Source organism: Ictidomys tridecemlineatus, chromosome 15 (genome assembly GCF_052094955.1).
Source record: "Ictidomys tridecemlineatus isolate mIctTri1 chromosome 15, mIctTri1.hap1, whole genome shotgun sequence".
Classification (NCBI taxonomy): Eukaryota; Metazoa; Chordata; class Mammalia; order Rodentia; family Sciuridae; genus Ictidomys; species Ictidomys tridecemlineatus.
The window spans coordinates 10,222,857-10,291,910 of NC_135491.1; the positions used below are offsets into that span (position 1 = coordinate 10,222,857).

Consider the following 69,054-nt stretch of genomic DNA (forward strand, 5'->3'; position numbering starts at 1 on the left):
CACACTCAATGTCAGGACAGGATAGAATTGCCCAGTATGTATACTTTTTAAAATCTCCCAACATGCATACAATAGATTAAGATCATGAGCCAAGCATGGTGGCACATGCCTGTAATCCCAGCAACTCGGGAGGCTGAGGCAGGAAGATCACAAGTTCAAGGCCAGCCTCAGCAACTAAGCAAGTTAGTGAGAACCTGTTTGAAAATAAAAAATAAAAAGGGCTGGGGATCGGGGCTAGGGTTGTGGCTTAGTGGCAGAGCGCTCGCCTAGCATGTGCGAGGCCCTGGATTTGATCCTCAGCACCACATATAAATAAAGGTATTGTGTGCAACTACAACTAAAAAATAAATATTTTAAAAAAGTGGGGGTTGGGGATGTGGCTCAGTGGTTAAGCACCTTTCAGTTCAGTGCAAAATATTTATATAATGCAAGAACAAAAATTAGGGAACTGCTCTAGTTTAAAAGAGACTAAAGAGACACTATAACTAAACTTGAATCAGATACTGGATTTAGAGAAAAACAAAACATTGCCACAAAAAAAATATTGTAGTTTGGGTCCCTGGGTTTAATACCTAGCACCAAAAAAAAAAAAAAAAAAAAGACACTAGTTGGGAAAATTTGGTGTTGAGTTGCATATTTGGTAACACTACTCTTTCGATGTTAAATTCCCTGAAGTGCATCATCATAGTACAGCTATGCAGGAGAATGTTCCTCTTGTAAGGAGATGGGTGCATGCTGAAATGTTTATCCTAGAGTCTGGAATTTTCCATCCCTTCAACTAAACAATATCTACGGGATATATAGATACATGATTATGCATAAATATTGCATTATTTACATAGTTACCTATCTACTATAGCTAGATATATATACATGCGAGAGAGAGCAAATGTGGCAAACGTAGCTTCTGTGTGCTAGATTATCATTTTTCTGTAAGTCTAAATTTTTTGAAACTAAAAGGTTGGAGGAGGGAAGAAAAGGAATCAGGCTGCTGGCTCTCTGAACGTGGCTGGGGTTGTGCTGCAGGCCATCCGTGTGCCAAATGGTATGAGGGTGTTGGATTTTTCTGGGCATGAGGACACAGCTTTCATCAGATTCTCAAATAAGCCCATGTCTCAAGAATATTGGACACACTCCATGAAGGGCATCTCACCTGGGGAGCACAGACTAAATAAGGCAGTTCAGGATCCCCTGAAGTTGTTCACAAAAAATCTTTTGCAGCATCAGTAAGGCCTTGGGTTCAATCCCCAGCACCAACCAACCAACACAACTTGGATATTTGGCCCTGGTGTGGGTGTTCGTGTCTCTCCAAAATCCACATTGAAATTTCATTCCCAAACAACAGTATTAAGAGGTAGGACCTCAGGGAGGTGACTAGGCCACAAGGGGTACCCTCAAGGATGGGATCAGGGCCCTTAGAAGAGGGCTTAATGGAGAGGGTTCCTCCTGGTTGCTTCTGCCTTCTCCAGTGCGAGGATACAGCATTTCAAGGTGCCACCTTGGAAGCAAAGACTGGACCCTCACCAGACACTGAGCTTGCCAAGGCCTTCATCTTGGACTTCTCAGCTTCCAGAACTGTGAAAATAAATTTTCTTGTTTACAAACGACCCACTGTCTGGTATTTTGTTATAGCAGCAAAACCGAACTAAGACAGAGGGCATGAATGCTTCTAGGAAACAGATCCATAACTTTTGAAGAAAATTCTAAATAGAAGACTCCCCTCTGCAAAAAATATACCACCTCCTGGTAGGGCTATGCGTGATTACCTGGCAGAGAATCAGAAGAAAATATTAGAATGTGGCTTCCATTTACTTTCAACTGGTCCTTTTTAATTTACAAATGTGGAGAGGTTGCAGATGTATAGCGTACATAAAATATCAGTTAAGGAAAATTCATTTACACTTGTAAACAAACATACCTGATAGTGTATTCATGAAAAGAATTCATTGATGCCATGGAAATTATGAAACAACTGAAGAAATTTGAACCGTTGACATTTAAATATTTGATAATATAAAGAATTATGATCAGGGCCGGGGTTGTGGCTCAATGGCAGAGCGCTTGCCTAGCACACGTGAGCCACTGGGTTCGATCCCCGGCACCACATAAAAATAAAAACAAATAAAATAAAGGTATTGTGTCCATCTACAGCTAAAAATTTTTTTTAATTATGATTAATGTTTAGGTAAAATATTATATCATTTTTATGAAGTTGAAATTATCCTTGTATATGTTGTACTTGCAACTGAAACTAAAGTTTCTCTACCACCAGTCCTTTTTATTTTTTATACAGAATAGGGCTGAGGCCGGGTGCAGTGGCACACGCCTGTAATCTCAGCAGCTTGGGAGGCTGAGACAGGAGGATCTTGAGTTCAAAACCAGCCCAGCCAAAAACGGGAGCCCTAAGCAACTCAGTGAAATCCTGTCTCTAAATAAAGTAGAAAATAGGGCTGGGGTGGCTGGGATTGTGGCTCAGCGGTAGAGCACTCACCTAGCACGTGCAAGGTCCTGGGTTCGATCTTCAGTACCATGTAAAAATAAATAAACAAAGGTATTGTGTACAACTAAAAAATAAATATTAAAAAAGAAAGAAAGAAAATAGAGCTGGGGATGTGGCTCAGTGGTTAAGTGACCCTGAGTTCAATCCACATTACCCCTCCCCACAAAAAGAATTTCATTAAGTTGCTGAGGCTGGCCTCAAACTTGCAATCCCTCTGCCTTAGCCTCCCCCAAGTCACTGGGATTACAGGTGTGCACCGCCACACCTGGCTTGGAGCAGTCCTTTGAATTCCTTTCTTTGCATTCACACCTTAGTTGTTTGATGCAAGAAGCTGGGCTCTCAGCCTGTCCTTGGCTTTGAACGTGTCTTCCTCATTAAATTTAATAATTTCTAGCTTTTGATTAAAGTGGGAGATGTGTGATTCTTCCTTTCATTTGAAAACGGAAGAGGTCACTGTAGGCCACTGAAATTAATTGGCTTCATTTCATTATTGCTGTGTTTGAGTGAATAGGTAGGCCTGAGAAGAGGGAGAGAAATGGAATAAAGCCAACGAAAAAGCAAGCAGTCAGAACACAGCATTTTTTTTTTTTCCTAGCAGGACTGGGGATTGAACTCAGGGGCGCCCAACAGCTACATTGCCAGCCTCTTTGATTTTGAGACAGGTCTCCTTAAATTGCCAAGGCTGGCCTCAAACTTGCTGTCCTCCTGCCTCAGCCTCCAGAGTTGCTGGGATTATAGGCATGCAGCTGTGCTAGGCTATATAAAGAAAGAGCCCTGTTATAAGGACACCCATCTCATCAGGATAGCGCCCACCCCTACAGCCACCTTTAACCCTAACTGCCACCCCTAAAACCCCAGCTCCAAACACCGTGACCTTGGAGTCCCTGGCGTCAGCACATGGTAAAGTTCAGGAGGGACATAATTCAGTCCACACCAGTGCATGATCCTACTATCGTTTTGTAAGAAGTGCTTGCTGGAGAGCATGGTCCAGTTTAAGTACTACAGTCAAGGTCCAGGGCCTGGCCAGGACAGCACATGGAAAGAAAGACGCTCCACACCACGATGGGACCCCAAAGTGCTTTCCCCTAAGCAAGGGCAAAATGTGCCCCTGTCCCCAACTCCAGGGGCAGCAGCCTCAACACTGAGCAGAATAGGAGAAGGAAGGGGAGGGCGAAGTCCCCAACAAGTGACCCAGGGACACATGGACAACACGGGAACTGATGCGTGGGTGAGTCAAGAGCCATCAAGCCAGAACCAGGTTTGAGGAGGTTCTAACCGGAAGTGTGACAGGGAGCCTGGCCAAAGCCAACACAGCCTCTGGAGGTGGCAGATCCGCCTCAAGCCTCCGGGAAAACCCACAGTTAATCGTAAAGGTCACCTGTCACTCAGCCAAGAGAATCAGGCCACAAGGAAATACAACACCACTGAGAACCAGAAAAACAGAACAGGTGTTTTCAGACTCTTGGATGCTGGAAAGATCCGACACCGATTTCAGCACTGTCAGGGTCCCCGCGTTGAAGGGCAGACACCAGGAACACAGCTGCTGGGAACAGGAAACTAGAAAGCGTGGCCTGGGATCGGGGTTGTTTTCGCCACGCTAGGGATGGAAGCCAGGGCCTCACACAGGCTGAGCTCCAGCACTAAGCTACGCCCCTGCCTGACATCCATCTTTCAAAAGAACCAAACAGAACTTCTAGAAACGAAGAAATAATCACTGAAATTGAAAACTCAGCAATTTAGTGAAACCCTATCTCAAAATCAAATATATAAAAAGGGCTGAGGATGTGACTCAGTTCTTAAGCCCCTGGGTTTAATTCCCAGTTTAAAAAAAAAAAAAAAAGTCACAAGGATATGAAATGAAACCTTCAATGTGCTGAAGAACAAAACTTGTTCTGGGTGGGGGAGCTACTGGAGAGAGACCCCATGACCTAGCTTACATGCTGGGTAAGCACTCTACCACTGAGCCACATCCCCAGTCATTTTTATTTTATTTTGAGGCAGGATCTTGCGAAGTTGTCCATACTGGTCTCCAACGTTCTATCCTCCTACCTCAGTCTCCCTAGTAGCTGGGATTTCAGGTGTTTACTATCACACCTGGCAAAAGAGAACTACTTTTTTTTCCTAGTACTGGAAAATGAACTCAGAGGCACTAGACCCCTGAGCCCCATCCCCAGCCCCTATTTTGTATTTTACTTAGAGACAGGGTCTCACTGAGTTGCTTAGCACCTCGCTTTTGATGAGGCTGGCTTTGAACTCGCTATCCTTCTGCCTCAGCCTCCAGAGCTGTTGGGATACAGGCGTGCTCCACTGTGCTCGGCTCTCCCATTCCTTTTTATTTTTTATTTGGAGACAGGGTCTTCTTAAGTTGCTTAAGGTCTCAATGAGTTGCTGAGTCTGAACTCAAACTTGTGAGCCTCCTGCCTCAGCTTCCCAAGTTGCTGGGATTACAGGTGGGCACCACTGCACCCAGATTTTTTTTTAATAGTACTAGAGATTGAATTTAGGGCCATGCACAGGCTAGGCAAGTACTCTACACTAAGTTATATCCCCAGGCCTATGGAACTTTTATACCCTGCAAAAATAACTTTTAAGAATGTACCTGGTGTTAGTTTGCTAGAATTGCCATCACAAAATGCCACAGACTGGATGACTTAAACAACAGATATTTTTGAGTCAAAAAATCCAAGCTCAAGCTGACAGAAGGTTCCATTTCTTCTGCAGCCTTTCTCCTTAGCTTACAGACAGCTGCCTTCTCACTGTGCCCTCACCTGCTCTTTCCTCTGCGCAGAGTCTGTGTTCCCTGGTAATTTACTTGTCTTATAAAGACACTGGTTGGACTGGATTAGGGCTCACCCTAACCAACTTACTTTAAATTACCTCTTTTAATGGCCCTATCGCCAAATCTGTCCACATTCTGAGGTACTGGATATTAGGGACTCAACATATGGATTTTGGGATTAGGGGACACAATGCAGCCTACAACATATGTTTTCATATTTCATTGAATGTAATAAAATTTCAATTCGCTTCACACCAGTAAAATATTTTCAGACCACAAAACAGAGTTTCTAACCATCAGATCTTCATTATGGAAAATTATAAAGGATATATGTGGGCAGAAGACAAGATACCAAAATAGAAGGTACCAGAAAGAAGAAAAACTGAAGAAAAGGGTCCATACACGCATGAAATATAAGAGAACATTTTTCATTTACAATAGTAACATTAGCTGGGCTTGGTAGTGTTTAACTGTAGTCCCAATTACTCTGGAGGCTGAGGCAGGAGGATTGCTTAAGCCCAGGAGGCTGTTTTTTCCCTTCCTTTCTTTTTTGTTTTTGTTTTGATACTGGTAATCAAACCACCCAGGGGTGCTTCAGCACTGACCTATATCCCCAGTCCTTTTTATTTTTTTGAGACTAAGTTGCTGAGGGTGGCCACCAATTTATGGTCCTCCTGTCTCAGCCTCTCAAATCACTAGAATTACAAGCATGCATCATTGTGCCTATCAAGCCCAGGAATTTGAAGCCAGCCTGAGCACTAGAGCAAAACCCCATCTTAAAAATCAACTAATTAAAAAACAGTTATGTCTAGTGGGGAAATAACATAGAAGAAAACAGACTTAAAATTCCAGATCGCAGTAACATATGAGTTGAAAAGAAATTAAATGAGTTTAAAGTGTTCTAAGGTCTTTTTTTATTACCCAGGAATGGGTAAAGTTTTAAAATATAGACTTCTGCATGAAAACTACACATTTGTAATTCCTCAAACCCCTGAAAGAACAGAAACATTTATAACTTTTAACCTGGTGGTGGTTGTGGGATTTAGTGCTTTTAAAAATAAATAAATAAATAAACAAATAAAAAGAGACAAAAGGGCTGTGGATGTAGCTCAGTGGTAGAGCACCTGCCTAGCACACACGAGGCCCTGTGTTCCATCCCCAGTACCAAAAAAAAAAAAAAAAAGAATAAGGAAAGAAAGAAACATATACCAGACCAGGTGTGGTGGCACACACCTATAATCCTAGCAGCTCAGGAGGCGGAGACAGGAGGATCGAAAGTTAAGCCCAGTCTCAACAACATAGTGAGGCCTTAAGAACTTAGCAAGACCCTGTCTCAAAATAAAATATAAAAAAGGGCTGAGAATGTGACTTAGTGGGTAAACACCCCTGGATTCAATCCCCAGTACCATAAAAGAAAGAAAAGAAAAGAAACATATACCAGGAAGAACAAATAAAGGTATAAAGCAAAACAGTGTTATTTAACCTCAAATATATCAGTAATTACATAAAATATAAATGGATACATACTTTAGGTAAAAGACAAGGAATGTTGTGGAATTTTTAAATAAGATAGTTCACTGGATACATCTCTGGGTATGAATGACTGAGATTTTCTTAAAACTTTTTATTTTGAGATAATTTCAGGTTGACATAAGGTTTTTTTAAAATCCTGCAGAGTTCCCACATATCCTCACTCCGCTCCTTCTAATTTTTTAAAATATTTTTAGTTGTAGATGGACACAATACCTTAGTTTTATTTATTTATTTCTCTGTGGTGCTGAGGATGGAACCGGTGCCTCACACGTGCTAGGCAAGCTCTCTAGCCCTGAGCTCAAACCCCAGCTCATGCTTCTTCTAATTTAACATGTCATCTAACCATGCTAGGTTTATCAAAACTCTGAAATTCGGGCTGGGGATGTGGCTCAAGCAGTAGCGCGCTCACCTGGCATGCGTGCGGCCTGGTTTTGATCCTCAGCACCACATACCAACAAAGATGTTGTGTCCGCCAAAAAACTAAAAAATAAATATTAAAAAAAAAAATTCTCTCTCTCCCTCTCTCTAAAAAAAAAAAAAAAATCTCTGTCTCTCTCCCACTCTCTCTTAAAAAAAAAACTCTGAAATTAACATCTGAAGTGAAAGTACAAAGTTTATTCAGATCTTTGACAGTTTTTCCAATAATTTCCTTTTTCTGTAGAATCCAGGGTATGCATTTCATTTAGTTTTCATCTCTCCTTTGACTCCTCCAACTTGTAACAGTGTCTTGGTCTTTCCTTGTTTTTCATGACCTTGACACTTTTGAAGACTACCCTGTTAGAATGGTTGTTGTTGTGGTGGTGGTACCTGGGATTGAACCCAGGGGCACTTAACCACTGAGCCATATCCCCAGCCCTTTTATGTTTTTCATTTAGTGAGAAAGTTTGCTTAGGGCCTTGCTAAATTGCTGAGCCTGGCTTTGAACTTGAGATCCTCCTGCCTCAGCCTCCTGAGTTGCTGGGATTACATGCATACACCACTGTGCCTGGCACAGAATGTCTTTTGTAGAATATCCCCCAATTTGAGTTTGTCTGATAATTTCTCAAGGAGACTACAATTATGGATTGAAGAGAAACATGAAAAAGCCAAAGTGTCATTTCCATCTAGCCTGTGGAGCTACACAGACAGCATCAACGTCAGTGAGCACATCATCTTGACTGCTTGGTGAATGTGGTACCTGCCAGTTAAAAGTACTATTTTTTTCTCCTTTTCACACTCTAATTTTTGAAGTCAGTCCTTGAATAAACAATAGCTCAGCTAGCAGGGGCCTGCATGAAACCCCAGCACCACAAAAACAAATAACAGTACAACTGACAAAAAACAGTAGATTTGGATACTTTAAGAAATAAAGCTGGGGCTGGGGATGTGGCTCAGGCGGTAGCGCGCTCGCCTGGCATGCGTGCGGCCCGGGTTCGATCCTCAGCACCACATACAAACAAAGATGTTGTGTCCGCCGAGAACTAAAAAATAAATTCTCTCTCTCTCTCTAAAAAAAAAAAAGAAAGAAAGAAAGAAATAAAGCTAAGTCTGGGGTGTAGTTCAGGGGCAGAGGGCCATGGGCAAGTCCTAGGCTCCATCCACAGTGCCCCCCCCCAAAAAAAAAATACGGTCTGGGGCTGTGGCTCAGTGGTAGAGCACTTGCCTGGCATGTGTGAGGCACTGGGTTTGATCTTCAGCCCTGCATATAAATAAATGAATAAAATAAAGGTCCATCAACATAAAAAAAAAATTTTTTAAGTACATACGTAAATCACCAGAATCAGGAGAAGCTGATTGCAGTCTCCACCGAATCCGTCTCCTCCTCCCTTTGTCCCCATTTCCACCCTCGTCTACTAAATTTTGCTGTCTAGGATTCTGGTTAGTCCCCACCCCCACCCTCCCCTCTTCTGCCCCAGTTTTGGTCTCATTCATTTTTCCAAAGAAGGTTTCTCTGAGTGCCCAGCCCTGTACAGGGCAGTTCTGGGGACACAGCCATGACCAAGGTACTACTGGCTCTGTCCTCAGGGGGCACTTATGGGGGGAAGACAAACTGGTCCCCAGACAGTGATAGCCTAGAGTGCTCAGGACTGGGAAGCATGTGGAGGGGGGGTGGGGGCTGACCCAGCCTGAAGACCAGGAGGGCTTCCTGGAGGACAGGAGGGGGCTTCCCAGCTGATGCTTGAAGAACAGCAGGAAGGAGTGGGCAGGAGCATTTCACACAGAAGGAGCACACACGCAGGAACCCAGAGTGGAAAGGAAGTGGGGAGTGTCTTCCAAAGCTCAGGTATGACCATGGTCCTCCACTTGCAAACCCTCTTTGGCTCCCCAGTGCCCTGCTCAGCACATAGTCCAAAGTCTTCAGCTTGACATTCATAGGTTTACTCATTCATTCGTTCATTTGCTCATTTTTTCAACATTCACCTTCGGTAAGCTGACAGTGGATGTTACCCAGGCCCTGTGCTGGGGGACAAATCCCAACCAGACCTGGATACATCAGAATTGGGGATGGGGAAAAGGAATCACAATGACAAACCCCCAACCCATCTTGAGTAAAGAGGGCGATGCACGCAGACCAAGATTCTTCACAGGCACCCAGGAGACTTGGACAGACACTGGTTTAAACCCCAGCTGTGATCTTCTATTACTTGAGCCAAGTGACATCGGCTCTCAAGCCTCAGTTTCCTCATCTGGAAAATGGGAGTAATTTTCTCCCTCTATAACCTCTCCCCCGACTCCCTTCTCAATCCCTCCAAACCACACTTGCCCCCTTGGTGACCCCTGAAGACATTAGCCACATGCTGACCCCAGGGCCTCTACAAGGCTTCTTTTTCACCTCCTTTAAGATTCTCCCCCAATGTCGCCTCTTCCAAGAGCCCTCCCTGTCCACTCAACATCCTATTCCCCTTTACTTTCCCTCCATTACTCAGCCTGACATACTATTGTTCATCTGTCTATATTATTTGTTTTTTAACTTAATTCTCGAGGGGGGGCAGGGATTTTCACCTGTTCTGTTCCTGGGTATATCTTCAGCACCTCTAAAATGCTAGACACAATCAGGCATTCAGCAAATATTTGTTGAGGGCTGGGGTTGAAATAAAGATGTTGTGTCCACCTAAAACTAAAAAATAAATATTTAAAAAAATTGTTGAATGAGCAAATATTTTTCCATCTCTCTGTGCCCCAACAATCTCCATCTTTCCACTTAGAGTTCTTTAGTAATCCGTTAGGGTATTACCAAGGTGCTACCAAGCCAGGTAGCACAATCCTGTAATCCCAGGGACTCAGGAGGATGAGGAAAGGGAATCACAAGTTCAAGGCCAGCGTGGTGGTAAATTTAGAGAGACCAGAGGATCAAACTCAAGAGCCACATCCCCAGCCTTATTTTGTATTTTATTGAGAGACAGGGTCTCACTGAGTTGCTTTAGCACCTTTAGTTGCTTTAGCACTGTTGCTGAAGCTGACATTCTCCTGCCTTGGCCTCTGGAGCCGAGCTATGGGGATTACAGCGCCCAGCCCTGTTTCAAAACTGAAATAATAATAATAATAATAATAAAGACTGGGATGTAGCTTAGTGGTCAAGTGCCCTTGGATTCAATCTCCAGTATTTAACAAAATAAGTGAGCGCTCACTGTGTACCTGTTCTAGTGTCTTCACCCGTGTTGGGTGTCATCCTCGGGCGGTCTCCTAACAGGGGAACTACAATAATCTTCCTTTTTGTGAAATGGGGAAACAGACCACTGGGCTGGCATCACTTGCCCAAAGCCAGACAGTGGAGGCGGCAGAGCCAGGAGGGGCCCAGCTCCATGGCTGCAGCGGCCACGCACGGCCCCCACCTCGTGTAACACCTTACTCTCGTTTTCTCCCTTCTGCAGCCTCAGGTCTCCGGATTCACTGTGTGAAAGTGTCCCTCCTCTCTACAGCCCTGGGATAAGACGAAAGGGAGGAGCTCAGCATCAGGGCACACACCTGTAATCCCAGTGACTCAGGAGGCTGAAGCAGGAGAATCTCGAGTTCAAAGCCAGCCTCAGATACTCAGTGAGGCCTAAGCAACAGTGAGACCCTATCTCGAAATAAAATACAAACAGGGCTGGGGATGGGACTCACTGCTCGAGTGTCCCTGAGTTCAATCCCCAGGACCAAAAGAAGGAAAGAAAGAAACCGGTGACTGCCATCGACATCAATATGGAATTTCCTCTCTTGGCCTCATTTTTCTCTGTACAATGGGACTGTTACAGGACTACAAGATTGTCACAATGAGACTGCACAGGCCAGCCGCAGGGACAAGGACAATAACGATCACGCTCACCTTTGGGGTCTTCATCTCCCTGTCTGGGTCTCTGCAAGTCTCCCCCTCCTTTTAGGATTTCTAACCTCAGCCCCTCCCACGCCTCTCTGAACCCCTGGGCTATTTTCAGCTGGCGTCAGGCCAAGAGCAAACTCCAGTAAACAGAGGCGTGGGCGGCGGCAGTGGGCGACGTCTGGACGGGGCGCAGTCCGCAGTAAACACCTGGCTTGAGTGTCTGGCCAGGACCCTCCGGGTTCGCAGAGCTGCGGGCCCAGCAGAAAGAGCGCTGAGGAGAGGCTGGTCCAGTTAACTCCCAGAAAAACATCGGAGAGGGAGGCAGCGCAGAGGGGCCCCAGAACAGAGTCTGGAAGTAAACAATCAGGGGGGAAAGAGATGGAAGAGAAAGGGGGTGGGGGAGGGCCCCGGAATCTGGGATTCTCCAGTCTGTGCCCTTGTTCAGGGGAGTCGGGGACCTCAAACCCGCCCCCGCCTTCCATCAGTCTTCCCAGCACAGCTGCAGTAATGGTCACTGGGTCGCAGGATCCAGGCCCTAGGCACCCAGGTAGCTCAACCCTGAGTTTAAAAGGTCACGGAAAAGGTCACTGCTGTGTCCCTAAACAAAGCACTCGGCACAGGGTTCCCATGTCTGTCCTGGTCCCCTTGGTTCTTCACAATGCAGACCACCCTGTCTTCCTTCAAGGACATCCGTCCAAATGTGTCACTGGGATACCACCTCCCCACTTCTGGTGTCCTAGCTCAGTCTCTGCCTGTAGGTGGCAGGACCCTCCAAGCTCTGCTGCTGTCCCTGATCACTTATATTTGGCTCACAGCAGGCACCCAAGGGACAGGAGGATGCCTGGGTTTGGGGACAGACAGCCCTGGCTGCACCCCACCACTTACTGACCATATATGACTTGGGACAAGCTCTCTGTGCAATGGGACTCTTAATAGACCCTCCTTCCCAGGGTCTGGGGAAGGGGGTGTTCAATGAGAGCCCCGGGCATGGGACTGGCCCCGAGGAGACCTTCAGCAAGGGAGTCCCTAGGCTTATTGCATTAATTGTGTCTGAGTCACCATCGTTGCATTTCATGAGCACCTGGCCCAGGCCAGGCTCTGTGCTGGGACTTAGTGATCAGCCAGTCCGTGCTCTGGGGCAGGTGCTGACATCATCTTGGAGCAACACAAGAGGAAACTGAGGCTGGGCAGAGTTAAATAACCAGCCATTCAGAGCTGCAGGGAATAGACAGGGTTGAACCTGGGGCTGTTTCCTGAGCACTTACTGATGAGCATGCTCTCTGTCCCTTCTCTAAACTATGGGAAAATTGTGCTCAATTCACGGCCAGGGTCCTCTGCCCCTTCTAATATCAATTCCCAGTGTCTCTGGATATAAGACATAGGTGTCAATTCCAGCTCTGCCACTTCCCTGCTGTGTGACCTTAAGTACAATCTTTAACTTCCCAGTCTCTTTTTCTCCTTTATAAAATGTAAATGACCATTGTCACCTCCTTGACCATTCAAAGAGATCATGTGCACTGAGCACTGTAGCATGTGCCCAATAAATATTCCTTGACTAAGTATCTCCTTCTGGGTCCGGAGGTGTGGCGCAGTGGTAAAGTGCATGCTTAGCATGGGCAAGGCCCTATGTTCAATCTCCAGCACACACATTCACAAGCACACATGCTCATGCGTGTACACACACACACACACACACACACACACACACACACACACACACACAAAGTATTTGGAAATGTAACTCAGTGGTCTACTACTTGCCTAGCATGCTCAAGGCCCTGGGTTTCATTCCCAGCATAGCAGGAGGGGAAAAGTGGCTCCTAATTTAGGATTGATAAAAAATGTTTTAAGAGGTTTAAGAAGGACTTGCTTTGGAGTTCCACAGGCCCACTCCTGTCAGTTGTGTGCTGTGGGACCATGGGCCAATGAGTTTCCCTTTCAGAGCCTCAGTCAGCATCCATAAAACAAGATCATGACTGTGGCCCTCATGGAGTTATTGTGAGGACTAAGTCAGATCCTGCAGGTGACTGTGCCGCCCAGTGTCTGGCTCACAGTAAGGGACAGTTACAAAGAATAGCAATGGCTCTGGAGTATTCAGAGGGAGCACCCCTCCAGCCTTGGAGAAAGGAGGATGTGGGAGGGCATTAAAAACCATATATCCTGATTGAGCAGACAGGGAAACTGAGGCCCAGGGAGTGGAAGGGCCTTTGCAGAGGACACAGAGCACCTTGGAGGCAGCAGGACCTGGAGTAAAACCTCCTTCTGGACCTCCCTGGGAGACCAGAGTCAAATGGGGGTCATAGGCGGGAGTGGGCCCTTTAAATACTAAGCTCCACCTTTGCTCAGAAGGGGCTCTAGGGAGTATAAAAGGGGGTGCAGCTCCTTTGCTCCACAAAACTCTGCTGCTCCTGCCCACAGGTCCCCAGGCCCAGCCCCCCTCCAGCTGGCCCCTGCCATGGAGCTGCCACCCTTTGACATGTGGAAGGACTACCTCAACCTGAACCAGGTGGTGCTGACTCTGACCCAGAGCAGGAGCCAGAGGCTGGAGGCAGAGGAACTTGAGGAGCAGGGACCTGGCCCCCAGCTGGGGCAGGATCAGGGGCTGGGGACTGCCCTCTGCAACTTCTGCAAGCACAACGGGGAGTCCCGCCACGTCTACTCCTCACACCAGCTGAAGACAGCCGAGGGCGTGGTGCTGTGTCCCATCCTGAGGCACTACGTGTGTCCCCTGTGCGGCGCCACCGGGGGCCAGGCCCACACTCTCAAGTATTGCCCTCTCAATGGCAACCAGCAGTCCCTCTACCGCCGCAGTGGGCGCAACTCAGCCGGCCGCAAGGTCAAGCGCTGAGGACCATGAGGTGCCCACCGCCCCCACCCGGCACCCCTCCCGGATCAGCCCACCCGCTGCCTCCACCCTCCCTCCCACTCCCACAGCCCTGCCATCCCTGGACCCCGCACTCCATCCCTGCTGGATCCCCAAATAACGGAGGCTGCTGGCAGCCAGGACGGGCGTCCCAGGGCTTCTGGTGCGCAGGAGCCCTGCGCTCAGCACTCCCGCCCGTCCCCCTGGCTGTCTCTGGGCCACAGGTCACAGAACTTCAGTCCTTCTGGGGCCTGCTGGTAGCACTAGCCCTGCTCCTTTGACTTCTCAGCCCCAGGCCTGGGGGAACCCCTGGATCCTTGGCCCCACAAGACCCCGTGTGCTTCTCCAAGCTGGCCTCAGAATTTGGAGTGGGTGACAAGCTGGCCGGACTCGCCCAATGAGAACTTGAGAATGGGCGCTGGCTCCACACCCACCTTCCCTGTCCTTCAGCCCCTGCAGACCCACAGAGGCAGCAGGGACCACGCTCTTCATCCCTCCCTGGCTTCAGCGTCCCAGGTCAGGAGCCGAGACAGGGGACAGGACCACACTGGAGGGACCCTGTGTCTTCCCAGGCTACCTGGAGTGCGGCCTTGTGGTGAGCGACAGTCTCCGGCTCCCTTGTTGTTCTTCGTTCTTCAACCCATTTCACTCTGCTGCTGTCCCCAACTCCAGTTCCCCCGTGGGACCTTCCCGCAGTGAGATGCATCTCCCTGCCACCTCCCCCCACCCCCAAATCATGAGAGGTGACTTTTTCATCCTCCAACAGTTAAATTTGCAAAGCTCCCACGGGAAAGAGGTCTGCCTGCCTGGATGGGAATGGCAACTGCCTAGATTTTGTTTTAAGGGCAAATGAGAGCCCTGGTCAGATTTTAAGTTGTTGGCTTTATTTATCTATTTATCTATCTATATCTATTTATCTATCTATATCTATATATGTATTTATCTATTTGAGTTCAAAAGAGTGAGCCCTGCTCAGATTTTAAGTTTGTTTGTTTATTTGTTTGTTTGTTTGTTTGTTTATTGGCAAATGAGAGAGCCCTGGTCAGATTTTAAGTTGGTTGCTTATTTATTTATTTATTTATTTAATACAAATGGAGCACAACAAGTTGGTTGCTTTTTGGCTCAGAATGGAAGGCCTGGGCATTGAGCTCTGGTGAATAAAGATCGTTTTGACTTGTCCTTGAAGTCCTTGTGTTTCTGCCTTGTCTCCTGGCCCTATCCTTGGAGATGGGGGAGGGTGCCCAGGAGCTGTATTTGCCCCAAATCCCAGTAAGCAGCAGGTGGGGTGGGAAGGGATGCAGGGCTCCTCTCCAGCCCTGTCCCCATGTGTCTGGGTTCCCAGGTTCCTCCCCAGCCTGCTCCTTGACCCCAGATTCCCTTTCCATGCCCTGTCTGGGGGTTCCCATCCCACCCTGCAAGACTTGACTTTTGGGTAGTTCATAAATTTGGGGCTCCCAGGCCTCCCTGGAGAAGTATTGGAAAATATGGTCCCTCCCAGGAAACACACACACCAGCACAAAATGCTGTGTGTAGTATCACGGGGTTTCTATTCCATTGTTGCACAATATTTATTGAATATCTCTTAGGTGCCACTGTTCTGGGTGATGGGGAAACAGTGGGATCAAAATGGACAAGGTCCCTGCCCTCTGGAGCTGACATTCTAGTGGAGGGTGCTAAAATAATGTTTAGAGGGTGAGAAGCCCAGTGAAGGACAACAAGGTCAGGTAGCAGAGGGAGAGTGGAAGAGGCTGGTGGTCAGGTGGGTCACATCTGAACAGAGTCCAAATGAAAGGCGGGACCAACAGAGTATCTGGAGGAGGGCATTCCTGGCAGAGGGAGAGCAAGTTCAAAGGTCCTGAGGTGGCACTGGGAACCTGGTGTGTTTACAGAATGTGCAGGAAGCTGGCTAGGACAGAAGATCAGAGAGGAGGAGAGTTCAGGATGTCGCCGACCCTGGGGAGAACCTGGCCTTTAGTGTTCATTCTCGAGACGCTCAAATCCACCCGTGGACTCTGTGGATTCTTCATCCAGACACTGGTTACAGGGAGAACCAAAGAGCCCAGCTAAGTCCTCCACTCACAGCTCCTCTGAATACGCAGCTCTGCCCCCAGGAGCCTGACTCCCAGGTGGAACCAAACAGTGGGGGAAGAATAAAAGAAGCCCCAGTTCAGAGCTGGGGTGCTGGCATGGGGGCAGGGGGAGTCCTACACAAGAGCACCAGCAGGGGTCCTGCTGTTCCTGCTCTGCCCACTGGAGGAAGGGCACCCCTTTCTGATTCATATCTAGGGTGCATCAGACAGAGGCTGATGGCCTCTCAACTGAGTGACAGTTTAAAGGGACTGATCCCTGACAAGGTGTGGGCAGCGGTTATGGAAAGCAATGGATGGTGTCCTCAGTACTTGGGAGAACTGCTCATGCTCAGTGCTCAGGAAAATACTCAGGACTCAGGATGGTGGGGAGGTAGATCTGCAAAAGTGAGAAAGGGCAGATGTGAGTCAGCTGGGGAATGGAGGATACACAGTGTCTGGGGGCATCCAAGGTGAAATTTCTGGAGGTGATGGACACCCTGGAGAGGCTCAGGGTTGGAGACAGACAAATCATGATGAGCAAATTTTTTGGTAATGAATTGAGTCATTTATTCAACAATTAATTAAATGTCAGAACTAGAACTGGGGATGCTTAGGGAGCTGAGGAACCAAGGCCCTAGCCTCTCTCCCCAGACTCCCAGGGAGCCTGCAGCCCAGCAATTTGTCTCCTAGGGCTGCTGTCACAAAGTGCCACAAGCCCAGTGGTTCCAAACAAAGGAACTGGCCAGGCACAGTGTGCATCCATCATCCCAGAGACTACAGTTCAAGGCCAGCTCAGCAACTTTGGGAGACCCTCAGCAACTTAGTGAGACCTTGTCTTTAAAAAAAAAATAAAAAGGGCTGGAGATGTAGCTCAGCAGTAGAGTGCCCTTGGGGTCAATTTCCAGTGGAAGAAAGAACAAACAAACAAACAAAAACAAATGGACCCAGGGTCCAGGAGGCTGGGCACCTGAGGTCAGGATGTGGCAGGACCTCGCTCCTTCCCAAGGCTCCAGCAGAGGACCTTGCTGGAGGCCTCCAGCTCCCAAGAGCCTGGCCCTTCCCTGGCTTGAGGCTGCACTGCTCCTGCCTCTGCCTTTCAGCCCTCTGCCCCTGAGCACCTCTGTCCTCTTCTTACAAGGACACTCATTAATTGGGATCAAGGGCCCACCCTATTGCAGCATGACCTCACCTTAACTAAAGACATCTCTAATGACCTATTTTCAGAGAAGGTCACATACTGAAGGGCTGGGGGTTGGGACACAAGCAGCAACAGCCATTACACTCAGTGAGCAGCCCACAACCACCATATCCTAGGTGAAACCACACCTTCATCTGGTTCCTGGGCTAGGGACCTGGGTGTCCCCTATACTTCCCCTCCCCTTCACTCCCAGTGCTCTGAATCCTGCCTCTCAAACTGTCTCTCCAGTCCATTCCCAACCATGCCACTGTCTGCCCTGATCTACTCTCTCCCTTCCCTGTCCCCAGTTCCCTCCTCACTCCTGCCCCAGATGTCCCCTGACTGCCCACTCCTCTGGCTCTCTCCTGACACTCAGCCCCTGTCCTTCCCTGCTCAACCCTGCTTACAGCTCATGTTCAACCTCCTTTAAAACATTGCCCATCATGCCCTGTGGGGACCCTGATCTCATGACCCATGGCGGGACCTCACCTAAAACCACCTGGCCACTGCTCACAAAAGCAGGACCAGAGAACACACCCCAGGGCCTGCCTCACTCCAGTTTCATCACCTGCAATCTCAGGTTGGCTCTACTTGTCAACATTTCCCTGTCCTCAATGAGACCCTGAAGACTCCCAAGTTTATATCTCTTGTCCCCTAACCCAGTACCTCTCTGTCACCTGTGACCCAGCTTCCTGCTCCACTGAGACCACAACAGAGAATGTTCATGTTTCCTGACCCTACAGCTCTCCACATGCCTGCAGCAGCCCTGCATCCCCTCCCCTGCCGCTGCAGGACCCAGGCCCCTTAGTCTCCTTCCACTTGTGCTCTCGGTCAAACCCACTGGACCAACTCAAGGAGCTGCACCTGCTCCATGAGTGACCTCTTAGTCTGATGGACTTAAATGCTCTCCCCTCTCTCCTTTGCAGCCTCAATCTCCTCTACAGAAACCAGTCAGATTTTGTATATTAAATATGCCTCACGTGATCCCAAGCTCTCTTCCAAATAAGACCCATGTCTCCACTTGAATGCTAGAAAGGACTGTCTTTGCAAAACCCTCCTGAACTCACTCAATTAGCCATCACCCTCACCTGACCACCAAAAATGCTCCCCCTCCCTTCAGCCCTGGGAATTGAATCCAGAGCTGCTCCACTCTGAGCTCGAATCCCAGTCTTCTTTTTTTTTTTTTTTTTTTTTAAGTTTTGAGACAGGGTCTTGCTAGCTTCAAACTTGTCATCCTCCTGCCTCAGTCTCCTGAGTGAATGGTTACTGGAGTGCATCACTGTGCCCAGCAAAAATGCTCTTTCAAGATTATATAACTGATCCCAGTAGCTTGGGAGGCTGAGACAGGAGGATTGCAAGTTCAAACCAGCCTTAACAAAAGTGAAGTGCTAAGCAATTCAGTGAGACCTTGTCTCTAAACAAAGTACAAAATAGACTAGGGATGTGGCTCTGTGATTAAGTGCTCCTGAGTTCAATCCCTCAAAAAAAAAAAAAAGGATTGTACAACTGAACTGAGGATACAGCTCTGCTGAAAAGCACTTCCCTAGATTGTGTGTGGACCAGAATTTGATCCCAGTACTATAAATGAATAAAGATAGATCACTGACCATCTCCGTATTTGCTAGCTCTGGTGGCCAGTTCTCAGTTTACACTGGGCTTGGCCTCTGGGCAGCATTTGGCACCCTGAGTCTTTCCCTCATCTTCAAATTCACCCTTCACTTGGCCTCTGGGCCACCACACAGCCCTGCTCCTCCTTGGTACCTTTGCTGATTTCTGCCCTTACCTTGCACATAGGAATGTGCAGCCTCGGGCTTCAGAACTCTTCTTTACCTACACCTGCTTCCTTAGTAACCCACCTAGTCCTCCGGAATTAAATGTCACATACTGACAACTCCCAAATTTATCTCTCAAGCCTGGATGTCTGTCCTCAAGTCCAGACTCAAATATCTAACATTTATACTTAACTAATGTGCAACTCAAGTTTGAGCAAACTTGAACTCTTCATCATCTTGGAGCCCTGCCCATCCTCACATCTGGAAGTTCCATCGTTTCCTTCACTCAAGCCAAAGTCACCTTGTCTCCTCCCCTTCTCTCATACCATATCCAATTCCACCTCCAGGGCTACCAGGATCCTGGTTGGGGCAGCCAATACCCTGTCTCCCCTGAACCACTGCAGGCACCTCCTCACTGGACACCCACGTCCCATCCTGGCTCCCTCAAGTCAGCTATGCCTGGGTCAGAGCTCACCTTCCTCTACTCACAGCCCTCCATGCCTCTCACCTTACCCAGAATAATGGCTGCACACCATCTGGTCCTCTTCACACCAGCTCCATTGGCCTCTTCAGTGCTCGTGGAACACAGCACACACAGTCTCACAGCACACACAGTCTTATCTCTGGCTGCACTTGCTTTCCCACTACTCAGCGAGACCTTTACTACCCACCTTATTTTAAAATTACAGGGGTTGGGGGAGGAGCTCCGTAGTGAAGCCCTTGTCTAGCATGTGTGAAGCCCTGAGTTCCATCACCATCACTGCAGAAAAACAAAACAACAACAAAAAAAAAGATGACAGACATCCAGGCCCAAACACCTCCATCCTCTACCCCCTTTCCTTTCTCTATTTTCCTCATAATACTTTCCACCTTCTCACCTATACATTTTCTTTCATCATCTGTTTCTCCCAACTAAATAAGTGCTCGATAAGAGTAGGGAGTTTTGACTTTTTCTGTTCATTACACCTGAAGCTATGTGAGCGACTCATAAAACAGTTGCTGAATTGATGACTGTAGTCCTCTTTGCTGAATGACCTTGAAGACTCCTGCAGGATGCTAAACAAAATTTAATCGGACTTAACTGCCTCATCCGCTCATCCAGTTCATTCAACCCGTTATCCAGATTCACTCCCGTCTCTGTGCTTTGCTTAAAGTGGGCCTGCGCCAAGATCAACCTCGCTGCGGGGCGGCCAAGAAACTCCTCCCTCAGATCTCCCTCTCCAAGCCATGACGTAAATGTGTGGACAGGGGGCCTCCCAAAGTGATTGGGAGGTTGGTGGGTTGCTATGGTTACTGCATCGCCGGAGGTGGAGTATCCCCAGGGTGCCCCGCCTCAATTCGTAGGCGGTAGTTAGTTCCCCGGTGCCGGGAGCAGGGGCTGGTAAGGGTGGTGGCGTTGAGGTTCCCTAATGCCACCCCACACCACCCACGCCGTTGTCATGGAGACGAAGTGCTTCCCATCCTTTCCAGCTCGGCCTCCCTCCCCTTTCTCTAGACTCTTGCGTAGTTAGAAGGCCGAGTGGGCTGGAAAACTGTAGAAAGGCAGAGGCGCCGCTCGGTCCTAGCGCTGTCCCAGCAGTTCCCATTCTGTAAAGATTGCTACGCCTGCGCTGGGATCAAGCCCAGGTACCAAAACCCGCGGGGAACGAGGGACGCGCCTGCGCGCGACAGGAATTCGCGCGTGCGTAGTTGTAGAACCAGGAGGCTAGTGGAACCAGCTCAGCGCTAAATTTGCGGCTGCGCAGCTGCAAACTGCTGGTCGAGCCCGCTAGAGGGCAATTGTGCGCTTGCGCCGTGTTGGGGAAAATGAGAATGAATCCCGGGCTGTGAGGTTGTCTGGGCTGACTGGCGCTAGGCGCGCGTGCGCCTTGGCTCTCGGCGCGGTCGGGGGCGGGGCCCAAGAGAGGGGAGGGAGAGGGCGGGGGGAGGAAAGAGGCCGCAGACGCCCGAGCCCTGACCCACCGGCAGGCAGGGGCTGCGGCGGCGCCGGTGAGTGACCCGCGGCCCGACTCGGTCCCCCTCCCTCCGCGACCCTCACTCTTTCTGAAGTCCCAAATAGCTTCCGTTGTCCCCTGCTGGTCTCGGACCCCCGTTATCTCCGGAGGTCTCCTCAATTCCTGGCAATCCCAGCGCCCCCACAATCCCCGCAGACCCTAATCCCTAATATTTTATGGTCCCAGCTCTGTCGCTGACCCATTAGCTCCCATCTCACCGCTATTTCCTGACATATCCTCTCAGGGCCCCGTCTCATGGGTCTTCCAGACCCCCCATTGCCCTCGGAACCCCCAGAGCGCCTCTCTGCTCTAGATGTCCTCTTGCTGCAGAGTCCCTTCGGCTTCTCCTTATCCCCATGCTTCTTCGGCCCCCCCCGAGACATCCGCATTCTCCTTCCCTTTGCTCTTCTCCCGTGCCCCCGTTCTCCTCTAACTCCTGCAGACACCTCCTTTCCTTCCACTTTTCTTTATTTCCCTCCATCCCTCCAGACCCTCCCCCAATTTCCATCAACTCCTTGGCGAGGCACTCTGCGCCGCGAGAAGCACAGAATGAGCGCTCAGCCGGTGTCAGCTATCAGTAGGCACTTCTGACAGCCCGCCGTCCCCGCCCCCGCCCCCGCCCCCACCCCTGCCCAGGGGACTTAGGAGCCCTTGTCCGGGCGGCGGGGGACACTGAGCCCCGGCCAGCGCTGTACGCCCTTTGCCCGCAGCGACGGCGCCCCCCATGCGCCAGGCGGCCGGACAGCGGCGTCGGGGGGCGCCATGGCCTCAGCGGCGGCGGGCGAAGCGGAGGAAACCACCCGGCTGCGCAAGCCGCGCTTCTCGTTCGAAGAGAACCAGATCCTGATCCGGGAGGTGCGCGCCCACTACCCTCAGCTCTACGGCGCGCAGAGCCGTCGGGTGAGCGTGGCGGAGCGGCGGCGCGTGTGGGACGGCATAGCCGCCAAGATCAACGGCATCACCAGCTGGAAGCGCACGGGCCAAGAGGTGCAGAAGCGCTGGAACGACTTCAAGCGCCGCACCAAGGAGAAGCTGGCCCGCGTGCCGCACTCCACGCAGGGTGCCGGGCCCGCCGCTGAGGACGCCTTCTCCGCGGAGGAGGAGACCATTTTCGCCATCCTGGGCCCTGGTGTGGGGGGATCAGGGGCTGGTGCCCGGCCAGAGGAGCCCCCTGCAGCCGCCCCCTCACAGCCGCCCGTCTCCTCACAGCCGCCCGCCCCTAGCGCCTGTGCCCAGCGCTATGTGTTGTCTGAGGACCGCAGGGAGGACCGACGGGCAGGTGAGTCCTTCACCATCACCTCAGCGAATGCAAATGCACAGTCTTCTTGCGTTGTTCAAGTCCTTTATGTAGCTAAGCAGATCCTAACTACAACTCTGGGAAGCGGGTGCTGTTGTCCCCATTATACCGTTGGGAAAATTAAGCTCAGAAAAATAAAATGACTTGCTTCAGGTCCCACAGCTAATGACTGCCAGAGTCAAGAATGGAACCAGACCTAGGAGACCTGGCTTGAGTCCACCCCGGGGATCATCTCTGCACAGGCAGGACTCATTAAACTCATCCTAGGGTAGTGATTCTGGAAGTAGACTGTCTCCAAATAGGGTGCCAGTCACAATTTTGCCACTCAACTATGGCATCCCAGAAGCCACTGCGTGTCACTTTCTGCCTCTGTGCATCACTTTCTGCATCTGTAAAGTGAAGATAAGAATAGTCTCCACCTTCAGGGGTTGCCGGGAAGACTAAATGAGTTAATTTGGGCGAATTGCTTTGTACAGAGTCTGCTAACAGTCAAGTTTAGCGCTGGATATAATGGTTAATGCTGGGAAGTACACACTGTTTCAGTAATTTATAAGTCAAAGACTGGAGAAGCCTGGTAACTTTCTCAAGGTCATGCCTCCAGTACAGGTATGGAGAACTCATACCTGTACTGGAGACATGAGACTGGGTACAGAGACTCACTTCCTCCTTAGCCTAGTCTCTGGATTATCATTTCTTCTACTCCATTTCTGAATACTTGCCCTGTGCTAGATGGTATAACACATCAGTGACTGGGACAGCTGGGGGAAACAGCGATGGTTCTGAGTGAGGGACTGGCTGGGGCAGGGGAACCCAGGGGTTATGGGAGTCCAGAGACAGCATCTGGCTCAGCCTGGGGGTTGGGGGATGGAGGAGGGGATGTCCGAGCTGAATGAGACACAGCATGCCTGAAACAGCCAGGAGTATTGGCACAGGCCTGTAATCTCAGCAACTCTGACACTGAGGCAGGAGAATTGCAAGTTCAAAGCCAGCCTCAGCAGTTTAGCCAGGTCCTAAGCAACTTAGAGAGACCCCATCTCAAAATAAAAAACAAAAAAGGGCTGGGGGTGTGGCTCAGTAGTTAAGTGCCCCTGGGTTCAATCCTTGGTATGGAAAAAGAAAAGAAAAAAACAGAATGAAGAAGTGTAGAGAAAGTATTCCTGATAAAGGGAAGAGCATGTGCAATGCACAGAGGCAAAAAAAATAAAAAAATAAAAAAGCCAATTTTTTGAAGCAAAAACATTGAACAAAAGTTTTTAGATGAAGTCAGAAAGGTGGGCAAAGTTGAGACTATGCTAGGCTATGGTGGGGAGTTTGAATTTTATTCATAGTGAAGGATTTGAGAAAACAAGGAACATGGATAAGGCAAGGTCACACAGCAAGAGTGTGGGGACCCAGCACATGTGTTTGTCCCAACTCCCAGTCCATGCACTTAACCACTGGGTATGTTGCCCAGCAACAATAATTGATATTTTATTGAGTTACTGAGAGTTAATGGGTATACCAGAATCTGATTACACATGGCTTGTAAGTCAAGGTCAGGACTTTGGACTTCATCATATGGGAATTTCAGAGGCATAAAAGTGTCTTGAGCAGGAAAGTCACATTCTCAGTTCAGGACCTTTCTCAGTTTGACTTAAACCTTGATGTTTTTGTAAAATGGCCCCAGTGAACCAGAGCACAGAGGACAAAGTTATTTTTTATAATGCTTTATTAATTCACTTGTTCAATAAGTATTTATTAAGAACCTCTTCCAAGGCAAGGCAGTATTGCAGGTGCTGGGAATACTGTAGATAAAAAGATGAATTCCCTTCCCTTACAGAGCTGACGTTGTAGTTGGGGGAAGTAGGCCACAAACAAGTAGCCCCCCAAACATATCATATATCAGGAAGAAAAATACTGCATATTAAAAAAGTAGTAAATGACAGAAGGGAGCGGTATAGGCAGGGCATTCCAGGAGGGCTTCTCAGAGGTGGTAAAAGGAAGCAGAGTCCTGAATGGAGAGATTGAGCTTAGTAGATGGTTTCCAGCTAGAGGAAGCAGCGTGTGCAAAGTCCCTGAGGCAGGTATGGGCTGAAAGCATCCATCATTAGACTCCCACACTGTGTAAATGCAGAACTGCTCATATTGAAGGACAGAAATGGGGCCTGGGGCAGCCTCGGGCAGTTAGAGTATATATAAACCAGGCGTGGTGATGTACTCCTGTAACCGCAGCAACTCGGGAGACCAAGGCATGAGGATTGCAAGTTCTAGGCCAGCCTCAGCAACTTAGCAAAGCCTCTGTCTTTTCAATTAAAAATAAATAAATAAAAAGGACTAAGGATGTACCTCAGTGGTAAAGTAACTGTGGATTCAATCCTCAGTACCAAAGAAAACAACAAACTAAGGATCATTTATCTCTGACATAGTATTTGAAAGAATAACAGCATTGAAGACTTACTATGTGCCAGGCATTGTCTTAAACCCTGTATCTGTAGTGGGTCCAGGGATCCCCAGGGTGGCCCTCAGGAAGATGTTCCAGTACTTAGTCCCATCTTTAAACATGTGCTCAATGACAGGTGGGAAAACTGAGGCCCCAAGGGTATGAATACATATGATTTTAGCTGCCATAGTGGCCTTTCCCTGACTCCTGTGAGCCCTGTGGGTGTGCAGGCTGGGTCACTTTCCATTCCTTTTTATTCAATAGCCTAGAAAAGTCAGGTTTCCAAGTGGTGCATTTTCCTTGCTCCTTATAAGGAAGACTTGACACCACCACTTCACCCCAGAGTCACAGCCCCTGCCAAGCGGTAGTTAAAAGCTCAGGCTCTGGAGCTAGCCTGGATCCAGACCCCTCTTCCACTGCTCTGGAACCCCACTCTGGTCCTCAGGTCACCTCATCTGTGGAATGGGGTAACAGCAATAGAATCCACCCAGAGAGTGGCTGAGGGGACTCGATGAGGAATGTGTCAAGGACTGTCAGGTCCAACATCTCTCTCCTGGCCTCCCAGACTGGCTGGTCCAGGGGACTGGGCCCCCAGCACTCAGATAGGAGGTGGCTGGTGGTTTGGGGGAGACTGGGACCATCTGATCTGGCCAGGAATGTGAAGGCAGCTTCCCCAAGGAGGGAAAGTCTGAACTGAGCCAGGGGATGTGCCAGGCCAGGTGGGGTGTGACAGAGGGGGAGGGAGCAGCATGTGTGTTGGCCCTGAGGGAAGAGCTGAGACCTGGTCTCCACAGGAAGGGCTGGACTTGCCCCGTGGGCACTGGGACCTGCCACGAGGACCTGGGCCCTGGTCCAGTCAGTGCTAACTCTGGAGGTCACAGTTCTTTTCTCATTTGAAGAAAAAAGAATTGCTACTAGACATTATTCTAGCTGCTGGGTAAATAGCAGTGAGCAAAATGGAACCGACTTCAGGAGGAGACAGATAACAGAGATGGCCTGCATGCAGGGCAGATGCATGCTGGGAGAAAACCAGCTAGGGCTAGGAGGGAGAAAAGGGAAAATGGTGGCTACTTTGTATGATGGTCAAGGAAGATGATCCCCAGGAGGCCGCATTTGAACCTGGAGGAGGTGAAGGAGGAAGCCAGACAGGTGCCTGGGGAAACATCCTCCCAGGCCAGGGCTTCAGCAAGTGCAAAGGCCCTGAGTCAGGAGGAGGCTGAGTTTTGAGGGTCAGCAGGGAGGCCAGAGTAGCTGGAGCCTGTGAGGAAGGTAGAAAGAAGGGAGGAGATGAGGTCAGGGAGGCAATTGGGACCAACAGTGCAGACCTTGGGGCCTCAAAGACTTTGCCTTTATCCTAAGTGGGATGGGGGTCTCAGGAGGGTTTGAGCAGAGAAAGGACAGTGTCTGGCTTGTTTTTTAGAACAGCTTTGTTGAGATGTAATTCTCACAGCATGCAACCCACCTAGACAATTCAGGGGCTTTTAGTATATTCAGGGTTGTGCAGCCATCACCACAATCAATTTGAGAACATTTTCATCATTCCAAAAAGAAACCCTGCACCTCTAAGTCACTTAAGCCATTTCCCCCCAGCCCTAGGCAACCACCAATCTACTCTGTCTCTAGAGATTGGCCTCTTCTGGACCTTTTGTGTAAATGGAATCATGCCATACAAGGTCCTTTGTGACTAGCTTCTTTCCTGTTGCCTGATTGAATTTTGGTTGAACCCCTTGCCCACTGATGAAGGAGGAGTGGAGACAGGGAGCCCAGTGAGGAGGCAAGCGTAGTCCTCCAGGTGGAAGGGGACAGCGGTTGGAACAGGGTGGGGGCCGGGGAGGTAGAGAGAAGAGGTTGAGTGTTGCGTTCAGCTTGAAGGCAGAGCCAGTGGTGTTTGAAGTGGATGGTGTCTTGAGAAAGAAAACCACAGTGAAGGTGTTTAGCCCCTGCAGCTGGAAGGATGAAGCTGCCATCAGCAGTGATGTGGGTGGTGGAGGAGGGAGAGATGGGGGAGGATCAAACGCTTAGCTGTGAGCAAGCACATCCAAGGCATTACATGGTCCAGGGACTGTGCCCAGGATGCACCTGGAGACACTGGGAAGTAAAGTCGGGCTCAGGGCAGAAATTCAGGCTGGCCCAGAATCTGGAAGCCTTTTGGTACAGATAGTTCAAATTCAGGAGTATGAATGAGATCCCAGGTGAGTGGAGACCCAGGAAGAACTGGAAAATCGTGGTCTCCTGGTCTGAGAGAGCCTCCAGAAGCACCTCTGATGTTGGAGCACTTCTGTCTCAGGCCTCCCACCTCCCTGGGGTCTAGCACAGCAGCCTGAGAGGTGTGGCTGTGTCCAGATGGTTCACAGCCTGGCAGAGAGTGGCTCTTACTCTGAGTGAGATGGGAGCTGCTTGGCCCCAAAGGAGGCTTACAAGACCCCTTTCTGCTAAAGCTGGCACAGGCCTGATAGGTTGAATGTATTGATTCTTCCCTGGAGACCAAGACTGACCCATGTCATAGGCTTCTGTTCCAAGGCGTCACGTGACTTAGGTTTTTTTAATTTTCTTTTATTATGATGATGATGATGATGGTACTGGGGATTGAACCCAGGGGCATTTAACCACTGAGCCACACCCCCAGTCCTTTTTATCTTTTATTTTGAGATAGGACATCACTAACTGCTTAGTGTCTCGCTAAATTACTAAGGCTAGCTTTGAACTCAGGATCCTCATGCAGCAGCCTCCTGAGCTTCTGGGATTATAGATGTGCTCCACCTGGCCCTATTGCTTAGGGCCTCACTATATGGCGGAGGCTGGCTCTGAATTTGTGATCCTCCTGCCTCAGCCTCCGGAGTCACTGGGATTAACGGGCAAGCACCACCTCTACTGGCCTGACTTAGGTTTTAAAGAGTTTAAAGGATCTTTCGGGCCAGGGTAGGGGAGAGATTAAGGAACTAGGGGTGAGGAGGGAATCATGCATATCTTACCTGCATGTCTCTCTCTACAGATACACCAGCCCTCAGCAAGGGGGGCTCCAGCAGCCCGGAGCCCTGGGCCCGGCCCTCCTGCAACCCCCAGGAAGGGGGCTGCCCACGGTCCAAGGAGCGTGAGTCCCCGCCCCCTCCGGCCCTGCAGACGGTCCAGCTGCCCCGCCTGGCCTTGTCTCCACCACCCTCTGCCCCTCCACCGCCACCCGCGCCGCTGGCCCAAGTGGCACCGTCATCTCCCAGCCCCCCGCCCCCTCCTAGACCTCCTCCCACGCCCGCGGTCCCAGACCCCTCCCTGGACTTCCTGCGGGCCCAGCAGGAGACTGCCAATGCCATCCGGGAGCTGGCTGGCACCCTTCGGCAGGGACTGGCCAAACTGAGCGAGGCCCTCAGCGCCCTGCTGCCCCTTCTGCCGGGAACCCCGGTCGACCCGCTCCCCGCGCCGCCGCCCCCGCCCCCTCCCGCGCCTCCCAGGCCCCCGCCGCCCCCGCCTGCGCCCAAGGTGGAAGTAACCCCAGAACCCGTGTCTGTGGTGGCTGCTGTCGTGGATGGGGCGGTGGTGGCAGCCAGAGGAGTCATCATAGCCCCTAGGAGCGAGGAGGGGGCGTCCCGGGCGACCCCAGCCCCGCTCCCTCCGCACGACTCCCCCCCACACAAGCGGAGGAAAGGGTTCCCTGCGCGGAAGAGGCGGGGCCGGTGGAAATCGCCCTGAAACCTCCGCTGCCCGCGCTGCTGCCTGCGCCCCCTTCCCCCAGCTTGGCGCAGTCGCGAGAGGGGCGATGCTGCGACCCCTCCCTGCTGCACCCTGGCTCCCTGCTCCAGGGGGTGAGCACCCCACTCCCTGTGCTAGTTAGTGCCTGATTCTCTGGGGACCTGTTCGGAGGCTTCCCCAGCCCCTTTCTCTGGTACAATGCTGTCTGCCTGGCTGCCTCCCCTAGCCCTGACTTCTAAGCCATCTATTTTATGTTATTTATTATAATGCCCTTTGTGGGTTGGGGTGGGGGGAACCTCTCGGGTCTGCACATCCCCTCTGCCCTACCAACTCCTGTTCTTAACTTGAAGAGAATTGACCCGTGGGGGCCTCCCCAACCCAGACTTTGGAGGGGGTAAAAATTGCTAGACAAATCAGAATATGGATGACAAAGAGGATGTAACTATCTGTACCCTAAGGAGAGGAGGGCAGGGTTCTGACTGAGAGGTGTGGGTTGGCTCCTCCACCTCTCATTGCCTCTCTGACCTCCGGAGCTTAGCCCCCTCCTTTCTCCTCAGTGGTGACAAGATATCAATAAACTTATTTTTCATACAATTACTTGAGGCTGTGTCTGAGACAAGCCTGAGAGCCCCACACCTCCGGCTGCCCCGCCCCCTCCCGGGCAGGCCACACCCCCTCCAAGTTGGAGGCGGGTGGTTCGTTTTCCAGCCTCCCCCCACCCCTTTAAAGCCATTTCAAGTTCTCTGTTCAAATGAAATCTGCCTCATCCTTCAGGTACCAGCCTGAACGTCCTGGATCTCCCTCCTCAAGGCAGAGATGGGTCTGCCTCTTAGATTCTCACAGTTCTATTTCATGATATGTCTTAAGTGAACACAGGCCTTATCTTTTTATCACATAGCCCCCAGAATTTGAGGAAGACAGGAACTCCTTTTTGCTTTTCTTTTTTTTTTGGGGGGGGGGTGCTATTTGGGTTTTGTTTAGGTGCTGGGGATAGAACCCAGAGACACTTAACCACTGAGCCACATCCCCAGCCCTCTTATTATTATTATTATTATTTTTTGAGATAAGGTCTCGTCAAGTTGTTTAGGGCCTCCCTAAGTAGCTGAGGCTAGATTTGAACCTGTGATCCTCCTGCCTCAGCCTCCTAAGCCGCTGAGATTGCAGGTGTGCACCCCATGCCTAGATTGCAACAGGTTCTCTTGTACTGTCTGCTGCAGGGTCTGGTAGCAAAGTAAATAATAACCACTACACTGGACTCAGGCCTGGTGGGCCAGCTGTTAACTGGGGGCCTCCATTATCCTCATCTGTGAAATGAGCATAAAGATGTAAGAGTCTTTACTTTCTACTATTAGATGTATACATTCTTCAGGTCTCAGCTCAAATATTACCTCAGGAAATGTTTTCCTGACACCAGTTAAATTTAATGTCTCTCTCCATCACCAGACTGAACTTCCTCAGGGAAGGGTGTGAACCTAACTCTAATCACTCCTGTATCCCCAATATTGCCTAGCACACAAAAGCAGTAATATACTGCTTTTTAAAGTAATGTACAGCTTATAAACAAAAATTTCCACTTAAGATACTTTTTTTTCCTTTTTCTGCCATAGTGAGGATGGAACTCAGGATCTGGGCATGCTAGGCCAGCACTCTACCATGAGCAACAGCCCCAGCCACATGGCAGTCCTCTGTGCCAGGCCCCAGGCCAAGTTACATGTATGCTTGCATTCCAGCCTGAAGGAACCCAAGGAAGAACAGACTCTAAAGATCTCCATTCCCAGCCCTGAGAAGTTTGTGGAATGTCACAACTGGTCACAGGCCAGTTGGTCCCACCTGAAGCCTGAATCTGGCCAGAACTCAGCTCCCACTAGTACTTTTTTTTTTTTTTTAATGCAGGGATTGAACCCAGAGGCTCTTAACCACTGAGCCACATCCTCAGTCCTTTTTTTTTTTTATGTTTTATTTTGCTAAGTTGCTTAGGGCCTTGCTAAGTTGCTGAGGCTAGCTTTGAATTTGTGGTCATCCTGCCTCAGCCTCCCAAGATGCTGAAATTACAGGTGTGCACCACCTGCCCAGCTCTCACTAGTATTTAAAGAATGGCACAAAGGCAACTTTTCCCCGCCAGTACTAAGGATTGAACCCAGGGATGCTCTACACTAAGCTACATCCCCAGTCCTTTTTCTTATTTTGAAACAGGGTCTTGCTAAGTTGCTGAGACTGGCCTCAAGACTTCTCATCCTCCTGCCTCAGTCTCCCAAATTGCTGGGATTACTGGCGTGGACCACCAAACCCAGCACAAAAGCAATTTGAGACCTAGGTGTGATAGTGACTACCTGCCAATCCCAGCAATCTTGGAGGCTGAGACAGGAGGATCACAAGTTTGAGACCAGCCTAGCAACTTAGCAAGACCCTGTCTCCAAAAAAAAAAAAAAAAAAAAGCTGGGCATGCTTCTCAGTAGTTAAGCACCTCTGGGTTAAGTCTCCATTACCCCCAAAAAAGGTAAGTTTGGGGACATGAATGGCCATTTTTAATGGTTCTGTACTTTTAACTGATTTTTTTAAAAAAACAGCCCACAATGCTGTGCTGCTGTCTGCCTCATCAGAGCTAAGTGCTGCTGGCATCCTGCCCTTGAACTTGCAGGAGGGTTTCTAAATGAACTGGATCTTCTGACTAGAGTTTCTCATGAATAATGTCTACTACAAAGAAATATTTTAAATTTCAGATTTAATCAGCATATATGCAAAAGGTCTTGTGTTGAAAAGACAGAGCCACAAGATAAAAGCACCGTGGATGGCTGCCTCACATACCAGGACAGCTGCCTGGGGGTCCCCAGGACTTCCCCCAGAAGTTTGCAGGAACAAAAAGTAAACTTACTGTTTAAAAAAATAAAATAAAATAAAGAAGTAGGGAGGATGAAAGCCTGGGGGTGTAGCCCAGTGATAGAGGGCTTCAGCATGAGGCCAAGGATTGCATCCTTAGCACCAAAAAAATAAAACGTAGCTAGTACATAAAACTTGTGATTATGGAATAGTATTCCTTAGGATGAAGCAAAAAATGGGTAATCTTTTCCCTCCAAGGGAGAAAAAGTGTTGGAATAATAATAGAGTTGGTAGGTAATTGTAAAACAAACAACTTTAGATAGCAGAAAATCCGGGCAGCTGTAGCCGCAATGGGTTGGGAGCAGAGGAAGGAAGACAGACTCCCCAGATTGAAAAGCACTCTGCGTGCAGACTGGCAAGTCATCCACGTATTTTTGAACACAAAACACGGACCCCAGCCCAGAAAGAGGAAGGAGCTTATATACGTTAGAATCTGGAGACCCGCATCGCCCCTCCTCAAAGTCTGCCTTCCCACAGTTTCCAAGACTGGGAGAGAGGACAGGGGGTCCAAGCCTGGCTGGGCCCACCACGTAGTAAGCACTCAAGGTTGGGGAAGGGTGGTCTGGCGCTTGCACTCCCCGCAGCAACCTCCTTTTGTTCGCCATTTCCTGGCCCCTTCTCGACACAAGGGCCTGCAAAAGAGGGTAAGGTAACCCAAACCCCATACACCGAAAGCACGGAAAGAGCCCCAAAATGTTGGGGGGGGGGGGGTCAGCGAGAATAGCGAAGGCCTCCCCCAACCTTCCAGACAGCGGAAGTACGTCATTCGGCCGCCCCGCAGAGCATTTTGGGAATAGTAGTGAAAATGGAGGGGTGGAGCAGAGAAGCCGGCAGTGTAACCCTTTGGAGACCAAAGCGATCAGGCAGAGTTGGAACAGAATTAGAAGGCGCTCAGTCACTCCCCTCCAGCAGATCAGAAAACTGAGGCAGGCTCTATGCTCGAAAGCCCTTAGCCCTTTCCGTTCTCTAGCTGTGGTCCGCCCCAGAGGCTGATATTTAGGATGCTGAGAGAAGTCACAGTGCCAAGTACACACAAACCTCCAGTGGCCGGCTTCCCATGCCTACCCTGAACCATCCAATCAGGACCTCTTCGCTCCGCCCCAAGAGCTGTAGCTTTCTTAATCCGTCATTGGCCTTCTTCTAATGGGCGGGGAAACGGAGGCTCAGCAAGGGCAAGACTTTGGCCTAAAGGTGCACAGCAAATCAAAGCAGGTATGGATTGCCCCGCAGCCTGTCCAGTTTCGGCAATTTCTTAAATCCGTGGTAGCTTTGATCATTCGTATCACATCATCACGACCCTATTCTCCTCTGAGCGCGAAGAACTCCCCGCCCAGTGGCTAGTAGTATTGAGGATTGTTGGGCGAGAGACGGCGTTCCCCCACTGTTGCCCGCTGTCCCCTTTAAGAGACGGCCCCGGCGGGACTACGTTTCCCAGAAGGCTTTGCCCTCGCGTTATGTAACTTTCCCTGCGAAGCGGCCTCTGGGGCAGAAGGAGGAGGTGGAGGCGGCGGCGGCCGTTGCAGCAGCGGCGGCGGCGAGAGCGGCGGGACCCCGAGGCGGCGGCGCCCGCGGCCCATCGCGGGGCGCGAGCTGTGCGCCTCAGCTCGCAGCCCGGACCGAGTGGGGGCGCCGACGAGCCTCTGTCTGCCTTTTCAAGGGAGGCGGGAGTGAGGAAAAAGGCTTAGGGCCCAGGGGGCGGGGAAGGGGGGCCGGGCCTGGATCCGGCGGGGAGGCCGAGCCGGAGGCCGGACTGTGGCTCGCGCTGTCCCGGGAGCGCGGATCGAACGTTGGCTGCGCGGATCGAACGTCGGCGGCGGGTGGAAGGCGGGGACCTGGCGGCGCGCGCGCGGGGACCATGGCGTCAGTACAGGCGTCCCGCCGCCAGTGGTGCTACCTGTGCGACCTGCCCAAGATGCCGTGGGCCATGGTGTGGGACTTCAGCGAGGCGGTGTGCCGCGGCTGCGTGAATTTCGAGGGCGCGGACCGCATCGAGCTGCTCATCGACGCCGCTCGCCAGCTCAAGCGCAGCCACGTGCTCCCGGAGGGCCGCTCGCCCGGGCCCCCAGCGCTCAAGCACCCAACCACCAAGGACCTGGCCGTGGCCGCCGCGCAGGGTCCCCAGCTACCGCCTCCGCAGGCCCAGCCCCAGCCGTCGGGGACCGGCAGCGGCGTCTCCGGCCCGGACCGCTATGACAGAGCCACATCGTCTGGCCGCCTCCCGCTGCCTTCGCCAGCCCTGGAGTACACCCTAGGGTCCCGCCTGGCCAATGGGCTGGGCCGAGAGGAGGCTGTGGCGGAAGGGGCGCGCAGGGCCTTGCTTGGCACTATGCCCAGCTTGATGCCCCCCGGGCTGCTGGCAGCTGCGGTGTCTGGCCTGGGAGGCCGAGGCCTGACGCTGGCGCCCGGCTTGAGTCCTGCCCGTCCACTTTTCGGCTCCGATTTCGAGAAGGAGAAGCAGCAGAGGAATGCAGACTGCCTGGCAGAACTGAATGAGGCTATGCGGGGCCGTGCGGAGGAGTGGCACGGGCGTCCCAAAGCTGTGCGGGAACAGCTACTGGCGCTGTCTGCCTGCGCCCCCTTCAATGTCCGCTTCAAGAAGGATCACGGTTTGGTGGGGCGGGTGTTCGCCTTCGATGCTACTGCCCGCCCTCCGGGATACGAGTTCGAGCTGAAGCTCTTCACCGAATACCCCTGTGGTTCTGGCAATGTGTACGCGGGGGTCCTGGCCGTGGCTCGCCAGATGTTTCACGATGCTCTGCGGGAGCCTGGCAAGGCCCTGGCCTCCTCGGGCTTCAAGTACCTCGAGTATGAACGCCGTCATGGCTCGGGCGAATGGCGCCAGCTGGGCGAGCTGCTCACTGATGGTGTCCGCAGTTTTCGAGAGCCCGCTCCTGCCGAGGCCCTGCCCCAGCAGTACCCAGAGCCGGCCCCTGCAGCTCTGTGTGGCCCACCTCCACGAGCCCCATCCCGGAACCTGGCACCCACGCCGCGCCGCCGCAAGGCCTCCCCTGAGCCCGAGGGCGAGGCGGCTGGGAAGATGACAACAGAGGAGCAGCAGCAGCGGCACTGGGTGGCACCTGGCGGGCCATATTCTGCTGAGACCCCTGGTGTGCCCTCACCCATTGCCGCCCTGAAGAATGTGGCGGAGGCCCTGGGTCACTCTCCCAAGGACCCTGGTGGCGGTGGAGGCCCTGTGCGTGCAGGGGGTGCTAGCCCCGCAGCCTCCTCCACCACCCAGCCACCGACCCAGCATCGCCTAGTGGCCCGCAACGGTGAAGCAGAAGTCAGTCCCACAGCGGGGGCCGAAGCTGTCAGCGGGGGTGGTAGTGGCACAGGGGCGACCCCTGGAGCTCCCCTTTGCTGTACCCTGTGCCGAGAGCGCCTGGAAGACACCCACTTTGTCCAGTGCCCCTCGGTGCCCGGACACAAGTTCTGCTTTCCCTGCTCGCGGGAGTTCATCAAGGCGCAGGGCCCGGCTGGGGAGGTGTACTGCCCCAGTGGAGACAAGTGCCCGCTGGTGGGCTCCTCCGTCCCCTGGGCCTTCATGCAGGGCGAGATCGCCACCATTCTTGCTGGTGACATCAAGGTCAAGAAGGAACGGGACCCCTAGGCCACCACTGCCACCAGGCTACTGCTTCCTCCCCCCTTGCCACCCACCGCAACTGCGGATAAATTATTCCCTCCCTCACCCACCCCGTGCCGTCCCCACCTGTGTACATACCCCCTTCCTCTGCCCAGATGGGTCCCCTGGGGTAGATGCATTGTGGGTGGGGGGACAAAGCTTGTGGCTCCTGTCAGAGGGGGTGTTTGGGGTTCCGTGGCCCCTCCAATTTCCCTCTCCCCTCCTTGGCTTGGCTTTGCTGCTGCTTGTAGTTGGGGAGAGGTGTCCGCTCCTGGAGAAGGGGCCCCCTGAACACTCGCTCTTTATAAACGAAGCAAAAGCATTTTATTGCCCCCCTCTCCCACCCTGTACCTCCTTCAATAAACCGAAAGATGGTTTTTTTTTTTTTTTTTTTCCCTTCCTTCCTTTCTTGGTCCCTCAGTTGTGTGGGATGCTGCGCCCCCTCTGGGACTAAACTGTTCCTGCAAGGGAGAGGACGTTGCGTTGTAACCTCCAGGTGGCGCCCTTCGCCCAGGCGGGCCGCTAGTATTATAATTGCTGTTTTAACACTGGTCAAAAATTGTAGCCATTGGTCCGTTTTCCAGGTGACAGAACTGAGGTTCAGATGGGGTGGCCTTTTCATGGGAACCACAGACAAGCTTGTAACAGGTTAGCCTTCCGTAGCCGGCCTACATAATCTACCCAGAATGTGGCGTCCTCGAAGGTTGGGGGGCAGGCAGCGGGAGGCTTCTTGGAGGGAACGAGCTGCTAAGAGAATTGATGCCAGACTGATAGCGGGACTGCCAGAGAAGAGGAAAGTAAACAGATACCTTGAACTAGGTGACTGCTTGCTTGCCCCAGTTGGTACCGGGAGGCAGATGTTTGGGAAACCTGAACTGGGGTCCTCATCTCTGGGAGGCCACCCTAGAACACTGTCACAAACAGGGTAAAAGACATACCCCCCCCACACACACACACACATGCTGCGGCTGCCTGTGAAGTTCGCGGCCTTGTCCCGCACCTGTCCTGGTGACTGATCATTAACCAGGACTTCCTGCTTGTTGGCGTCACGGGGCGGGGCCTAAGCGTGCTGCGGCAAAGTAGGGGTTAAAACGAGAGGGCGGCCCCGGGAGCCAGGCGTCCCCCACTCTTACACGACCTTTCGGTTCCGGGAAAGGTGAATACTGGGCCAAAAAGGCCAGCGGATGGGCGGACAGAGGTGGAGAATGATCGCACCCTTCCAACTGCACTGTGCTCAGACGGCTCTGAGACCCACGGGTCCCCAGGTGTTTCATCACCTAAATCCCAAGAACCCTAATATCCTGACCTACCCTTTGGGATCACAGGGGTCCCACCCACACCTGCAGACCCAAAGTCCTAACTCCTAAATACTAAGGACCCACATCTGGAGGACCCATCCCCCCATTCATCAGCTTTCAGGTGCTCTGCCACCGCTGGCACTGCCAGTCTGGGCTCTGGGCAGGGCTGAGAAAACCACCCCTGATTAAATATGCTAGGTGATAAGCAAGGGAGATGCTGGAGGGAGCTCCAGACCTGGCTCCCTCCTGGCAGGTCTGTGGCCTCCCTGACCCAGCTCTGCAGATCCAAGCCAGGGTGGCCTCCTCCCCCAGATCTCAGGACTGCAGGCCTCCAGACATCTGGACCTCTTGCCCCAGTAGGGGGCTGCAGAGCTGTGGAGTGGAGGACACCTGGTCCTTTAAGAGCAGCTGGTAGGTGGGTGGGGGGCAGGGGAGTCACCCCCAGCCTAGCTGGTGTGTATTCTAGATAGAGGCTGGGTTAACCATTAACTGAGCAGGCGGCCTGACCTGTGGTGTGGGGGCTGGGTCAGTCCCCTTCCCCCAATGCTGGGGTGGGGCCAGGGTGCTGGGGTTCTGGATTAATTTGGGAATCAGTGAGTAGGTGAAGAGACACAGGGAGATGCGGAGAGAGACCCAGGCAAAGACACAAAGAGACCAATTCCCTGAAAGAGATAAGGAGGCACAGGAGCCAGAGAGACAGGGAGAAATGGGAGAGAGCCTCAGAGATGTGGGACATGAGGCAGAAACAGAGGGAGAGACAGATGCTTATAAGTGAACTGAATGGAGAACTGTCCAGGGGTGAGAGAGACCAATACAGAGATGAGGTGCCAAGAACAGAGATCTTGAAGAAAGGGGCGACGTAGAGAGAGCAGAGGGGAGCTGGGGTATGGCTCAGTGGTAGAGCACTTGCCTGACATCATGCAGGCCCTGGGTTCCATCCCCAGAGCTGCAAAAAAAAAAAAAAAAAAACCGCAAATGGGAGACTGAAACCAGGGCAGGGCCTCGATTGGAACTGAGTCAAGACATCTCAACCCCTAAAGTTCTCTGACAGACGGAGACCATGGGAGCTCTGGGAGGAAGATGAGACTGGCCCTGCTCTGGTCATTTGGTTCCCAGAGATCAGAAAGAGGCCTAGCTCATTTTTCCCTATCCCCATCCTCAGCTGACACCTCCAGGTTGCCCTCTCTGACTCCATTAGGTGCCATTTCTGGGTTCCTACAGCCCCCTCTGCTTTCAGGCCCTGGCCCTGCTCATTCTGCTCATCATTGTCTGACAGCTGGACTAGAAGCCCCCTGAGGGCAGGGTTAGGGCCGTGTCCCCAGCATCACCCAGCACAGGGCTAGGGAGCTGAATGCACTGATGAATGTGCTTCTCTCCCTCTCATTCACGGCCAGACAAGCCTGGAGCAGGTGATCTGGGCACAGCGGGGAGAGAAGGCAGCCCCTGTTCTCACGGAGCTGGTGTTCAGGTGGAAGACACAGACAGGCCTATGAAATATATCAGCCATGGAGCAGTAAGTTATAAGAAGAGAAACCAGGGAAAGGAGATGAAGAGTGGCAGAGGGCTGTTGTAGGAGGAATGTAGTGAAGGGGGATGACTCTAAGAACAGGAGGATCAAGCCAGGTGGGAAATCTCCCTGGATAGTGCACGCAAAGGCTCTGAGGTAGTTTATCCTGGAAGCGGTCAGATGGCCAGAGCATCTACTGCATGGGGGAAAGTCATAGGAAAAGAAATCAGAGGGATCATGGGGGAACTACAGGAGCAGTGGCTCTGATAATGACTTTGGATTTCATTTGAATAGGAACAGGTGGAAAGTTTCAACAGTGGCTAAAGGAATGGAGCAAATGAGACAGAAATGGCCAAGACTCAACCAGGTCAGACATAGGTCTCTGTGTCCAGTGCTACAGAGGGCCTAGCATGTGCCCGATGACCACGTGCGCACGAGTGAATGAGACCCAAAGTGACAAAGAAAAATTCAAACATCTAGGTGGATGGACTCACGGACCCCCAGGGAGAGGCCAGTTAAGGACCTGGGGACACCCAGGGACAACAGATGCAGACAGACAGACAGCAGCCCAGCTGAAGAGTCCCATTCCTTCCAGAACCCTCCCCACCCGGAAAGCTTCCCAGGAGCTGGAAAACCCCCCCCCCGGGCCTCCCTGCCTGCCCCACCGTGGCGTGCCCACTCACACCTTGGGCAGAGGAAGCTGGCAGGCCCCACAGGAACCTTTCTGTGCCCCGGGGGGGGGGGGTGTGTAGACGCGCAGGCGGCAGGGACGAAGGGAGAGGAGTGGCAAGCAGGCGAGCAGTGGGCAGCGGCTGCACAAAGGCCCCAGTGTCTGCCCCTCCTGCCCCAGTACAGATATAAATAATATGTGCATATACCTTTATATAGATATACCAGAGGGCTGGGGCGGGAGGCTGGGGGCCGCACACTCCCCTAAGGGCCCTGGCATGGCAGAGTCGGCCCCTGTGGGGGCTGGGGGCTCAGAGACCTGCAGACATAGTGGCTAAAAGCGAGACTCTAAGAAACTTAGTTAGCGAGAAGGGTACTGATCCTGGGGGCTCTGACAGCCCAGAGCCAGGCAGTGGCAGACAGAGTCACTGGTTCCTCTGGAGACACACTGAAGAAATGGAACTTCACTGGGGAGCAAAAAAGCCACAGGGAGAGGGACGCCGACAAAATGAAGACAAGGGTCATTTCAGAGAAAGGCAGAGCTACAGAGAAACCGGGTGAGAGACAATCGGGACGGAAAGAAACAGGTCAGAGGCACCCAGAGAGGACGAGACAGCAGGCTGGGGTCGAGGCAGGGACTTGGGACATTGGTGTCAAGGGCAGGGGGCAGCCAGGACACGTCTCCAGGGGGAGGGGGTCTGTAGACTGGTCCAGCCCAGCCCAGCCGAGCAGGCAGAGGGGCAGGGGCAGAGGCCAGGGAGGCGGCCTCGGGCCGGATCTTGGTGTTTACCTGGGGCAGGCACTGCAAACAGGCGCCTGGCCTGGCCCAGGCAGCCAGGGTGGGATGGGCTAGGCCCCAGCCCTGGCACCAGTGGGCCCGACACGCCCACCTGTGGCCTGCGTGGTGAGTAACACCCACAGTGACACCTGGGCAGATGGTGACACATAGCAGAGGGGGACAGACACAGTGACACACAGTGTCAGATATAGGCAGACCCACAGTGACAGACTCAGAAGACCATGACAGGAAGAACAGAGACAGACACATGAACACAGTGACCCCTACATCAACCCAGTGGTGGACACCCTGAAGAGAGACGCCCACAGACACCCGACACCCAAGCTCATGAGTGAAGCCCAGTGACAAGCACAGCAGTGCACATGTATGTAAAGCACCCAGACCGCTGGCCTCAGGGGTGCTGCCTTCCATAGCAGCAAGTTGTGGCAGGCAGCAGGGGTGACCACCACAGACGGCCGGGGCCCCCAGGCCATTGTACTGCTGTTGTCCCTCCCATCTCCAGAGTGGCTGTGGCTATGAGACTGACTCTGAGCCAGACCACCTGGGGTCAGTTGACACACCATTCACTGGCTGTGTGACGCTGAGCAAGTCACTTCTCCCCTCTGTGCCTCAGTTTTACCAACGATAAAGGGGGGAGGAGTTGGAAGGGATTGGATGGATCGGTTCTGTAGGGGGCTCATACAATGCTGGCCACGTGGTAACCCTAGTAGCCCCCACCTCCCAGGTATCAAACCCAGGGGTGCCTTACCACTAGACACAGCTCCACCCACACCTTAGCTTTTAAAAATTTTTATTTATTAATTAATTTATTTATTTGGTACCAGGGATTGAACCCAAAGGGCACTAACCATGGAACCACATCCCCAGCCCTTTATTTTTTATTCTGAGACAGGGTCTCACTAGATTGCTTCTAGCCTCCCTAAGTTCCTGAGACTGGCTTTGAACTTGGCTCCTCCTGCCTCAGCCTCCCCAGTAGCTGGGGTTAGGGCCTGCCTCTGCGCCAGCCTCAGGAGCTTCTAATTATTATATATTATCCTCGGTGGCCTCATTACTGTCTCAAACCTTCTGATGCAAGGGTGGCCCTCTGCCCACAGAAGGGACCCTGCCCTATCCTCTGTTTCCCCACCCAAAGGCCCCTCCCTTGGACTGTGTCACCTCAGGCGCCTAGCCCAAGCCCGGCTGTGTCCCCATGGCTACCCCTCCATCCCTCATCCCTGGCGTCCTCCTGTCTGTCCATGCGTCCCGTGTCTGACCGTGGTACTTTTCCACGCTGGACATCAGCCGGCTGTCCCTGGGTGAGGGTCACACCTGCCCACGCCAGGCCGGCCGGTGGCCACCAGACACCCTGAGGGATGGCCCCACCTTCCCCTAAGGACCCTACAACAACACCCCGCCCCTCCGGCCACCTGAGGTCCCTACTGGGGCGGCCTGAGGCCCGAGCCTGGGGACAGGAAGCCCCAGGCCTGGCCGCCCTGAAAGCCTCTTTCAGCCTGGGCCTCCTCCCGCCACCACCGCCTCCTCCCGCGGAATAATATTTGGGCTGTTGGCGGGGGGCGGGGGCCAGATCCGGAGGCCGCGGGGAGAAGCCAGAAACCGCAGGGCTTCCTGCCTCGGGCCCAGGACTCCGGAGAGACCCCCAGGCCCGCGGGAGGGGGCGGGGGCCCGGGAGACTGAGGGCCTTTCTCTCGGCCCCAGTTGTTTTTTCCAGGAACCAGGAGGAATTCCCCGGCCTGCCCAGGACAGCGAGGCTGGTGGACGGCGACGACGGGGTGCCAGCACGGCAGGGGGCGGGGGTGACACGCAGCCGGCCAGGCGGGCACAGCGACAGAAATAGAGGGCCTGGCCTGCGAGGTGGCAGGTAGAGAGAGGCGGAAACTCCGGACCTGGGAGGAGGCGGGAGGCCAGGGAAGCCAGACCAGAGAGCCAGAAAAAGATCGCAGGAGAGGAACCCAAGAGAAAGGAAGAGCTAGAGAGGGGAGAATGACAGAAGAGGGAGAGAAGAAAGAGTTGGGGACAGAGTGACACTGAGACTAGGAGAAAGGAGAGAACTGGGAGACCGGGAGGAGCAGGCAGTCACTCACTCACAGGTGGCTGAACAGAGTCTCTGGTCTTTGGATGACGGAATGGCTGGCTGGCTGAAGAAATGAATGAGTGGTCAGGGCGACCAGAGAAGCCAATGCCACCAAGAAAGGCAAAAGCAAAGTGAGGACAAGCCACCGTCAGTGCCTGGCACAGTGGCACACACCTGTGATCTCAGCAGCTCAGGGGGCTGAAGCAGGAGGATTGCAAATTTGAGGCCAGCCTCAAGCACTTAGCTTAGTGAGACCCTGTTTCAGAATAAAAATTAAAAAGGGCTGGGGATGTAGCACTGTGGTAGAGCACCCCAGGGTTCAACCTGAGTACCTCTGCCACACACACACACACACACACACACACACACACACACACACACGACTAACCTGCCCACCTGTCTCAGCCCTGCTGAATGACCTGACCCAGACCCTTCCCATTCTGGGCCTCAGTTTCCATAATGAAAAGAGGGGTGTGGAGTGTAGGGCTGTGTTTCTGGGACAGCCTCACCTGGGCGAGCCCTGGAGGAACAGATACCCCAGACCCCAAGCCCAGAGAGGAGGACCCAGCTCCTTCCCCACACACCCACCTGCCTGCAAGGGACAGCCAGCAAACTCCGCACAAACACACACAAACACAATGTGACAGGCACACAGCTGAGACAGGAATCACACACACACACACACACACACACACACACACACACACACACAACGGCAGGCAGACATGGAAGCCGCACCCACACACTCTTGTGGAAGCAGTATGGAGACACAGTGATACACAGGGACCTGCAGGTGTGAGGCCCAGGGAGAGGTGCACAGAGAAACGTGGAACAAAAAGACACACACACGAGTCTGATATTGTGACCCAGAGTGAGCCCATGCCCACAGTATGGACAGACACACAAACCCGCCCAACAGAGGGCTACAAGCAAGTAGATCCCCTGCAGCAGACCGCAGGAACCCTGCCACGCAGCCATGCTCCACAGCCATAGAGCAGGCTGCACTCATACCCTCCAACACGCACACGGCCTCCAGTTCAACACCTCATCTAACCTTTACCCCCACCCCCAGCCTAACCAAGACGTGAGCAGCCCCTAGGCTCCGAGCCTCAGAGCTAAAGGTGAGTATCTGCGAAGTGGGGGCAGGGAGATAACCTTGGTCACCACAGAGCCACCTCCCCCTGCTGCTCTGGCCCCACTGCTGCGGGGGCTGCTATCGATGAACAAACTGTCCTTGGGGTCAGGGACAGCAAAGAGCCAAAGGTCAGGTCAGTGCCTCCCTCAGCCCTTCCCCCAAAGGAAGCCAGCTCTTGGGGGCAGAAAGGAGAGGGGACAGGGGAACAGAAAGCCAGGTGTTCAAGCTCTGCAGGGCCCGCCAGGAAAGGAAAAGAAACGTTCAGTGAGAGGCAGACACGGTGCCTTTAATGGTCACACAGCCAGTATCCCGCTTCCCAGGCAAGAACTAGACTTCAGTAGAAATTCCCCACACCCTGACCAGCCACTTCTGGGTCTCCTGGACCAGGGTGGGGGATGAGCCTCAGAGACAACCAAGGAATCTTCTCCCTTCCATCCCCCACCCAACCCGCACTGAAGAGAATACCGACCACATGGTGCACGCGGGGCTGTGTGGTCATCCTGGTGCACAATGGTGTCACCTGGCCCACAGGTAAACATCCAAACACCCCATGGGCCAAAAGAGATGTCATGCAGGATGGTGGCCAAGGACACCAGAGCCCCCAATGGGCCAAATATGCCATTGAAATGATATCACCACTGTGCCCAAAGTGTCCATCAAAATGTCCATCACAGAATCCAAAGAGCCACCCAAGATGTTGTCCCAGATAGCGGCCATCAAAGCACCCCACGGATCAACCCATAACATCAATCAACATGACAGTCTTCGCAGTACCCCACGGGCCCACCAGGATGTCCGTGGTGGTTATCACAGTACCCAGTAGATCATCACAGTAAGTAATAGACCAAACGAGGTGTTAGCCAATGGGACAAGCAACGTGTCACCAGAAGGACCAGGCCCCAAGAGCCTGCTGGCGTGAACCACAGCCATACCCCACCACCATGTTCCCATCCCCCTGCTAGGACGCATTGAGCAGGGAGCGGGCATAGAGGCCCTGGTAGTAGACCCCAGGCTCCCCACTCTCAGCCCCGTAGCCCCCAAACCCCACGTCCAGTTTGGGAGGTGCCGGGGTCTGTTCCGACATCAGGTTGTTGATGGAGAAGGGGTGGTTGAAGTTGTAGGGCGCGTCCAGCTTCAGCTCCCCGGGAAGCTCCAGGCCAGTGAAGTAGGGTGTGGAGGAAGGGGGCGAGCCGCAGTCCAGAGCCCCCACATCTTCCCCTCCCTGGGCCTCTGCCTCGGGGGGTGGAGGCTGGGGCTGGGGCAGGGAGGTGACTGTGGCAGTAGGGGTGGTGGAGGTGGCAGATGCTGTACCGTTCCTGGTGGCAGAGGCCCCGCCGTTCCCTTTCTTCACCTTCTCCTCCAGTTTGAAGCGCTTCTGGCGACGCAGGTAGCAGCCATTCTCAAACATGTTCCCGGAGCTGGGGTGCAGGGCCCAGTAGGAGCCCTTTCCCGGCTTGTCTGGGGAGCGTGCCACCTTGACAAAGCAGTCGTTGAAGGACAGAGAGTGGCGGATAGAGTTCTGCCAGCGCTGCTGGTTCTCCCGGTAGTAAGGGAAGAGGTCCATGATCCACTGGTAGATCTCGCTCAGGGTCAGCATCTTGCCTGGGGCCTGCTGGATGGCCATGGTGATGAGTGAGATGTAGGAATATGGCGGCTTGGCATGAGCCAGGGGCCGCCGGTACCCCTTGGGCATCTCTTTCCCGTGCACCAGCCCAGGTCCCGGGGCCCCGTACCCTGAGCTGCTGCCTCCACCACCACTGGCACCCAGGCCTGGGAAGGTGGGCCCCAGGGGCGCTGCAGGAGCTGGGGGCGCAAGGGGTCCTGAGGGTAGTGGGGAGGAGGGAAGCCCTCCAGGGGGGTAGGGAGAGCTCAGAGGGTTCAGGGTCATGTAGGAGTTGAGAGGGGCCATGGTGGGCACTGGGGTCACTGGAGAGTAGACCTGCAGAAAGAGAAAGAGATAGGGGGAAGGGTTAGCGGGTGTCCACGCTGCGGGTCAGCAAGGGATTAGCAGGTGTCTGCGCCGCCTGTCCACCTCCTATAAAAACCTCTTCTTTCATTATCTCCCTCTGAAGGCAGCTGTCTTTCAGAGTCTCTTCTCCCTCCCTGTACACCAGCTCTGTACCCCCAGCCCCCACCAGTGCTCCCACATCATCAAGGGCATGTTCGAAGAGGCTCTCAAATTGTGGTCAGGGACACCCTGGGGAAATCTGAAACCCTTTAGGGACACCTTTAGGGTGTCCATGAGGTCAAAACCATGTTCAGAACCATCTCACGATGTCCGGTGGACTTTTCCAGAAGTTCCATGGCAAGCGACATTGCAAAAGATGGGACTATGAGAAGCAGCTATGAGACTCCAGCTCTCCTATCAAGCCAGACTTGACTTGGCAAAATGTGAAACCGTGCCACTTGGCTCACTAAAGTTTTGAAATAGAGTTGCTTTAATAAAAACATGTTATTTGTATTAATAAATGATTGTTAATTTAAAATGACTTAATATATATTTAAAATCTCTTCATCTTAATTTTGAATATGGTAAATATCGATACACAGAACCCCAAACAGTTTCTATCTTCATTGTTTTTTAAATATGGTATTAGAGATGGAACCCAGGGCCTCATATATGCTAGGCAAACCTTTGCAGACCACTTCTTACCATCTTCAGTAAATTTTAAAAGTGTAGAGACATCCTGAAACCAAATAAAATCAGTGTTTTAGAAAAATTCAGTCTCTATAGAGACTATCAAAACTTGCCAATGCCGACTATATTGGGGAAAGTCGTTTTCCATTAGCAATCCTCACACCTCAGACAAACGTCATTGGCTATGACATTGCCACTGTGCGAAACTTGCAGAATCAATTTTTTTGACTTAAAAAAATGAGAAATCAATCAAAATTAACCAAGTCAATTGAGAAACTAATTTATCTAATAAATTTGTACTTTTCAATTTTAATAAGTACTTAATATAAATCGCTAATAATCTCATCATCTGTAGAGCTCTTTATCAATCTTTTAAGTTATAAAATTACAGGGGTTTTTTTTTGTTTGTTTATTTGTTTGTTTGTTTTTGAGTGGACTTACTCTGTTGCGCAGGCTGGCCCTGTACTCCTGGGCTCAAGTGATTCTTCTGCCTCAGTCTCCCAAGTAGCTGGGACCGTGGGCACACATCAACACGTCAGTTTAAAAATTACTGTTTTTATAGATCAAGATCAGCAGGGCTTGGTGGTGCTGGTCGTTATCCCAGCAGCAGGAGGCTGAGGCAGGAGGATCGTGAGTTCAAAGCCAGCCTCAGAACCTTGGCAAGACCCTGACTCAAAATAAAAAAATAAAAAGGGCTGGGGATGTGGCTCAGTGGTTAAGTGCCCTGGGTTAAATTCCCAGTACTCACCCCACTCCCAAAAAAAGATCAGAAATCACAGTTTTACCTAACATATGTATTTCTATGTACCATCAAATCTAACACTTGACTGTAAGCTATAGCATTATTTTATGTCAATATAAATGAAAAAAAAACCCACAGTTAAAAATTACTAGATATCATGGATTATACAACATAACCCATTCTCAGAAATGTTCAAATGGGGAAAAAGTACACGTTAGCTCAATGAAATATGTTAGTCATTCTGCACATTTTAAAATCACCCTGTAGCCAGGTATGGTGGCACATTTCTGTAATCCCAATGACTCACAAGGCTAAAGCAGGAAGATGGCAAACTCAAAGGCAGCCTCAGTCATTTAACAAGGCCTAAGCAACTTAGTGAGATCCTGTCTCAAACAAAATAAAAAGGGCTGGGGATGTTGCTCAGTGGTTAAGTCTCTCTGGGTTCAATCCCCAGCACCAAAATCAAAATCACCGTCTATACAGTCACTCAATGATCCATTCAACATGTAGTCATCAGCCACCTCTGTGCCAGGCACCGCTCCAAGCACTTCCCAGGAACTGTCAGCTCCTCATGTCCTTAGACCCACACTCTGGGGGAAGTGCTGTGAGGATGCTCTGAGCTTCTACAGCTACAGCTGAAAAGTTGAGGCCCAGACCTATGTCGTGGATCTTGCAATAAAAGCAGAGAGCAAGGGCTGGAAATGTGACTCCATGGAAAAGTGTGTGAGGCTGTGGGCTTCCTCTTCAGCACCTCAAAATACACACACACACACACACACACACACACACAAAATAGCTGGGGCTAGGGCTCAGGGTGGAGTGCTTGCCTAGCACAAGAGAGGTACTGGGTTCGATCCTCAGCACCGCATAAAGATAAGTAAATAGAATAAAAGTATCATGTCCATCTACACCTCAAAAATTTTAAAAAGAAAATAAATAAAAAAGCAGAAATGGAGACAGGTGGAAGTGCCTGTCCTCCTGGAGCTGAGAGTCCGAGGAAGACCGTGAGCGCACAGTGTGCTACACAGTGGCCTCTCTTTATGTACCCACAGCTCAGCTCACCCACTGTCTTCCATCCTCTCCTCCTCAGACTTCCATCTGCCCCAGTCCGTCCCAATTGGGGTCTCAGGGTGCTAGGGTGCTGCTAGAGCTCTGGCTAGAGCCACCTTGGCTATGGGTTAGTGGAAACCATGCGGATCCTGCTGGCCCCAAGGTCCAGTCCGTGTATCTGTCTGTTTTTCCCTTTCTTGGTGTATGTGTACTCCTCTTCCTCTCCAGGTCTATCTCCTCCTTTTTCTTTCCCTGTCTGTTCTTCCCGAGGTCCACCCCCATCTATTTTTCCCCAACCTCCCTCCCCAGCTCCCCCACCCCCATATCTCCCCTCCCAGCCCACCCCTTCCTCCTGCAGCACATCTCCGCATCTGTTTATCTTCCTTCCCTCAGCATCTCTGTCTCCCCAGAGGTCTCACATTGAACTTGGAGCCACAGTTCCTCCCCTGGTCCGTGTACTGGTTTCCCCAGGTTGGCAGCTTTTGCCCTCTCAAGAATAAGGGAAGGGATGAGCAGGAAAGGTGATGGACTCAGGTGGATCCGCAGAGAGTTTCTAAATCTCCTTGAGCTCTCTGGGACCCCAGGGCCCTCCTTTTTTGGCTCACTACCCACCCGGAAGTCCTCCTTGAGGTCTGACCTCAAGCACTCCAGCTGCTCTAATCCACCCTAGGCTTTCCCACGCCCGTGACTGGGATGAACCCCTAATGTCCGGGTCTGAACCGGATCTCCCCCTACAGGGCGGGGCTGAGATTGGGGGGAAGCCCTCAAGGGACCTGCACCCTCACCCAGGAGGCTGCAATTTCTCCCCTTTCATTTCCTTATTGTTTCTGGAGAAGGGTGTGACAGGGAGCAGAGAGGGACAGTGGGAAACCAGAGCCTGGTTTTTAGTCCCAGACCCAGCTTTGGGAGGCTTCATATTTCCCACCTTTAAAATGGGGGAGCAACTGGGTCAGCTGATCTGCGTGAACCTTGGACCAGTGGGGACACCCCAGGGTCAGAACTTTCCATGCCCTCCAGACAGGGATCCAAAGGCTCTCATGGTGTTTACTTCACCCAGCAGGAGGGTGAAGGGGACAAGAGGCGGTCTGGGGACCCTCAATTCTGTGGCTGGCTGAGCGCAGGTGTCTCTCTCCATTGTTCTGACCCAAGAGGATGAAGGGTGTTTGCCTGATGGGAAGGCCCAGGAGACCCTCAGACGGTATGCATATGTCTACTCTTCCAAAATACTCCCCCAAATGCTGATCACCTCTAGGCTGCCCAGTTTGGATCCCTTTGAACTACAGCTCCTCCAGCCTAGTCCTCCACCCCCCAACAGTTACTTCTTAAGGTATCCCCGGAACATTCATTTGTAGTTGGTCACCTTAAATCCTCGGTTTAGTCCTGGAGCTCTCCAGGGATGCCACTGGGACCCCCCATTACCTGGGCCTCCACCTCCCACCCTGGTCTCTGCTCTCCCCATCATAGAACTGATACCTCCAGCCACCCTCCACTTCTCAATGCTCCCAGTCCCTTCCCTAGACAGCCCTGCCCCAACCCAAGTGCACCTCACACCTCCCCAGACCCAGGACTGGCGCCTCCCAGGCACCATGCCAAGCCCTGCAAGCCTGGGGATCCAGGAATCCCACTCAACTGTTTCAAAACCAGACCAGAGCTCCCCAGAACCCCTAGATCTTGACTTCTTGCAAACCATTCCAGGCTCACACATGTCCAGACCCCCATGACAACCTCCCCAATCTCACAATCTCGATTATAGAGCAAGTGAGCAAAGCAAGAGTCCTTGCAGTAAGAGGAATATGGGCTAGATTTGGAAAAGGACTTTCTATGGGCTTAGGTTGAGGGAATTAGGATATGCCCCTGCCCCCTACTCTGGGAAGCCTCATCTGAAATGGGGCTTGATGGGGGCTTTAGGAACGTGGAGATTGGCGGCTGGGGGAGTAAGGAGGGGCACGATTTGAAATCCTCCAGCCTTGGATTTGGGTAAGTTCTGCTGAGGGTGATGAATGGGGGCAGGGGGGTGAAGATGGACTGACTACCTCTCCTGCAGATGCTGATGGCCACATCACTTGCTCTTTAGTCCCCAATGTTGACACGGCCTGAGTGTTGGTCTATCTAGGCCACCTGTTATTTCAGACTCCCTAAGGGAAACTACATCTGGAGAGAATCTCTCTTACCCCTGATCCACCAACCCCATTTCTGATCCTTTCTTAGATTACCAGCTGATCCTTTTCCCTGAACCCCAATTCTGATCTCCACTCCCACCTTCAACACTGTATTCTAGCCCTGGCTCCCTTCCACCTCAGACTTCCCTTAATGGTGACTCCCTCTTTCTCTTAGTCCCTATCTTTCCCCCTTTCCTTTGAACCCCATTTCCCGAAATCCTCCTGCTCTATCGCCTACCCTGGAGCTCTGATTCCTGCCTTAGAATTGTTCATTTTAATCCCTCGGATCTCAGGGCCCAACACCCGGCCCTCAGGTTTAAGATGCGACCTGACCCTTGCCTAAATTTTCCTCCCATCTAAGCCTTGCCTAAAGGCGCTCTCCAGCCTTGTCTCGCGTCCCTAATTCCCAAACCTGGTCTCCGTGTCCCTAGCTCCTCGACTCCCAACTAGATTCCTTGGGCCCCTTGAGCACACACTGCAGCCCCTGCCCCCACTTAAGCCCACAGCCCGACTCCTGCCCCCCACCTTCCCGCTCCGCGGTCCCCGAGGACACACCTCGCCCGCCTCCGGGTAGTAGCTCCACTCGGCCAGGTCATGAGCCTCCATCTTCACCGAGCCCAGCATCCCCCGGTCCTGCGCCCCCACCTGCCCCGGCTCCGGCCCGGGGAAACCGAGTGCTCGGGCTCTCTCGCGCCCGCCCGTCCGACTGCCCGGGGTCCCGATGTCCCGGACGCCGCGGGAGGCGGCTACGCTTTATAGCCGGGACACCCCCGCCCTCGCCCGCCCAGGGCTGCCCTCCCGCCTCCCCGAGGGCGGCGCGCTCGGACTGGGGCGCCCCCTGCGGGATCGCTAGGACACCGACCTCAGACGTCGGGAGTCGCTGCCCTGGGATCCGAGAGCCAGAGATGGATGAAGAGGGAGGGAGCTACTGGTGGGAGACACTGCTGCTACTGAGGACCCGGAGGGCAGAACCATCCAGGAGCACCCTTCTACCCCAGAGGGCTTCATCGTCTGGACCTGAGAAAGTGAAAAGCCAGAGCCCAGCGTGTTCGACCTAGGAAAGGAGAGCTGGGGGCACTATGGCCTGCGGAAGGACCTGTGTGCCATTATAAGAACCAGCCAGAGACGCCCACATTCCAATGGGACCGACAGGGACACTGAGGCTTCCGACGGCTGTAAAGACTTCAGACTGTGTATATGGTCAGGCCCAAAGGTGGAGCGGCTCAGGGCCTTTGCTTAGACCCCATCAAGGCAACAGACCACCTCCAAGACCCATGAGCTTCGCCCAGGAGCCTCCCCACTAGCCTCCCCACCAGCCGTCCAGGACTCCGAAGCTCCGCGAACTCCATTTCCCAGAAGCCTTTACTCCCCCTTTCCGCCCAGCGCCTTTGCCAGGGACTACATTTCCCAGAAGGCATGACGCTCGAAGGCCGGAAATGGAGGCCGACCGAGAGGAGGATGGGGGAGGGCGGAAGGCAGCCCGCGAGGCACGAGGTAGAGGCGGGGGCGGACCGCGGACTGGACTCCATTTCCCGGCGGTCCTGCGTGTGGGGCGCGTGCGTAGTGTCACGGCGGCGGGCGGAAGATGGCGGTGGCGGCGTCTGCGAAGAGGCGCTGCTGAGGGGGCGCGAGGGGGACGGAGGCCGGAGCCGCGGTGAGCGGGAAGCGGCGTGAGGGCCTGGGGACGAAGGGAGGAGGGGCCCTGAAGAGGCCGGAGCGCGGGCGGAGGGAGGCCCCATGAAAGGAGAGGGGCGCAGTGGCGTTCGAGGCCCCAGTTTCTTCCCCTGCTCAGGACCCTGCTTTGGCTCCCTAGTGCCCTCGGGTAAAGTTCCACCGTGGGCCCGCAGGCGCGTCCACCTGTCGACCTCCACTCTCTGCCTTTGCTCGCCCCCCACCCTGCGCAGCTGCACCGCCTCTCGACTCCTCCAACTCGCCACGCGCCTTCCCGCTCAGGGTTTTTGCACCGACTGTCCCCTCTGCCCGCAACATCCTGTTACCCATTCTGCCTGGCTAACTCCCATTCATCCTGCGGGTCTCGGCCCCGACGTCACTTCCTCTGCGAAACCCTCCTTTCCCGCCCTCCACCCCGAAATCGCCTGTTCAGTGTTTTCATAGGCCTCTGTTCCTTTCCTTCTTGTCACGCACGGCCTGACTTGTTGTTAGACCTTTATTTGTGTGCCCTCTGCTTGTGTCTGTGACCATGAGCTCCCTGAGCACTAGTGTGTCTCAGCCAGCGCTGTGTTCTCAGCACAGTGGCCACCATCCTGGCGATACCCAGTAAATGTTTGTTGAATGAATGCATAGTACTCCCAGAGCCACTCTGGAATAACAGGGAAGTAGTCAGGTTCCCAGGTGGGAGTGGGGCAGTCCACTCCTTAAGGGAGTATACGGGTAGAGAAGGCCATCAGTGATATTGCTTGTAATAGCCAAAGACTATACAAACATCCCAAATGTTCTTCTTTTAGAAGACTGGCAAAAAAACAAACAAAAACAAAAAAGAAACCCAAGATACATCTGCAGATAAAATATTATGCAAAATGGGTCCAAGAAAATGGAAAATAATAATTATTGTACAGCATACAGTCAGTCCTCTATCCTGGGTCCCACGTTGTGGATTCAACCAACCTCAAATTGAAAATATTTGGGGGCAAGGGTATTGTGACATTACTGAACATGTATAGACTTTTTTTCTTGGCATTCTCAACTATTTACACAGCGTTTTTACCTTGTAACAGGATTGTAAATAGAGTTGATTTAAAGTATGTATGTGAATAGGTGTAAGTTTATGTAAAAACTATACGCTTTTCTATAAGGGACTTGAGAATCCATGGATTTTTGGTATCCAAGGTGGTGATGGAGCCAATCCCCCTGGGATACTGAGGATCAACAAAATAGGGGGAAATGTATATTTAAAAAATAGCAACTTAAAAGGTAAACCAGAAAGCAAAAGAAAAAGGAATTGGTAAAAGAATTTGGTAGGTCTTGATGTATTATGAAAAGAATGGGAGGGCCAGGTGCCTGTGGCACACACTGATAATCCTAGCAACTTACAAGGCTGAGGCAGGAGGATCCCGAGTTCAGAGCTAGCCTCAGCACTTAGACCCTAAGCAACTTAGTGAGACCCTGTCTTAAAATAAAAAAGGGCTGGGGATGGGACTCAGTGCTAAAGTGTCCCTGGGTTCAATCCCCAGTGCCAGAAAGAAAAGGAAAAAAAAAAAAAAGAATGTGAGGGTTCATTATGTTCTGATTTGGGCTGGCAGTATATTAATTGTAAAGTGGTCCTGCCTCTTGGCTTAACGAACATACTGGGGTGAAGAAATTCCTTTCGGATAAATGATGCAGCATAGTGGTAAGTTAACGCTTCTGTATACATATTTTCAGCTCTACCTTTTACCAGCTGTGTGCCATCATTCAAGTGACTTTACCTCTCTGCCTTTGATTTCATAATTTGTAAATGAAAATTAAACAATATCTTTGAATCTCCAGCACCAAGAAAATAGAATGAAGTTAACTCAGAGTTGGTGTCATGAGGTTTAAGTGAATGAACACATACACTAGAATTACACTGAGCAGGTAGAAAATGTTCTTTAAATATTAGCTTTCATTTTTTAGGTATCCTAGAACCAAAGGGCAGAAATACTGAGCCCAGTGATTGGGGTTCTTTGACAGGAGTGTTAATTCATTCAGCAGGTATTTATTGAACATCTACTAGGTGCCAAGCACTGTTCCAGGCTGGGAATATGGAAGGTGAACAAACACCAACAAGTCTCTGTCCTCTTGGAGCTTGTGGACATGTAATGTGTTGGAGATGATTAAGTGACAAAGGTGGTCAGGGAAGGGCTCACTACAGAGACATTTGAGTAGAGACCTACAGGAAATGAGGGAGTTGGTAGCCACAGCTGGGAAGGAAAAGACCCATGAAACCTTTAAGGAAGGACGTGCATGGCATGCTCACAGGACGATGAACACATAGGAAGGGAGCCCTCTCCCATCAGGCCTTGCAGACCTTGGTCGGGGCTTTGGTTTTGACTCTGAGAAAGACACAGGAGTAATCAGCAGGGGGAAGTTAGGGTGATCTGTTGGATGCCAGTTCCTGCTGTAAGTGGCTACTATGGACGACGTGTTGGGTTTCTTTTTAAGAATGTATCTTCACCCTTTTCAAATTATTATGAATTTCAGTGTCCTTCAGATCTTTTTCCATGTTCACAACAATAATAGTTACCCTTATCTAGTGATTACTGTGTACACGAACTCATCCTCAGAACACCCTGGTAGTAAGCACTGTCACTCTGTATACAGTTGGGCTCACCTCAGGTCACTTTGTATCTGCACAGAAACAGATGAAAGTGGCCTGAAGGGCATGTGTGGATGTCATACAGCAGGCCAGGGGGCTTCCTGGTGAGTTCCCTCCCTCGCTCGTGGTGTATTGCGTTGAGGTCCACCCAACTGCTTTTACTCTGTTTCCTTCCTCCTTTGCTTTTTGGTGTATCCTTTGAGGTTTTTGTTTGTTTTTGAGATGGGTCACACTATGCTGCCCAGGCTGGTCTTGAACTCCTGGGCTCTAGTGATCCTCATGTACCAGAGTACCTGGGACTACAGGTATGTGCCATCGTGCCCAGCAGTTTTTCTGTCTTCTTCCTTCATCATATATGCATACTTCTTTCTTTGATGAAGAAGGAGCGGCATGGCGAACCCTGTCTTCTCCTCTGTCAGTTTTCACATGGCGTGTGCATCCTCTGTGCAGAGATTTTCCTCATTCTCTTTACTTTTTTCCTTCTTCCTCTTTAGATCTGCATAGTCTCTCTTTATTATGCTGGTGAATCACCGTCTTTTTCAGCCAGCCCCCATTTGAGAGCACATTGTCTGCTCTAGCAGTTTGCTATTGTAAGTGGTGCTGAAGTTGATGGGTATCTGTGATTGCTCTCCACATGAAATCATTTCACAGTTTTGCAGTGTGACTAAAAGATGCTACAGTCTGGGCTGAATTGTGGCTCAGTGGTAGAGCGCTTGCCTTGCATGTGTGAGCAACTGATTCGATTCTGAGCACCACATAAAAATAAATGAGTTTTTAAAAGGTCCACCAACAACAAAAGAAAGATGCCATAGACATTCCCTCATTTTTCAAAACAGCCCTGTAGACCTCCAGAGACTGCCTGAAGCATGGTGGATTTAGCAGTCTCCTCTGATGTAACGAGTCCCTGCTGTGGGCAGGTCTTGGTTCCTCAGAGCTGTCTTGGAAAGTTTACTCTGTTGTCCGGGCCACAGTACAGCCCAGATGTAGAGACAGGAGGCAGAGGTCAGTGAGGCGGCTGCTGGGTGTTCATGTGGTCATTGTTCAGCATTTGTTTGTGGTCAGCCTGCTGTGGGTAAAGTATGAGAGATGAGGCTTAGAGTTCTTTGACCTGGGAGACCTCGCTGTCCCCCAGGTGACACACATACATAAGCCAGAGAGACCAGCCCTGGGGGAGAGGAGAAGGCTGGCTGAGTGGGAAGGAGGGTTGAGCCCTTTGCGTCGGGATGAGTTTCTGTCCCAGCCCTTCTACAAGGGCCTACAGCTTAAGCCAACCCCTTCTTTTACAGGCACTACCTGACAGCAGCCATGGCAAGTGGCAGTGGGGACAGTGTCACCCGCCGGAGCGTGGCATCACAGTTTTTCACACAAGAGGAGGGGCCAGCCATCGATGGCATGACCACCTCAGAGAGGGTGAGCACGGCAAGGGGCTGGGAGCGGGCAGGCACAGTTCTGGCCTCTGGATGACACCCCGGGTGACAACCCTGGGAGTACAAGGGGCTGGCAAAGCCAGCTTCATCACCCATCTCCCCTCCTTTCAGGTGGTGGATCTCTTGAACCAGGCAGCGCTGATCACCAACGACTCAAAGATCACAGTACTCAAGCAGGTGGGGGCAGGGTCCTGGCCGGGAAGGACGAGTGTGGGGAGCTGGGAGCCTGTGAAGAGAGAACACTGGTGCCCACACTCACTCGCCTGGTAGATGTCTGCCAGGAGCTTAGCTGGGCCACATGCTCTCATTCAGTCCTCTCTGAGGCTCCATGGGGGTGGCGGTGTCACTGAACACACAGCAGCAGAACTGAGAGTCCATGTGGTCAGTGGGGTGCTCTAGCTGAGCTGGTGCAGTCCCGGGTCCTGGGCCCAGGTCTTCTGCCCTTCATCTTTGTCTTCCCTTTCTACCAGGGCCCAGTCTAGAGGGAAAGACATGCCTGTCACCAGACAGTGGTGACCCAGAGGCAGGTCTGGCTGCCCAGGGATCTCCTGGCCTAGTGATAGCCAGGGCTGGGGTGGAGGGGTTTGGGAAGAGCTTTCTGGAAGAGGGGACATCTGAGCCAAGCCCTGGAGGATGGGGTGGTGAGAGGATACCAAATGAGAGGGAGAGGGTCTCATGCTGAGGGCACAGAGGCGAGCGAAAGGCAGAGGAGGGCACGAGCTGAGCGGCCGTGCATGGAGCAGAACCTGAGGCATGATGTCCAGAGATCATGGGGTCAGGTTGCCTAGATAAGAACCTCAGTTCTGCTTCTGGCTCGGTGTGGCCTCAAAGCCAGTGCCACCTCTGAGGTAGAGCTGCTGACAGCGGTGTGAATGTGGGGCCACTTACCCACAGTTCCTGAACCGTGGAGTGAGGCCCTGTGCCTGCTCGGGGTTTTCAGGAGGAAATCTGTGGGAGGGGCTTCTCTAAAGAGCCTGGCAGGTACGAGGGTCTCAGGAAGTGGGTTCCCATGGTCATAGGATGCTTGCTGAATGGCGACAGTGTGAGGCGGGGAGAATTAATAGGCAGTTGACCTCAGGAAGGTCAGGCCTGGGCATTGCCCACCTTCCTTCAGCCCCTTATGCGTCATGTCCTTGCCACATACCTGCCAGGACCTGTACCTTGCAGGATCTCACTGAAGCCTCCCAGCAAACCTGTGAGCTGAAGGTTCAGGTCTCATTTTAGAGAGTAGCTGACTGAAACTCGGGAAGGGGTAGCCAGTTGCCCAAGATCAGGTGGTGAGTGGCAGAGCAGGAACTGAACTGAGTTTCTCTGCTACCTGACCCCATGCTGTTTTCCCCCTACTTCTGACTGCAACGATTGGACCCTGGTTTTGTATGTCTGATGCTCCTCACCACCCCAATCTCCTTCCAGGTCCAGGAGCTGATCATCAACAAAGACCCCACACTACTGGACAACTTCCTGGATGTGAGAGTGAACTACTGGACAACTTCCTGGGCGAGGCGGTGAGGGGAGGGGTCCTGCTGGCGCCTGACCCGCCTTCCCGTCCTCTCTCTGACATTGCAGGAGATCATCGCTTTCCAAGCAGACAAGTCGATTGAAGTGCGAAAATTTGTCATTGGCTTCATCGAGGAAGCATGGTATGGGGCAGCGCCAGGGCCATCCCTGGTGGCATTAGTCTCTTCAGCTCTTGGTCTGGCCTGGAGCCTGCCCTGGGGTCCCACTCTCCATTTCTTAGACTCATTCTCCCTCCTATTTACACTTATTCCCCCCAAAATACCTAGTAAGATGGGAACTCAAGGGCCACACGTGATTCTTCATCTTCCTCTGCACTTTACATTCTCATTGTGAGTGGGGACTGTCACCCTGCTCCATGCAGCAGTTCGTCATTTTCGGCAACTTCCTCTGCCCTACTTTGGGCCACGCCACCATTCCCTGTTGCCCGATGACTCCACTGGCCTCCTTTTTGTCTCCTGTTTACTGACTTGACTCTTTTTTTTTTTTTTTTAATGAAATAAAATTCACATAACAAAAATTTAGCTATTTTATTATTGTTATTTTTTTCTTCTTAAGAGACAGGGTCTCACTATGTTATCCATAGGCTCTGAACTCTTGGGCTCTAGCAGTCCGCCTCAGTCTCTGCAGGAGCGGTGACTACAGGTGCACAGCATTGCACCTGGGCATAACTGTCTTAAAGTGAGCTCTTCAGTGGCATTTAGTACTTTTACAATTTAGTTCCACAGCATTTCATCCCTCGAGGGGAAGCACCACACTCCTTCCCTGCTTGCACTTTTGCACTTGAGGGCTAGAGTGATCCTGCTAAAACGTGAATCGGATGTCACCACTCCCCAGCTTTCAAACCCACTTTCAGACACCTGTTGGCCCACCGTCTCACTTAGGTTGAAGCCCAACTCTTCACCTGGCCCCGTCTCCCTCCCTGTCCTCCATCTCCCTCTCTGCTCCTCAGAAAGCACTGGGGAGTATCACAGGCTGTCCACTTGCTGTGCCTGCTGGGGACCCTGGGCCCCAGGTAGCCACATGCTATGCTCTTTCCTGGGTCTCTAAGAAAGCCCTGCCTGCCCCCTTTCCTCTGCGCTCCTCCTGTGCTACACTTTGTAGTGTTTTTACTTGTTGAAATTACCTTAGTAATTTTCTTGCCCACAGAAACATGAGCCTTGCAAGAATAGGGCTTGACGTTTGTTATTGGCCACTTTATCTCCAGGGCCTGCCTGAAACAAGTTTGGAGCTAGCAGAGACTGACAGTGTATTTGTGGAACAAGTAAATGAATTTTATCTTAACAGTAATCGCAGGATGCTTTTGCCTGTACAGCATTGGGTCCTTCCCTAATTTTCATCTGTAATCTTCACGGAGTACTATCGGTTCCCCTCTTATTATGGAAAGGGAAACTGAGGCTCTGGTAAAGTGACTTGTCTAAGTTGGGTCATTTACTTATTGGGTCTAGACGTTAACTCGATGCTTTGTGACCAGAAGAAAGTGAAATAGCCCATATGAGTGCTTTCTGTTTGCCAGGCACTGTTTAAATGCTAGACCTACTCCAATATTTGATCCTTAACATTGACTCTGTGGATTAGTTACTTGACCATTTAATTGAAGAGAAAACTGAGGTTTGGAGAGGTGAAATGAGTTTGGACACAGCAGTGAGCACAGCCAGGTGCTGTTCCTGCCTTTGTGGAGCTGAAAGTCGTTTTTTGTTTTTTTGTTTTTACTGATTTGATTAATGTTTAATTTTACATTGTAAATATATACTGCAAGAATCATATGTGCTGAGCATTATGAATTGGCCACCTTAAATTCTTTTGTTTATCGACTGGTTGTTTGAGACTTTTTATTCTTTGTGTTAACAAAGGTGACCCCACTGGTACTCGGAACTAGGATAGGGTGCCCACTTAAATAAACGAGACTAATGAATGTATAAAACAAAGTGATTTAAGTAACACTGATGGATGGTATTTATCTAATGCTTTCCAGGGGTTGGTTCTAAGCACTTTAGTGTTGCAATTTTCACAACCTATACAATAAGTACTGTTACTACTATAAATAAGGTAAAGTTACGTGCCCAAATTCACACAGTTGTCTTTTTCGGTAACTCTTCACGTGAAAAGCAGGGCTTTAAGAGGGTTAAGGAGAGGGGATTGCAGATCAACCAAGATGGAGGGTTCAGGGGCAGCTCAGACCAGAGGTGTCAAGCATTGTTCTGTGGTTCCAGATTTGCTGGCAAACAAAGCAGGTGTAGTTCTTAACCTTGCCACCTCCATTCCTGTTCCCTGGGATTTGGGCCCTGAGTTCCTTTTCTGCCAGGATACCAGGTTCCCACAACCTGCCCTAACACCACCTTGACCTTGCCCCTTTTCCTCCATCTCCAGCAAACGAGACATTGAGTTACTGCTGAAACTGATTGCAAACCTCAACATGCTCTTGAGGGACGAGAATGTGAATGTGGTGAAGAAGGCCATCCTCACCATGACCCAACTCTACAAAGTAGCCCTGCAGGTGAGCGCTCCCTCCCCTTCCAGGGCCATCCTATCTGATGGTCTGATTTACAGACTAATCTATTGGAGTTCAAACCAGGTTCAGACCAGATTCTTGATGGTCAAGATGTGCTTTTGGTCTATGGGACTAGATAACAAGGGAATCTGTGTTGTCTTCTGGGTCATGAATTTGCCGCTAACCCGTCCTTATTTCCACCCATCTGTTCATTTATTCATTTACCAAACATTTCCCAGACACCTCCTTTCTGCCCATCCCTGTAGAGCCACAGCAGTGACCAAGATACTCCAGGTTCTGCCCAGTGAGGGAACCAGGCCCTGATGGAAGAATTATGTGAATATCGATTTTAGGCTGGGATATAAAGAGGACACACTAGGGAACTGTTCATTGGTGTCAGTGAGATTAATGAGACCATTTAATCACCACCACCCTGCGGTCAGCATTGTTACTCCCTTGTCTTCCTTAGGATCTGAAGACAAAGGGTTATTACTACGAATCATACCAGGGCAGAGCCAGACAGGGTCCTGACACTGAGCTGGGGACCGTTGGGACTCAGTAACTGTTAACCAGATGAATATTCTCGTCATCCACAGGTCTCTAGGAATAGTGCAAGGTGCTGGTGATTAATGTGTTGTCCCTCTCTTTTTCTTCTATTCCTCCCTGGCCTTCTGGCAGTGGATGGTGAAGTCACGGGTCATCAGTGATCTCCAGGAAGCCTGTTGGGACATGGTGTCTGCCATGGCTGGGGACATCATCTTACTGTTAGACTCTGACAATGATGGAATACGAACCCACGCCATCAAATTTGTAGAGGGCCTCATTGTCACCCTGTCACCCCGCGTGGCTGACTCAGAGGTACCCCGACGCCAGGAGCATGACATCAGCCTGGACCGCATCCCTCGAGACCACCCCTACATCCAATACAGTGAGTGGTGCCCATCCTCTGCTGCCATTGTCCATACTGGCACCCTTCCCCCCAACCCCGGGACTTTCTTTAAATAATGTTTGTTTTTTGTTTTTTAACATGGACACAATGCCTTTGTTTTATTCATTCATTTTTATATGGTGCTGAGGATTGAACCTATTGCCTCACATGTGCAAGGCAAGTGCTTTGCCACTGAGTTGCAACCCCAGCCCCTGCTTTTGTTTTACTTTCTGAAGACAACATAATACAGGTAATTGAGCGGTTAAGAGCCCTGAGGCTAGGCTTCAATCCTGCTTACCACTTCCTCATATGGCTGAGCCAGTTACTCCTCTCTGAACTACACTTTCCTTTCTTAAACAGGCTTGTATTGAGGTTCTGTGAGAGTGCAAACTAATAAATGTCAGTTATTTCATGCTTTTCTTAATTGAATTATTAAAGTAGTACATATGTATGCTGTAACTGGCAAGTGATATGGGTTGGGGATGTGGGGGATAGCCTCTTTTCCCCAGTGGGGAAGGGAGGTGAACACTGGAAAAAGCATGATTTTTCTTCCAGACTACTTCCAGGGATGCTGTGTTTGCTTTTTGGTTTGCAAAATCAAGACCATGCTTTATATTTTCAGCTGAAAACATTAGGATGTTGTGGCTTGTGTTTGACTCTCAGCTCTTCCATTGGGCAAGTGACTTACTCTTTCTTTCTCTGAGCCTGTTTCCTTTTTGCTAAACTGGGTACCATTATTATGGCATCTACTTTAGGGTAGAGGTATGGGATTTGGTAAGATAGTATGACTGGCATCAGAGCATTCTGTAAGTATTAACTATTCTTATGTAACATTTAACAACTTCTTTAAACAATAAGAATGACATCCTTTCCTACCAAAACCATGTTCACATGTTCCACAATATTCCAAGATGTGGTGGCCTCGTGTTATGATAAGCAGTTCTCTGTCAATCAACATTTACATCGTGTTTTATTCACTATTTCAAATAATATGGAATTCAGTATGTTTACCTACCAAACTTTTTAAACATTAACTGTTAGGGACTGGATTAAGGATAGTGGTACTACAAGAGACTTGTAAGTTCTTTGTCTATGTGTGTATATATGTATGTATTCAAAATTCAGCAATATACTTCTTTTTTGGTGGGATGGTACCAGGGATTGAGATGTGGCTCAAGGATACTTAACTGCTGAGCCACATCTCCAGCCCTTTTTTCTGTTTATTTTGAGTTGCTTAGGGCCTCACTAAACTGCTGAGGCTGGCTTTGAACTTGGGGTGATCTTCTTGCCTCAGCCTCCTGAGCCACTAGGATTCTAGTCATGTGCCACTGTGCCTGGCAACAATATAATTCTTGTAGTCAGTTTTCTTTTTTTTTTTTTTTTTTTTTTTTTTAGAGAGAGTGAGAGAGAGAGGGGGACAGAGGGAGAGAATTTTAACATTTATTTATTTTTTCTTAGTTCTCGGCGGACACAACATCTTTGTTGGTATGTGGTGCTGCTGAGGATCGAACCCGGGCCGCACACATGCTAGGCGAGCGCGCTACCGCTTGAGCCACATCCCCAGCCCTTGTAGTCAGTTTTCAATAGATGGATATTTAAAATTATTTCTAGTATTCTGTTATTGTAAACCTATGCTCTAACATTCTCAAAACTTAATTTTTATACTTATTAATAGTCTCATAGGCCAGCCATGGTAGTACACACCTATAATCTCAGCTGCTGAGGAGGCTAAGGCAGAAAGATTATAAGTTTGAGGCCAGTCTGAACAAGTGAGCAAGGTCCTATCTCAAAATTTAAGAAATAAAATAAAAGGAGGGCTGGGGATGAGCTCAGTGGGGGAGCACCTCTGGCACTAAATTTTCTTTTTCCTGACATCTAGACACCTGAGTATCAGGACTCAGCCTTCTTTTAAGCCCCAAAGCTTCTCTCTCCAAAGGACTGGGAGAAAGGACCTGCTAACAGGTTTTCTCCTTTCTCTCAGATGTGCTGTGGGAAGAGGGCAAGGCAGCCTTGGAGCAGCTGCTCAAGTTCATGGTGCACCCCGCCATCTCCTCCATCAACCTGACCACAGCACTGGGCTCCCTCGCCAATATCGCCCGTCAAAGACCCATGTTCATGTCTGAGGTGATCCAGGCCTATGAAACCCTGCATGGTAAGTCGAGCCCCTCCCTCACCTCTCCACTGGCCACACTTCCCTTGCATAAAGAGATGTGAGATAGGTAGTGCCCCTGAGTGCTGTTGTCACTCTAGCCACTGTGGGCACAAGGGAAGGGGTCTCTGTATTAGATAGTAATTTTTAGCATGTGGCAGAAACCTAGTTCCAAAATGACTTTAAGGACTAGGGATGTCACTCGTAGGGTACTTGCCTAGCTTGATCTCCAACACTGCAAATTAAAAAAAAAGAAACCCAAACTGGCTTTAATATCAAAATGCATGTGAGTGAAATGGCATAAAGTCTATGAAATACTTTCTTTTTTTTTTTTTTAGTTTTTCGGTGGACACATCTTTTATTTTTATATGGTGCTGAGGATCGAACCCAGTGCCCCGCGTATGCCAGGCAAGCGCCTTACCGCTTGAGCCACATCCCCAGCCCCAATGAAATACTTTCTATTCTAGCCTTTCCCTCTGGCCTCCAAAAGGAGAAGCTATATATTCTAAAATCAGCAAAATGTTTGTTGATGGGTATCTAGAAATAGAGAATATTTTCTCTGCTTTTCTACACAGATAAAAACTTGAAAGTCTGGAGTTGAATCATGAGTATATGCAGAAGCCCGGATCAGTCTGTCCATCTTTTGGCTCTATCTTCTCAGTGTTGATTTCCTTTTCTGGGTCTTTCCTTGGGGTAGCGAAGGTGTCCCATAGCTCCAGGCTTCCATTCCAACTACTTAGCAACTGCCAGGGAAAGAGAGTGCCTGCTTCCCCATCATTCCAGCAAAAAGTCCAAGGACTGATGCTCATTGTTTCTGATTGGCTGAGCAGAAATTATAAGCCTATCCCTGAACCAATCACAGTGGCCAGGGGAATGTTGTGTTCTCAGTGGCCCCCGGTCTCACTTGCACTTGGATGGAGGATGGAGACGAGGTGGTCCTCTCAAAGAGGAATGGGAGTGTTGTTGGCTGAGGAAGGGACAGTGGACACTGGGCAGGCAAAATTACAGGCATCCTCTTTTGCACTCGAGCAGGGGAGACTGGTTCATCAAGGTGACCAGCAGACATTGGAAGGGGAGTTTGTGGAAGTGAGGATCCAATTATAGCCCTACACAGGGGAAGGGTTTAAAATGGAGACCAGAGATGGAGGGACCTGAGATTTTATGTTTAATAAAGTGGAGGTTGTGTTTTTCTCTGTGAAGGGGACTAGTACACTTAAGGGTTTTATGCATCAGCCTATAAGGGGGAGAGCCGCACACTAGATCTCAGAACACAGAGCTTTCCTCGGAGTTGCCTGCAAGACCACTGGCCTAGATTGGGGCTGGGAATTTAGACTAGCAGGACTCCTGGAGATCTGTCCACAGCACCAATCTCCTGCCTTTCTTCTTACAGCCAACCTCCCGCCAACGCTGGCCAAATCGCAGGTGAGCAGTGTACGCAAGAACCTCAAGTTGCACCTGTTGAGTGTGCTCAAGCACCCAGCCTCCTTGGAGTTCCAAGCCCAAATCACCACCCTGTTAGTGGACCTGGGCACACCTCAGGCTGAGATTGCCCGCAATATGCCCAGCGGCAAGGATGCCCGCAAGCGGCCCCGAGATGACTCAGATTCCACACTCAAGAAGATGAAGTTGGGTGAGCTGAGGCTGGGGCCTGGCAGGAAGGGGCCATGGGTCATACCCTGTTTAAAAAGTTCAGTTATTTACATTAAATTGTGTTTAATTTGCATTAATATCATGAGTTATATAATGTAATTATATATAATAAGCGAAAGCAATAAAATGAAAATAGTCTCCATCTTCTCCCTCTCCTGAATCCTCAGGATCACAGTCATGTGCCTACTGTACTTGGCTCTTTTTGAAGTAATGGAGGGTACTAGGAATTGAACCTAGGGTCTCATGTAAACAAGCAATCACTGTGCCACCAAGCTTCATCCCCAGCCTTCTTTTGGAAGTAATTTTTAATGGTTATATTAATAGCCTTCCTTAACACCATTTTTTTAAAAAAAAATATGACCCATGTTTGTTTCTAGAACATATACCAAAGATTCTTTTTTCATGTTAAAAAATAAGGAATTTTGGTAAAAGGAGTGAGTTGTGAATCTAGCTAGGTTTTTCCGTAGTTAAGCATAAGCAGTGTCTGTATAGCCATTTTCTGTGCAGGGTAGGTCCCGTGGTAGAATTTCTGGGAATGATGTGTGGGATGTTAAAGTTATTTTGATTCATCAAGTTTATTTTTCTATTTTATTAAATTTCTAGTTTTGAAATAATTTTGAATTTAAAGACAAGTTACAGAAACAGTATGGAACATTCCTGTGTATGCCTCACGGGATGTTGAACATGCATTACCTCAGGTGGCAGGTCCCTTTTAATCTCCCGCACCCATTCTTTAGCCCTCCTTGGACTTTGTGACATCGACATTAGGAAGAGTCCAGGATGGTAGTTTGATAGAATGTCCTGTCGTTGAGTTTGTGTGCTTTTTCCTCGTGATTGGATCAGGTTTGCACCCTCAGCAGTGATGCTGGGGAAACCATGCCCTGGCCTCAGTTCAGGGGCCTTGGAGGCGTGTGGTGGCAAGTTGTCCCATTACTCATAATGTTAATTTTCTTCATTTGGTTAAGGTGGTATGTGCCAGATTTCTAGTGTCATGGACTCTTCTTTAGCTTCTTCTGGGCTGGGGGACACACCCCTGTAATCCAATGACTTAGGAGGTGGAGGTAAGAAGATGGCAAGTTCAAGGCCAACCTTGGCAATTTAGCAAGACCCTGTCTCAAAATAAAAAGGGCTGGAGATGTAACTCAGTGGTAGAGTGTTTGCTTAGTTTATGTGAAACCTACGTTTAATCCCCAGTACCATAAATAAAAGACCAAAAAAAGTACCATTTTTCTCTTTATAAATACTGAGCTGGGGCAGATCCTTGAACCTGTAAATACTTTTTCTTCTAAAACTTTCACCCTGTAGTTGTAATGTCCATTGATATTTGTCTGAATCTATGATAGCTGTACTGTTTACAAAAAGATCTTCTTTCCACATTTGTTAGTTGGCATTCTCTAGGGAAGAATTTTATTTTCGTCTCCTCAGTTTATTATCAGTAAGGGCTCATGGGTTCTTTTTTTCTACGTTATAATCTGTTTCCATTGTTATTTATTTTCTTGCTCAAATTTCCTCATACTTAGGCACCTGGCTTCTATCTTCTTTTAATGGGTCCAGTAACACTTTCTGAGCATTTCTTACATTCTAGCATCACAAGATGTTCCAGAAGTATCTTGTATTTTCCCTGGAAACAGTCATTCCTTTGAGTCTGTTTTTATTTATTTATTTGTTTGTTTGTTGGGGGGGAGGCATGCCAGGGATTGATCTCTGGCACTCGACCACTGAGCCACATCCCTACCCTATTTTGTATTTTACTTAGAGACAGGGTCTCTCTGAGTTGCTTAGGGCCTCGCTAAATTATTGAGGCCTTTAACTCCCCATCCTCCTGTCTGAGCCTCTTGAGCCGCTGGGATATAAGGTGTGTGCCACCGCTCCTGGCATGGTTGGTTTCTTTCTTTCTTTAAATAATGTCTTGTATTTTTACACCTTTATTTTACTTATTTTTACGGGATGCTGAGGATCTAACCCAGCACACGTGCTAGGCATGCACTGTACCATTGAGCCAGCCCCTGTCCTGGCATGGTTTCTTTTAAGGATGGAATAGTTTCAGAAATAAAAGTCCGAGCACTGAATATGCCCATTGCTACTGGGTAGATTTACACTCTTGCTTTTTTTTTTTTTTTTGGCAGCTGGGGGTACCAGGAATTGAATTCAGAGGCACTCGACCACTGAGCCACCTCCCCAGCCCTATTTTATATTTTATTTAGAGACAGGGTCTCACTGAGTTGCTTAGTGTCTCACCGGTGCTATGGCTAACTTTGAACTCTCAACCCTCCTGCCTCAGCCTCCTGAGCCGCTAGGATTATAGACAAGCGCCACCACTCCCGGCAGATTTACACTCTCCATAGCTGTTGCCAGGCTGGTTTCCAAAGCACCACAGCAGTGTATGGCACCCTTCAGTGAATCCACCAGCCTTGGGCATACTGTAAACTCGCTGGGCACAAATGGTGTCCTTGGTGTGGGTCTGCACTCTGGCCTGTGTTGAAGCCAGGCTGTATCTGTTTATGTTTGGTGGCCATTTTCATTTCTGCAAAGTGCCCATAGTTTTTGCTTATTTTTTTCTAGGTTGTCTTAAGCAGTGGGCTGAATTATATGTGCCTTTGCAGAGTGCAGGGCCAACTCTTTGTGATCCTTACAAACTGTCAATATAACCATGTAACATTTTATCACATTCTTGCCATACAATTTTATAGATATAAATTCTTTTTTTTTTTTTAAGAGGGGGGGGGGAGAATTTATTTATTTATTTATTTATTTTAGGGGGAGAGAATTTATTTATTTATTTTAGTTATCAGCGGACACAACATCTTTGTTTGTATGTGGTGCTAAGGATCGAACCCGGGCCACACACATGCCAGGCGAGCACGCTACCGCTTGAGCCACATCCCCAGCCCCTATAGATATAAATTCAAGGACCATCTTTTTAAATTTTTTTAGGTACCCACAAATGAACTCAGGGACATTCAACCACTGAGCCACATCCCCAGCTCTATTTTGTATTTTATTTAGAGACAGGGTCTCACTGAGTTGCTTAGCGCCTTGCCATTGCTGAAGCTGGCTTTGAACTCTTAATCCTTCTGTCTCAGTCCTCTGGGATTACAGGTGTGTGCTATTACACCTGGCAAGGAACATCTTTATGACATAGAACTTTTTCTCTATGGTTCAAAGTATTGGTTTCTGTCCCTTGGGCTAGGACTGTTGTCCTGTGTCCAGCTAGTCTGCTGTTGTCCGTACCATCAGTGCTGCAGGGAATTCCCTGTGCAGTTGACCTTCGTGTGAGTTTTTGGGGTACATGCCTACAAATGGAATTGCTGTGTCAACAAGGCATGCACATATAAAATTTTGATCTACTATCAAATGCTTTTTTAATGTTTATTTAGTTGTAAATGAACACACCTTATCTTTATTTTTATGTGGTGCTGAGGATTGAACCCAGTGCCTCATGAGGCAAGCACTTTACCACTGAGCTACAGCCTCAGCCCTGTTCAGTGCTTTTCCAGGCCATGTGTTTACATTTTCATCGCCTCTGACATCTGTTACTAGTAACCATTTGATTTTTTTTGTTAATCATATAAGCAAAAAATGCCATCTTGTTGGGTTTTGAGAGTTTTTGTTTTCTGTATTTTCCTCATTCCTAGAAAAGTTGAATACTGTTTCAAAGATAGAGGTTTGGGGGCTGGGTTGTGGCTCTTGCCTTGTGAGTGTGAAGCACTGTGTTTGATTCTCAGCACCACATATAAATAAATAAATAAAATAAGGCCCATCAACAACTTTAAAAAATAAAAATAAAAAAAGTAGAGATTTGTATATAGTAAATCTCTGTGAAATGATTAGTTGGTTGACCTTTTGTTGTTATTGTCTTCTGGGCTAGCATGTAGATCAGTGGTAGGGTGCACACCTAGTACACACAAGGCCCTGGGTTCCATCTGTAGCCTTGCAAAACTAATACTGAATAATATTGTCTTCATAGAACTTGGTGTGATTGGATAGGGGGTTTGGCTTATTCCCATTTCCAAGATGAGAACTGAGGCCCAGAAAGAGGCAGGTTGTTGCCAGGCTCATATGTTGGAGGTGGGACTACAGCCTTGGTCCTCATCCACTGTGTGGTGCTGACGCTAAGGCCAGTGGAGGCAGGGCCGCCTGGGTTCCATGCCAGAAGAGGGCCACTGCTCTGTACAGAGCCCATAGCTCGTTCTCCCCTGTTTCAGAGCCCAACCTGGGGGAAGATGATGAAGACAAGGACTTGGAGCCTGGTCCATCAGGGACCTCAAAGGCCTCCGCCCAGATCTCAGGCCAGTCAGACACAGACATCACAGCCGAGTTCCTGCAGCCTCTGCTGACGCCCGACAATGTGGCCAATCTGGTAAGGATGGCAGCCTGTCTTCCCCAGGGCAAGGAGGGGGGGATCTTCCCGTCCATTCCCTGTCCCCACACCACACTCACCACCTCCTCCAGATGGCACCAGAGGGGTTGTCCAGCAGGCCCTCCCACCTTGGTAGACCTCATTCCTACTCCTTTAGGAAGTCACTTGTCACCACCACTCAGCAGGCCCTCTTTAGGTGCTCTGAATCCCTGTACCAACCCCCTCACCCTGCTCACTGTCCTCTCTCCTTCAAGGGGAGGGTCTGCCAGCTGGAGAGCCAGGGGTGGATTATTGAATTGTTGTCCATGTGGCTGGGGCTGGCTTTCTGACTCCCTTGGGGGCTGCAGTCCCCTAGAGCAGGCATAGGTCCATCTTGGGCACTATATTTGCTCACTGACTGGGCACAAGACCAGTACCTGTTGAGTTAGTGCTTAAGGAAGGAATCCCTCCTGGGCCCCTTGCAGGTCCTCATCAGCATGGTGTACTTGCCTGAGACCATGCCTGCCTCCTTCCAAGCCATCTACACTCCTGTGGAGTCAGCAGGAACTGAAGCCCAGATCAAGCACTTGGCTCGGCTCATGGCCACACAGATGACGGCTGCAGGACTGGGTCCAGGTGAGTGTCTCATGGAGCTGGCCCAGGCCAGAGATTGGCACTAGCCACTCCTCATGGTGGTGCAGAGGAAGATCGTGTGCCATTTAACGTGTGAATAATCACAGACGCCTTAAATAGAGTGAGTACTCGGTATTCTCCGGTTCTGGGCTTTGAAATCCAGCAGACCTGGATCTGGGATCCAAATTGAACCAGATTGGATCCTTCACTTACTAACTCTGTGACTTTTGTTGGGTTCTTTAGCCTCAGGGAGCCTCAGAGCTTTACCTGCTTCAATAGTGCTTTTGAAAAATAAGTTGTACAGCAAAATGCACAACTCTGAAGTGTATACCTTAGTGAATTTTCATAGTGAAAACACCAGTGTACCACCATCCAGGTAGCCATCTCCATTACTCTAGAAAGTTCCTTGGCTACAATCCACTCAGAGCAGCTCACCTCCAGAGCGCCTACTCTTCTAGTGACTGCCTCCTAGACTAGTTTTGCCTCTTCTTAAATTTCATACAAATGGAATCACAGAGGCCTGGCTTTTGCTTGCTGTTAAGTTTTTGTTGTTGTGTGAACTAGTAGTTTATTTTATTGTTCAGTAGTATTTTCTCCTGTGAACACACTGCCATGGGGTTTTCAGAACTCCTGATCCTGGACCTGTAGCTTGTTTCCAGATTTTACTCATCATGAAAAAGTTGCTCTGAATGTTT

The 69,054-nt window shown here is 50.7% G+C and overlaps 5 protein-coding genes and 1 pseudogene across 8 annotated transcripts in view; 4 read left to right on the forward strand and 2 right to left on the reverse strand.

Moving 5' to 3' along the window:
* The first annotated feature begins 10,399 nt into the window (after window positions 1-10,399).
* Nanos2 (nanos C2HC-type zinc finger 2) lies at window positions 10,400-15,139 on the forward strand. Its single transcript, XM_078031846.1, has one exon. It carries the CDS (start codon window positions 13,547-13,549, stop codon window positions 13,937-13,939), a length of 393 nt encoding a protein of 130 aa, XP_077887972.1. The 5' UTR covers window positions 10,400-13,546; the 3' UTR covers window positions 13,940-15,139.
* A 5,711-nt stretch (window positions 15,140-20,850) lies between these two features.
* Window positions 20,851-28,960, forward strand: Mypop (Myb related transcription factor, partner of profilin). Of its 3 annotated transcripts, none has more exons than XM_078031844.1 (3): window positions 20,851-20,961; window positions 21,677-22,245; window positions 27,675-28,960. In XM_078031844.1, exons 2-3 carry the CDS (start codon window positions 21,729-21,731, stop codon window positions 28,364-28,366), a joined length of 1,209 nt encoding a protein of 402 aa, XP_077887970.1. In that variant the 5' UTR covers window positions 20,851-20,961; window positions 21,677-21,728; the 3' UTR covers window positions 28,367-28,960. The 3 variants fall into 3 exon arrangements, with proteins under 3 accessions (XP_077887970.1, XP_077887971.1, XP_077887969.1); XM_078031845.1 differs by having other exon boundaries at window positions 20,861-20,961; window positions 21,456-22,245; XM_078031843.1 differs by having other exon boundaries at window positions 20,874-22,245.
* A 3,746-nt stretch (window positions 28,961-32,706) lies between these two features.
* Irf2bp1 (interferon regulatory factor 2 binding protein 1) lies at window positions 32,707-35,250 on the forward strand. The gene has a single exon (XM_005338242.5). It carries the CDS (start codon window positions 33,099-33,101, stop codon window positions 34,851-34,853), a length of 1,755 nt encoding a protein of 584 aa, XP_005338299.1. The 5' UTR covers window positions 32,707-33,098; the 3' UTR covers window positions 34,854-35,250.
* Window positions 35,251-42,609: 7,359 nt separating this feature from the next.
* Window positions 42,610-49,692, reverse strand: Foxa3 (forkhead box A3). The gene is made up of 2 exons (XM_005338241.4): window positions 49,489-49,692; window positions 42,610-44,283 (listed from the first exon to the last, which is right to left on the reverse strand). The coding sequence occupies exons 1-2, from the start codon at window positions 49,555-49,557 to the stop codon at window positions 43,303-43,305; spliced, it is 1,050 nt and encodes a 349-aa protein (XP_005338298.1). The 5' UTR covers window positions 49,558-49,692; the 3' UTR covers window positions 42,610-43,302.
* LOC120888208 (U4 spliceosomal RNA) lies at window positions 45,070-45,190 on the reverse strand (annotated as a pseudogene).
* A 741-nt stretch (window positions 49,693-50,433) lies between the features above and the next one.
* Sympk (symplekin scaffold protein) overlaps window positions 50,434-69,054 on the forward strand; it is a 33,627-nt gene continuing 15,006 nt past the window's right edge. For both annotated transcript variants that reach the window (XM_005338240.4, XM_078031836.1), the window contains exons 1-11: window positions 50,434-50,587; window positions 54,514-54,637; window positions 54,766-54,831; window positions 56,068-56,121; window positions 56,221-56,294; window positions 58,540-58,666; window positions 59,339-59,588; window positions 61,570-61,740; window positions 63,128-63,367; window positions 67,593-67,747; window positions 68,212-68,362. In XM_005338240.4, the coding sequence (XP_005338297.1) occupies window positions 54,533-54,637; window positions 54,766-54,831; window positions 56,068-56,121; window positions 56,221-56,294; window positions 58,540-58,666; window positions 59,339-59,588; window positions 61,570-61,740; window positions 63,128-63,367; window positions 67,593-67,747; window positions 68,212-68,362 (1,393 nt within the window). In that variant the 5' untranslated portion in view covers window positions 50,434-50,587; window positions 54,514-54,532. The remainder of the gene's footprint in view (window positions 50,588-54,513; window positions 54,638-54,765; window positions 54,832-56,067; window positions 56,122-56,220; window positions 56,295-58,539; window positions 58,667-59,338; window positions 59,589-61,569; window positions 61,741-63,127; window positions 63,368-67,592; window positions 67,748-68,211; window positions 68,363-69,054) is intronic.

Excerpts from the sequence above, each read along its gene's own strand:
- Nanos2 (XM_078031846.1), top strand. The coding sequence starts at position 13,547 with ATGGAGCTGCCACCCTTTGACATGTGGAAGGACTACCTCAACCTGAAC.
- Irf2bp1 (XM_005338242.5), top strand. The coding sequence starts at position 33,099 with ATGGCGTCAGTACAGGCGTCCCGCCGCCAGTGGTGCTACCTGTGCGAC.
- Mypop (XM_078031844.1), top strand. The coding sequence starts at position 21,729 with ATGGCCTCAGCGGCGGCGGGCGAAGCGGAGGAAACCACCCGGCTGCGC. Across the intron at positions 22,246-27,674 it reads CAGGGAGGACCGACGGGCAG|ATACACCAGCCCTCAGCAAG; the intron begins GTGAGTCCTTCA and ends CTCTCTCTACAG.
- Foxa3 (XM_005338241.4), bottom strand. The coding sequence starts at position 49,557 with ATGCTGGGCTCGGTGAAGATGGAGGCTCATGACCTGGCCGAGTGGAGC. Across the intron at positions 44,284-49,488 it reads ACTACCCGGAGGCGGGCGAG|GTCTACTCTCCAGTGACCCC; the intron begins GTGTGTCCTCGG and ends CTCTTTCTGCAG.